This window comes from Mytilus trossulus, chromosome 10, assembly GCF_036588685.1.
Source record: "Mytilus trossulus isolate FHL-02 chromosome 10, PNRI_Mtr1.1.1.hap1, whole genome shotgun sequence".
NCBI classification, from domain to species: Eukaryota; Metazoa; Mollusca; class Bivalvia; order Mytilida; family Mytilidae; genus Mytilus; species Mytilus trossulus.
In genome coordinates, this window is record NC_086382.1 from 35,569,957 (window position 1) to 35,622,631 (window position 52,675).

The 52,675-nt window shown below is 32.6% G+C and overlaps 4 protein-coding genes and 1 long non-coding RNA gene across 7 annotated transcripts; 4 read left to right on the forward strand and 1 right to left on the reverse strand.

Annotated features, from left to right (window-relative positions):
- Positions 1–1,275: 1,275 nt before the first annotated feature.
- Positions 1,276–7,787, forward strand: LOC134686199 (uncharacterized). 3 transcript variants are annotated; one of them, XM_063545874.1, is made up of 3 exons: positions 1,276–1,336; positions 3,437–3,645; positions 7,252–7,787. In XM_063545874.1, exons 1-3 carry the CDS (start codon positions 1,289–1,291, stop codon positions 7,532–7,534), a joined length of 540 nt encoding a protein of 179 aa, XP_063401944.1. In that variant the 5' UTR covers positions 1,276–1,288; the 3' UTR covers positions 7,535–7,787. The 3 variants fall into 3 exon arrangements, with proteins under 3 accessions (XP_063401944.1, XP_063401945.1, XP_063401946.1); XM_063545875.1 differs by having other exon boundaries at positions 3,446–3,645; XM_063545876.1 differs by lacking the exons at positions 1,276–1,336; positions 3,437–3,645 and adding an exon at positions 4,888–5,059.
- A 9,567-nt stretch (positions 7,788–17,354) lies between these two features.
- LOC134686200 (uncharacterized) lies at positions 17,355–21,002 on the forward strand. Its single transcript, XR_010101560.1, has 3 exons — positions 17,355–17,451; positions 19,804–19,899; positions 20,386–21,002. It is a non-coding gene; the product is annotated as an uncharacterized LOC134686200 (long non-coding RNA).
- A 4,466-nt stretch (positions 21,003–25,468) lies between these two features.
- Positions 25,469–27,576, forward strand: LOC134686201 (interferon alpha-inducible protein 27-like protein 2B). Its single transcript, XM_063545877.1, has 3 exons — positions 25,469–25,605; positions 26,487–26,617; positions 27,295–27,576. The coding sequence occupies exons 1-3, from the start codon at positions 25,599–25,601 to the stop codon at positions 27,430–27,432; spliced, it is 276 nt and encodes a 91-aa protein (XP_063401947.1). The 5' UTR covers positions 25,469–25,598; the 3' UTR covers positions 27,433–27,576.
- A 9,429-nt stretch (positions 27,577–37,005) lies between these two features.
- LOC134686202 (uncharacterized) lies at positions 37,006–39,094 on the reverse strand. The gene is made up of 2 exons (XM_063545878.1): positions 38,451–39,094; positions 37,006–37,227 (listed from the first exon to the last, which is right to left on the reverse strand). The coding sequence occupies exons 1-2, from the start codon at positions 39,058–39,060 to the stop codon at positions 37,208–37,210; spliced, it is 630 nt and encodes a 209-aa protein (XP_063401948.1). The 5' UTR covers positions 39,061–39,094; the 3' UTR covers positions 37,006–37,207.
- Positions 39,095–40,723: 1,629 nt separating this feature from the next.
- LOC134686203 (uncharacterized) lies at positions 40,724–45,285 on the forward strand. The gene is made up of 2 exons (XM_063545879.1): positions 40,724–42,036; positions 45,043–45,285. The coding sequence occupies exons 1-2, from the start codon at positions 40,803–40,805 to the stop codon at positions 45,129–45,131; spliced, it is 1,323 nt and encodes a 440-aa protein (XP_063401949.1). The 5' UTR covers positions 40,724–40,802; the 3' UTR covers positions 45,132–45,285.
- The last annotated feature ends 7,390 nt before the right edge of the window (positions 45,286–52,675 follow it).

Consider the following 52,675-nt stretch of genomic DNA (forward strand, 5'->3'; position numbering starts at 1 on the left):
GATCCCGAAAAAAGACAAGAGACACATAACATGATATAAACATAAACATAAATATGAATAGATGGATCCGGACCTCGTGCAAATGAATCGTTCTTTGTTTGATTTCAATTTTAATGTTAAAATAAGTTAATTTTCGATTTTACCTGTATAAGAACGATTTTTATGGATCGAATCAGTCAATCAAATAATTAATCGTTGTTTCACTTTCAATGTTGGCATTCATTCTTTTCATAGCATAGCACGCTTCAATCATGAATAATCAATTTCCAGCTAAGGGGTTAAATTAAGGTTCACAATACGGATTGAATGAGGTGGAAGTATTCACTTGCAAGTGAATAATTAAAAATCGATTTTTCTTAGCTTATTTTGAACCAATGAACCATACTTGCTGCTAAAAGCGAATTATTATTTCACTTTCAATATAAATGGTTGCACAAAAACACAAATCATATTTTTGTATGTATCTCTTAGCTAGTGCCCCCTCAAATCAATACTTCATTGGAAGGTGTAAAACCACCACTAATTATCCCCTTTTAGTCTTTGTTGAATAAGCAAAGACCTACAATACAATGGTTTGTCTCAACAAGACTATAGTGGATGACGAAGAACCCTTGAATGTTCAAATGTACGAGCGGAAAATTTCAGGGTTACCAAGGTCCCTTTAAACATACTTATACAAGCTAAATAGGGGAATGAGACCACTATTTTGAAGTTTCGTTATCTGTCAAAACAGTGGGATAAGATTGAAGTTCTGGTTTAACGTAATTGTGTGATACAATTCGACTTAAACATGTTATGTCAAAAATTTAAAAAAAAATGAAAGTTAAGGGATCCACATTTGTTAATACCATGTAAATAATTTCAAAACATAATAATTCGATCGGCGTAGTGATTTTTTTAAAATATAAAGGTATTATGATATTTTTACACAACTGTTATGACAACATTGACTTGTTAGATTGATCAAACTTTAATCGAAATGTATAAGATAGCAACTCAGGAAATATCGATGTATACATGGTATATGCCAGTCCATATTTATGATTTTGAAATACATATATATATATATTGACTGAGTTTATGAATTCTTATTTGTTTTGAAAATAAAGTATAGCATATATATGGACACCACATTAATCTTTAATCTCGTTTCCGAATTTCAAACAATGTCCAACACTTATCGACGAAATAAAAATCATACTTATGAGCGGTGCTTTCTCTTGTCCCTGGATGTTCCTCAAACCTATTATGTTGTATCTCATCTGTTGTAGATATGTACCGGTGTACTATGTTGTTTTCGTTGTGCACATTGTTTATTGTGCCTCTATGTCAAGCGGTAAGTACATGTGTTGGTATATCTATGAACATGTCACTACTATTGAATCTGTTAGAGAAATAACTCTGTCAATTACTTATACTTGTGTACACTAAGTATATGAAGTTGTCATCAGCCAAGTCAAGTTTTCAGTGCTCTGGTATTGGCATGACTTGATTAAGATCATTACTACAAATTGTCGGCGGAATTTTTTTTTTCATAAAACAAACTAAGGTGTAGACTTATAATGATATTAATTGAATGATCGTTTACGTCCCGTTTAATCGTAAAGCTTCCGGAGATTTTTGGTGGAAGCGATTCCTGACGCATGTGAGCCAAGAAAAAGTTTCAGATGTAGGGAAGTTTATGAAGTTAATATAACACATAATAATTTTGTATGAAAATATTTTCATTTGAAGTGGGATCCAAACTTCGGCCGACATAGCATAGCGTAAAATACAGAATGTCAGTTATGAAAAGAAACAAAAATAACAAGAACATCAGTCTTCATATGCTTCTTATTTCATTAATGAGCACCTTGATTTTTAAAGTAGAAACCCATGTACAGTGGGGGTCAGTTTTTACCTCTTATAAGAACTGTAATTGGTTATTGAACTGTTCTAGAGTAGAACTGTCAGAAATAGTTTTAATGTAGGACTATCAGAATTAGTTCTACGGTAGAACTGTCAGAAATAGTTTTAATGTAGGACTATCAGAATTAGTACTACGGTAGACCTGTCAGAAATAGTTTTAATGTAGGACTATCAGAATTAGTTCTACGGTAGAACTGTCAGCATTAGTTCGAATATTTAACAGTTCAAAACTGTTTTAAGGTACATTAAGTTTGAATGTCCCTTTCGTAATTTTAGCCTCTGTATTACGAAAGCTTGTTAATCATAATCTTGCCATCCATCTGGGAAAACTAGCATTCAACCTTTTCGTAATAGTAGACTAACCAGTTCACGTAATTGTCATACATCAATGTACATCATTTCCTCGGTTTTATCTTGTATATCTGATTCCTGATCTTTTCTGTGATCTTCTTCTGTTTGTAGCAGTCTTAGTTTTTTTCTTTTTCCTGTCTTTTGCCTTTCTAAAAGAATTTCCTGCTTTCGCCTTTCCGAATTCTTTTGTTCTTTGACCACCTAAAGTTCAGACTATTTTCGACTTTGCATGAGTTTGTTTGTTCCTGTGGTATTGTTCGCCTTTTTTGCACAAATATCAGGATCAGGTATAGACTGGGTAAGCCATACGCGCAGTTTGTCTTCATTTGTACACCAAGTGACGCCCAAAACGTGTCAAGGTAAAATAAAACAATGAGGTTGAAGAGTATTTATAACCAGTTGCAAATAATCCGAAGAAAGTACCAAATACAATCAAGTAATTCATGCGTGGTGTAAAAAAGAAATTACTAATGTTTGGAAAATTCAACATTGTTTTAACAAAAAAAAAATCTACGTCAACTCAAAATAATTGACCGGTAATACCCGCTGGAACTAAACATCCAGGAACAGTTAATTAACTCATCGAACATTCAGGGCTTTTATTCTGGAACACTGGACGCATGGTTTGTCTACCTGAAACTCATAAGTGGCACTCAAACCAAAAAACAGTTTAAATATGAGAAAGGCCAAATATAAATTTGAAGAAATTGATGTATATGTGTCTGGATATGTGTTCTTAAAAAACTTTTCACGAACATGTCTCCTGACAGTTACTGGTCGATTTTAAGAGATGTTGACACTGTTACCCACTGTATAAACCATTGCATAACGAAAAAAACATTAATTTTGACACTTCTCCACTTGCAAAATATGCATTAAATACGTTATCCCAGTATAATTTGTAATGTTATTGATTATGATTATACTAGATACATGCTATTTTAACGGGATTGTTTCATTTAGTTGACTTTTGTACACACATTTAAAATAAAATATACCATATTGTGAGTGTTTCAGATGAGTTAAACACTACAAAGAACCTTCAAACAAACATCTTTTTGTTTTCAATTGATATTATTCTCGGTTCATTTAGAGGTTCGATGAAAAACTTCGTATGTAATGCAGCTTTGCTTTTGTCTAACTGTATGTTACTGTATATTTTTGTTATCTTATTAAGCATTTTAAGGGATGGTTTTGGGGAGGTGGAGGTGGTGGATCTAGTGGAGTAACGGCGAAGAAGATAGCAGACAAGGCATACAGTCATAAGGACAGTACTGAATGGGCATTTGGAGGTTGTAAAGGAGGCAAAAAATTCTGCAATGCAAATAAATGCAATCTGTTTGTAAACGATGTGCTGAAAAGTGTTGGTGCAACTGTTCCTAAGAGGTACGCAATTTTATTTTTATGTCTTGAGAACAACGGTATATAAAGGTCAACGGACGAATCATATAATTACGAAGTTTTCTTAAATAATTTTTCGACAGATGTTTGTTCGAACTGAGGTATCTGAAAGTGCCTTTACACTGAAATGCAGTCAACTTTCGCGTTTGATAGTTCATTGGTAACATTCTGGCGTATCACAAACAAACAACTTGTTACGTCTCATTTCATTGGCCGAAAGATTTAAATACAACAACAATGTAGTCAGTGTGCACGTGAATTGACACAGGTGACCGACGATGGAATTTACTATGTTACTACGAACGTAAAAACAATGATTTGTATAGTTTACAAACCTTTGGTCAAAAGAATTAAATAAATGTTTTGTTAACTTCAAATAGTGGGGTCGAAATATTATACTGATATTTTGTTTTAAGTAATATTCTAGGTTCTTTATGCATGCAGCAACTCAATTAACTTGTACCCGGCATGATGAGAAATATAAGGATAAAATAAACCATCATAGGTCAATGTACGGCCTTCCACACGGAGCCTTGGTTCACACTGAACAACAAGCTATAAAGGTTCCCATAATTACTGGTGTTAAACCATCTAAACGGGAAAACCAACGGTTTATAAATATTTACAATATATAATGACGTCTATAATTAACGTTCGTTTTTCAACCGAGGATAGCAAAACCTAATGAAGTATATCGTTGGAGTTTATAAACTACATTTAATCATCCGCTGTGCCATGATTGACCATCTCCGTTTTTTCTTAACAAAGCATGTTAGTTACATGTTATGAATCTACTTACAATTTGGGGGAGTAAATGAAAAAAATATGTGAATTGAGTTTTTTTTTTTTATCCTACATTGAACTTTTGATGTCGTCCCTTGATCTAGAGGAGACATTTACATTGAATATTTAGATGAGAAACCTGTTAAGTTTAAACTTTACTACCAATTGCAGAAAACTATAAAACCAATGAATTTTACATGCACATTTATAAAAGCTAGAATTGTGATTGGAATCATGTATGAAAATACGTCGATGGAAGCTTTTAACGACCTTGACCAGATACGTGAATATTTATCAGTCCATTCAACGTTATAGTTGTGTCTTCTATTTTCGAAGGTGTGAGGTCGAAGGTTTGAATTGACCAATGAAAATGATCGTTCCTTAGAGAGTTAATCTAATAAAGTTTGTTTGACTGATTACGTCGCACTACCTTTCGCAAAGCTTTGCCGCATATGAGTATAGTCAGGATGAGCCCTAAACCACCTTTCACCGAATATGACCGACCTAGTCAGACTTATCCCCAGGTTTGTACTGATATAGGCAACACGACGGTGCCACTGGATCTGATCTCCTTACCCTTCTTGATCATCGCAGATCACACCCGGTTTTCGGTGAGGTTAGTGCTGTTCGTTCGATAGTTTTCTGTGTTGTGTTTTTGTGTACTGCTGTTTCTCTTTTTATCGTTTTCGTGTTTGCCATACATGGCGTACTGAGTTCGAGAATGTCCCCTTGAAATCTTTTGCCTTTCTCTTTTCTAAAAATTTATCAGAATATAATGCAGAAAGTTTAAAACATCAAAACTTGAAGTAAAAAGTAAAATAAGAAACATACCAAGCTCCAAGGAAAATTCAATACGGAAAGTTTTTATCAAAAAGGTAAAATCAAAAGCTAAACATCAAATGAATGGTAAACAAGTGTCATAATCTTTACTTGTTACAGGCATTCATATTAAATAATATGTAGAAAATGTTCTAATCATATGATCATAAAAAGATTTCCTTGGTAATTTTGTCATCAAATTTCTATTCTGCTATATGTTAAATCAATGTCTGCCTTCTTTCTTTGATGTTTTCTATGGCTAGATACATATAGTATTGTTACAGAACAAAACAGTCATATAATTTATGAACTGTGTTTTATCCATTTTTTTTAAGGTTCCACTAAAGTCAAAATATAGGACACTTCATAAACATCTAAACTTTGCCTGTATTTTTCAACCTATAATGAATAAAGTCATAAACTATGAGAACATATGTTCATTTAAACATACTTTACATATACACACTGTGTAAATTGTAAATAAACTTGAAATTGTTATGTTGTGGCCAAACCGGTTCTTGGGGTGAACACTAAATTTTCAAAAAAATCTGCAGGCCTGCAAGACGACTTAATTTGCTTAAAATTGGTATGGACGAATACTGCTACATGTAATGCAGGGCAAGCTCAATACATATGTTTTAATGACATATTTGTCCAATTTCTGTATTGTACCTTCGATATTCGTTCACTTAGATACATGAAATTAACTGTAACTCGAAAATCAATACATTTTATAAAAAATCAACATGAGCTTGCCCTGCATTACATGTTATAGTATTCGTCCATAACAATTTTAAGCAAATTAAGTCATCTTGCAGGCCTGCAGATTTTTTTGAAAATTTAGCGTTCACCCCAAGAACCGGTTTAGCCACAACATAACAATTTCAAGTTTATTTACAATTTATATAGTGTGTATATGTAAAGTATGTTTAAATGAACATATTTTCTCATAGTTTATGACTTTATTCATTATAGGTTGAAAAATACAGGCAAAGTTTAGATGTTTATGAAGTGTCTTATATTTTGACTTTAGTGGAACCTTAAACAGAGTATTCTCAAGTGGACGATATCCAAGATTACTAGAAGGTCTTCTTTTACGGAATGACGGAAAAATAATACATTATGAATTTCTACTTTTAAAATGTTCTGAAACAGATATTTGAAGGAACGAAACGTTTAAAAGAGTGACGTTATGTTTATATTGTTAGATATGTGTTTTATACTCCTATGGTTCTCGGGAAAAAAATCTATCATTTAAACGGAAATATTCACATCAATCACATACAAATATGTATGTCTGATTTCAAAACACAATTTGCATACTGTATTAGAGAAATTGAAATAATAAGTCATACGAAACTGCATTTTCGCTCCGCTCGTTATGCAGATGTAGTTTGCACATTAATCACAAATTGAAACAAGGAGTTCAAGAACATTTTTATATCTCAAATTATTCGCGTGAAATGGAAAACGAGTGAAAAAACAATTGTTAATTTCTACAAATGCTGAGCTTAAAACTCTGATACGTGAAAAGATAAAGAGTCAACCTTTATCGTTAAACCATTATAAAGGAATCATAATAGTGTTATCCTTAAATTGGGAAAACTGTGACTGACATGTTCCTAAGAAAAGACACTTACGAGTATGCACGTCATAATACTTTGCAGACAACATATAGTCATAAAACACCTGTAAAACACAGATCACAGGTCCTTGCTTTAGTTTCATATATAATGACACGTTAAATGTAGCGTTATAAAACGGTTTTATAAGATATATATAATTATATATTTTAAACTCATTCACTAACTTAATGAATTTGAAACTGTGAAAAAGACGTTTGATTATTATGTGTTTATTTATCTTTTATGTATACACTCTGCAAATGTGCGCCAATTTTCTAGCTCTTTATGTCAATATACGGAAATAAGTGTGCTATAGTTTTAAATATTAATGGAAACTACACATGATATTTATTTTCAATTACAGATATACTTGGTGGTATTCTCCAATTAGTGCAAACGACTGGGGAAATCCGAATTCAAGCAGTGTTAAGAGCACAGGATGCTACACTTTAATCAGCAGTTTCCGGTCTAAACAACGTGGTGATGTAATTGCTTTTCCAGCATCGAGCGGTAGCGGTCACGTTGGAATTGTGTATAATGGCTTTACATACATCAGCGCTGGTAATAATAAAGTAAACAAGAAAGGATATCCTAGCGGAAAAGAAACAACCATCTGGAGATACAAGTATAACAGCAGCAAATGTTAAATTGCAATTATAGTACTGCCTAAAAATTTCATTTTATTCACTTCTTTCTGATTTTCGTTTTAAATTTATTTTACAAGAGTTGATAATGTTGACCTTCTTTTGTTAAATGTTTAAAACACATGTAATTAAGAAAGATCTTCTTGATTTGTTTTTTTTTTTTTATTTATCAAATAGTAAAACAAATCCTGTTTCATATAATAACTGCAGTTTCAAATGCAAATGTTTATCAATAAAATATCAGTATTCAGCTATACAGTTTGTTTTTGTTTTGTTTGTTAGGAACAAAGAATAGTTGAATGTGTATGTCAAAATCATTGAAATGCCACCAATATATCTTTATTCACGCTATTAGTTTCAAACCCAGTGTTTCCGAGTTTGCATTTGTAATCAGCCACCCGTGTGTTTTTATCACTTGTAGCACTTACATGCATAGTTTATGACTCTACTGAAATGCTTAAATTCAATCAAGATGAAAATATCAAAATGCGGGATGGGTTGTTAATGAGACAATCGCCCTTGGAGGCAAATGATGTGAATGTTATCAACGTTAGGCCAACGTTGGTTTCCAATAATGAGCAAAATAAAGTATACTTATTATGTCTAGTAAACTTTCAAAGATCCCGACATGATGAAATGAAAAAAAACTAAACACAAAAACAACTGTCAGATTTATGCTAATAAATGTACAATAATCAAAAAGCAGATATACTATTTATTAACAGACAGTAAGCACAAAACAACTTCAGGATAATAGGCTTCTGACCTACGACAGACACGTAGGAACGTTTTCAAGATTCAAAATTCAAGATTCAAAGTTTTATTTAGAGTCGATATTCAATAAACTACATAAACACAAGCTCTTGTGAACTTTTCATATCGACTTATTAATAACAAAATACAATACACACACACAATACAATACACACATACAAAAGTCATGAAAACAACACAATTTTAAACATAAAATGCATAGTAAGATACCATAAATGACATATATAAGTTAAAAGCATAAAGTACACTTTAAACATAGCACAAGTTAATAATAAGATTGCACAAATCATATAGTCACACAAAACGTTAAATTGAAAGGCGGCACAAAACAAAAAAACTGTCTGTGATTTGGTCCAAAACTGAAATATAAAAAGCTAAAATATAGCGTCAAAGAATAAGCAAATAAAAAACATAGGTCACCGATAAGGACCAAAAAAAAATATTGAGCCATCAAATCCAAATGTTGACGGGTAAATGGTGAAATTGAGTGAAATGTTATTTAGAGCCTTTTTCAGATACACATAGTGAGAAATTATATGATACCAATAATCATATCCCATTACATAGCAAAACATAACTTTTTCTTTTAAGAATGGCAGCTAGCTATTACATATTGGTTACCATGGAAACCAGTAGTTGAAGCATAAAATTGTTAATTTTAAGTTATAAATGAATAATATGATAAGAGGCCTCAAGTTATATGATACCTAATAAACATAGCATAATAAAAAAAAATAGTGACAAAAATTGATAATTTAACATTTTTAATCAATCAAAATATAAAAAAAAAATAGGGAATTTACGAAACAAACTTGTAATTTTCGTGTGCATGGTAATTCATGCGTGAAATTATGCGCAGTCGACCCCCTCGAAAGGAATTTTGTTGGTTTCTATCAAACAAAGATCATAAACTGCGAAAAATTAAGATGAGACACTGACACATCGTATCGGTCAACCAATGTGCAAAGATGACGGTTAAACGTTGGAGTGTCGATTTCAGTTCGAGCAATGTGTGTTTAAGAAGCATGCAACACTGTTAATAGGGTCAATTCTATCTTCACATGATCGAGGGTGACATATTTTAAAACTGATAATTTAATTTATCTGAAAGTAAAATGGGAAATGTTGAAATCATCACGTTCGTCATGATAGATTAAAAAATTGTGATATAAAGCAGAACGTCTTACCTCAGTAGATTCTTAATCACATGTTCACTGGAATTTTATATGAGAGCAGACATTAAAATGTGGATGAGTTATTAAGTGACAGGAAATGTTTACTAAATAAGACAGTGAAATTGTAGAACTTAAAAAGATGGGTTTTTTTCGTGTGCTTGAAAGCCATGTATAAAGCCCCGATCACAACAGATCGTACGATTTTTTTGTTGTGGAAGATCTATAAAATAGTTGTCGATGCACGGTCGTTCAAAATGTCAAAAAATATGTTTGAGTGGTCACATCAGCTACGACATGTCCACAATGGTTCCACGATGGGTACAGTATAGACAAAAAGAATTCTAATTGTATTGTCGTGAGTTTATCGCATGTGAGTCATGCGAAAGTCGTGCGACAGTCGTACGACAATCGTAAGTTGTTTGGTGCTATGTTTCATGTTTTCAGGTCATGGGATGCGCGTGTTACTGTCGTGTTACTGTCGAACGACTTTCGCACAACAGACGTGGGTCATTTGCGCGTTTGACTCCGAACTACTAGTCTATGAAGAATGTCCGATTTATTGCGTGCAATTTACCATTTTGCTTTCAATATTGTTCAGTGTCATCATAAGTTCGGTCCAAATAAACGATGGTTTTCGTATTAGTTTAATTTATTTTATGATTGTTCTGCGAATTTAAACAAGAATGCACCCGAAGAGAAAAATTAACAAAAAGAATGTAGTATCCGTAAATGTGGGCGATTTTGATCAAACGAAGGACCTCCTACCAAAAGCTTAAACGATTCGGAAACTACTGGTCCAGAGACGACCCAGCTGATAATGTCGTCTCTGTGATATCCGAAGTCTCGTGTAAAGAAAGCACCGTGCTCTTTGTACGTTAAGAACCCTTGCAACAACACTTTGAGGGGTTCGTAGGTGGAATGTTGCAAGGCATAATTTCTGTCCCTATCCAATATACACTCATTTTGCAGCGACAGTCAACATATTCCGCGACCATCATCCCGGATGGCCTGTATCATTAGAAGACCTACCTATTGTATTTATAAATTATTGTTAACTTGTTCTCGTCCTGAACATGCCTGAAATATATTGCCACTGGACGTTAAGCAACCATCAATCAATCAATCAATCGTCACTGTGGCGGGGACGGGGAGGAGTCTACGGACATTCCCGCCGAATTGTATTTTTCTAAAAGAAAAAAACGAAAACATGTTACGTAGAATGTCGTACCACATACAATCAATGTTGTGCGAGCATCGTACGAAATTTGGTAATCTTTGAGACAATCGTGCGACTGTATCACGAGTGTCTTGCGATAGTCGTGAGATTGTCGTATGACAGTCGTGCGACGTTTTTATTAAAAAAAAGTATATTTTGGTACCCACGACAATGTATTTATCGCACGACAGTCGCACGACTGTGGTAAGACACTCTCAGGACAGCCACAAGACAGTGACACGACAAAAAAATCGTAGAGCCAAAAAGGTGCATGTTCAATTTTCGTCCCACGATTCATAACAGCGCCACGATGCTGAAAATATCGTGCGACTGTCGTGCAACTGGCGTAGGACGATCACAGATGACCCGCGATTTTACAACATTTCATGTCGTGGCGCTGCAGAGATGTGTCGTGGGTTCGTTGTGACAAGGGCTTTACTAAAAACGTTAGAAACTATTATGCATGAACAAGAGACATGAATAGAATAACTAAATTATTCTTGTGTCATGTTTAGCAGCTGGATACTTGTAAGGCCTAGTTTTGGCCCAAGAAAATAAAATGTTTGATAACCATTTCAAATTGGCAGATAATGTTTAGAAATGCATAGAGTCAAGAAATATAAATGAAAAACATAAAGATTTTTATCTGATGACGTCATAATTATGTCATAATATGTACTGTTTTCAAAAAAATGATATAAAAATCTAGATTTTATGTAGTTTTCTATCTTTATTTCCGATGTTGAAACATCCTGCGCAGCCGAAAACAACAAAATAATTTAACAGAAGCTTTATTTTAACTATTGGCATAATTTCACCAAATATAAAGTTGTTTCTTGGGTGCGCACATACTTTTTCAATCTAAAATATACTTAAAATGTGATGAAAAAACAAGGAAAATCACGAAATTTAAGAAAATATGCAAATTAGGTTGTTGCCATGGTAACTTGTTCGATGTCAAATTTGTTTTGTTTTTCTTAGTACTATATACCTTAGTCAATTTTCTGTAATCTAAGAATATGTATGATCACTTTTGAATTTGCAGTAACTTTTGGGCCAAATAAGTGCCTTATTGCCCCTACTCCTTTGTTTTAGTTATTTCTGAATTTAGCAAGGAAGATTATTACATAAAAGAGGAACATTGTATATAAACCTTTTTGTGTAAACCATGTTATAACGGAAACATTACATTTTGGTAAGTCCCTTAGGTTCTACAGTCCAGCAGGAGTAGTATCGACCCTTTGCTAGTATACGAAAATAAAATTCATTAAATTTAAGTGTGTCTGTACAATTTTACAATTTGAGACTTCCAGTCAGGAATGGTAATATCCACAAGTGGAAAACGTGTAAAACCATCTCAGATAGGACCTACCGAAAAGCAAAACAAAATGGAAGTATTAAAGGTAACAAGATCTTAGAATATTAAAAACAACTTCTTTTTAATAATGAACTAGGCATACGTGATATAGCAACTATCAAAGCTCATATATATTAATTATTAGGGATCATCATTCGGTCTTTAACAAAGCGAGCCAAACTTGTATAAGTCCAAAATGACAGATGTAACACAACGTAAATGACAAACAAATAGCATAACTAATAATGAAAAAAATGAAAATCAAGAAAATGACAATTATACATGTAGGAGACTGCGAAATGCAAAATATGTTTTCAAAATAATGCTGTTTTAAATAAACTTTTTCTTCTTCAAATTTTTGTATCCAAATCTAATTCAAGCCATTTTAAGATAATATCAGCGTATGGCATCTAAAATGTAGAATCAGCATAGGAATCGATATGCATAAAACGTTAACGTCTGGACTATGCTTCTGTTGGTTATATAGTTTTTTACACGTTTCTGTTTCGCCCTGACAATTACTTCGTGGTTCGACTTTTGATATTATTTCATTAATTGATGTTAGATGATACATGCACATGGGGGATGCTTTCTATGTTGACGTCATTTATTATCATTAGGGGGGTGGGAGGAAACAGTTAATTTTGTCTTATTTTTTCATGTCCGCCACCTTGAAAAAAGGAATAATTTCACAACCCCCTTTCCAAAGAAATTATAATTTTAAGGGGGAGGTAGTAAGGGCAGTGGGTTTGTGATTTCGAGAGAAAAAAACTGATATGAGAAATGTAAGCACCGAGATAAAATAGCAATCTGTGGACGAAATTTTAGGAACTATCAATGTAGCCTGGTAAAAAGCATAGCATTTTGAGGAAAGTAAACTTAATATATTTTAATGGTAAACCAGCCTGAGGATGGTCAAATTAAATATGTGTATTTAAATCAAAGATAACGACAGTAGATATCTGTGTCAGGTGACCTTAGGTAACCTGTGTTCGATGACCATCCATAACCCATTCAATCTCAGTTACATGACAAGATATGTACCTAAAGTAAACATCTATCCTCAAACTCGAAATCTTCATGTGTATGGTTATCCGATGTAACTGAAGTTAGTATTTGTGTATGGTCATCAGAAGTAACATAAGCCAATATATCCATGTGTATGATGGACAGAGGTCACAAAAGTCAGTATATATGCGTAACACAATTTGCGGTGACAAAAAATATTTTTGTGTAAGTTAACAAGGGATTATATATAATATTTAATATATTTAGGATGACCAGGGTTACTATTTTTAAAAGTCCATATGTGCACGTGTATAGGGTGACCAGTAGTGACCAAACTTAACATCAATAGGTGGTAACAGTATTAGGTGACGAAAAGTAACCAAATGATATATTTATTGTAACCAGAGTCAATATCAGTGTAAGATGACCAGATGTAACTAAAGTCAATATATGTGTAAATATAATGATAAGATTTGGTATAATATTACCAATGAGACAACTCTCCACTCTAGACCAAATGCCATAGAAGTTACCAACTATAGGTCATCGTACGGTCTTCAACAATGAGCATATCCCATACCGCATATAGTTGGCTATAAGTCACGGTCCCCGAACTGACAAATGTGAAACAACCCAAACGAGATAACTAGCGGCCTTATTTATTCACAAAATAATGGACGAACAAAAAATATGATATTCAGCCACAAACAACAACCACTGAACGATAGGCTGATGATTTTGGTCAGACACATACATACGAGTTAGCCTAGTTCGAATGTGCTTAACTGTCCAAAACCAGAGACAGTGATGTAACAGTACAACATGAGAGAAAAAAAACCTATTAACATCAGCTTAAATAAGGCATAGACGTGGACTGGCAGTGTATATTTTCCGAACCATATGAGTATTTGGATCGTACGCATACGGTCTAGAGCGTATGCATACTTTTTAAAAATTGGGGTACGGTCTAGAGGGTATGCGAACTTTTTAAAATACGCGTACGGTCTAGAGCGTATGCGTTCTTTTTGAAAATACGCATACGGTCGGACTGTACGCATACGGTCTGACTAATGTTAAGGCGTTGGTCATGTTTATTAGTTTCAAATGTTTATTACAGATAGACTCAACTGAAATCTCGCGTACGGTCCAAATACTCGTATGGTCTAGAACATATATATATATTAGTATGTTTAGTTTTTTTTAAGAATCATAATATATAGTACTATGCAGCATAGACCTATTAACCACGAGTCTTCGCGGCTAGATGCAACGAAACAGTGTATCTATTTTGTACGGGCAAATATCCCCTTTTTGATAAGAATACGAATAAAAATAAGAATTTTATTAGTACAAAATCCAAACAATAGGATTGTTACTAAAATACAAAACAAAAACAAAAACAAACAGACAGACAGGCATATTAATTACAAAACGATAGACATTAAACACTACAAACATGTAGCATTGAAAGATTTTTTTTTATAGATTATTAATTTGAATTATAATACTATTTTTGACAGCATGCCTCCTCTTTAAAATTATTAATTCAAATATTATGCTTATATATAATATTATAAGTTGAGACGTCAATTACACAGTTCATATAATGACAATATAATTGTTTCTCTCATTATACATTTCACTTATATAGTTAACAATAATAAGTAAAATATCACATTCTTCACAGGAAAATATAAAATTAAAATTGTTTTCTTCACTCATTGAATTAAAACTGGGGACAACATTAGAAATTTCATTAAACATATGATCCTAGTTTTATTAATTTCTGAACATTTTATGATCAAATGAAATACATCTTCCACTTCTTTATGGCATAAAGGACATATTCTATTTTCTAAAGCTGTTTTGTTGTATCTAACGCGTTCAACAGCCAGCATACTATTACTTATTCTTATTTTAACATAATTTTTTGTAACATTTTTATCTAAATTCAATAAAAGGTACTTTTCTAGTTCATACTTTACTTTAAATTTTCTGTAGGTTCTTAGTAAAGTTTATTTCCATTTATTGAATTATCATCATTAAAGAGATATTTTTTTCCAAAATATAATGTAATTTTCATTGAGCATCTTCATGAGGGCTAAAAGTAATCGTTTTTTAGAAAAGGTACATTGATTTTCCCAAACATGAGTCAAATTCAATTTTGAAAGTAGCATTTTAACTTTTGAAGCGAATCCATCATTTAACTGCTTGTTAGCTTTATAAACATTATATAATAAAGACTCATTTTCATTTGACTTTAAAATATGTAACCAAAATCCTGCAGAAGACTTAAGGGCCTGTATACCAATAGGGTACATTCCCAATTCAGCTAATACAGCTGTATTTACTGCCTTTGAATTAACATTTAGAAGACCTTTCGCAAATTTGATCTGGATTTTTACTGATTCCATAGATAAGTATTAAGATTCAAGAGTTTGTTGTTCTTCAGAATATTTAGCGAACATATCTCACTACAATACAGTAATATCGGGTCGTCCCACGGTCCAAGCTTGTCTGGCAAAACAGCCGTTGGACGTCAGAGTAATTTTATGTTATCACTAGCCAGACATCACTGAGGTTGTGAGTTGGAAATCCGCTCGTCTCCAATCTTAATTGACTAGATTGTCAGTTTTCTTATCGAGGTTCGGTTGTGTCTAGTTCTCTGGGCACTCCGGCTTCCTCCCCAAATAACGAAATAGCTAACCTAAATGCAGTGCTTAAACGTGGCATTTAAATATGTGTTCCGCCTAACAGAAGTTTTCCTGGGACTACAGGTCAGATATATAGCCCGTTTATTGTCTACGTGCTTTTAAAAAACAACCGTATGACCCAACGTACTATCAAACACCCATAGGGACTTGACTATAGGTCAGATATTATACAAATATATATAGCCTTTGTATGAGGTCGATACAAGGATATATTGACCTGAAAGAAGTATATTGACTGAGGACGAAGTCCGAGGTCGATATACTTCTTTGGGTCGATATATCCTGTATTGACCTCATACAAAGGCCATATTTGTTATATTATTAATTTCCGACCATATTTGTATCAAAATCGTCATTTAGGTTGTTGGAATTTTATAGATAATACATTGTCTCCTTGACAATAACAACATATTAGTTGTTATTTCATTTACAGTTTTTTTTTTTTTTACATCTTATGTATTTGAAGATTTTTTTCTTCAAATAATCGATCACAGATATCATGTGTTTCAAAACGTTAATTAAACAATATTGTGAAATTCATTACATGACGTCACAATGTATATCGGTTTTTAGATATTCTAAAAATAACCGTGCAATATGCTTTTTGCCGGTCAATATGCATTTTGCTATCCGCCGTTTTCTCTCTACCTTCGAAAATATAGTTTAACATGTGACTACCCCTAAACGAATCAAATTTGTTAAAATATACGAATTAATAATATATAGTCATATAATTACATTTGATGTATGTTTCATTTATAATACGTTATTCTGATTGGCTAACTGTACATCATGTGTTATTAAGCAGTTGCATTACACAATAAAACACGAGATCCAACAAAAACTTTAAAGTGCACAGGTGAATTAAATAAAAGGTTTATTAAAGTCGTGTTTTCATGATCCTAGCTAAAAAATGTAATTATAAGTATTGAATTATCCGCGCTTCATACAAAATGTACTTCGGTCAACGCTTTTACACCCCAATGAAGTTACAAAAAGAAGCATTACATTCTTAAATATAGCCCGTTAATCGTTTACGTGCATTAAAAACAAAGTATTATATGTGCCAGACCATGTAGATGGGTATTACATCTATGGCCAGACCTACTATCAAACATGCAGTGGTAGTCAACTTCGACTACATGTACATACATTTGTTGGTATACTTTTCTTATACCTATATTTTTTATATCTGGTTTATTTTAATTAGAGTATCATATATACCATAGTTTGTACTTATATTAGTAGATTCATCTTAAATTTTGGTTATGCCTGTAACATGTGTAATTTTAAATGGCATTTCAGAATATTTAGCTAAATTTCGCCCAAATAAATATGTGTTTCCCTCAAACAATGCCATAAAAAGCAAATATCAGCAATAATAAATGCGATTCCAAAAAGACTAGGTTTCACCTAAATTATCTGTAATTTCACATGGTAAAATAAAACGCATAAAAACCAGTTGCTCGATCATGTCCGTTTCTGTTACGCGATCTCTCCGATGTAAATATGTGTAGTTTAGTTTATATTTAGAATTATTATGTCATTGCACAGCTTTATCCAGTAGGGGGAAACAACTCTTTACCTAAAATGTTAACGCCATCTTGATGCTCGGAAATGTCTTTTTCTGTTTACCAAAAGGTTGATTTAGCGGATCGTACATATCAGAATGACAAGTAAGTCAGCCACAAAATATTTTAATAACATGATCTTGCGATCTATCTTATGACAATAATAATCGCACCGAAAAAACTCTAAATCAGACGATCAAAAAGTTGTGCTATTGAAAGTTCTTGAAAGGAAATCGCAAGGTACTTTTTCAAGAAAATGACACATAATGTTTAACTATTCATTTTTTTTTTACATAATATCATGTACACATGGTGTTTAAAGTTCTACTACTCGATATTGGAAGACAAAAATTAAATCAAACACCAAAATAACGAGTTTGCAGTTGCATGTTGACTTTGTTGTTGTTCTATTGAAATGCTAATCAAACACCACGTCAGAAAATATTTACCACACAGTCATGACGAATCCAAGATATAGTTCCTACTTCAAGTGTTGGCAGAATGTAAGTGAATAACATCCTAAATTTTATATAATTTACATTGCTTGATATACCATAATATAAACATGTATTTTTTTTCACAAAAATGTACCATGTTTGTACTCTCAGTCATTGTTCAATTGTTAGGTCAGTTTTTAAATTGTTGTATTGCACATGGTAAGCATTTTTGTTCATTTTATAAAGGCAACCAAAGATGTGGTAGGATTACCATGGCAATGAGACATCTCTCCACAATGACACAGAAACATTTCTATATATGTCAATGTAGTATTGTACAGCCATAGACGGGTCCAGGGGGGGGGGGGGGGGGGTATGGGCTGGCCCCCCCTTTTGTGGGAAAAATTTGATTGATTATATAGAGAATCATTGAAGCATGAGGCCCCCCTTAGGAAAAGTTCTGAATCCGCCATTGACAGCCTACAACAATGACCAAAGCCCATATGGCAGTCAGCTATAAAAGGCAGAAAAATGTCAAATGCATAACAATTCAAGTGAGAAAACTAAATAATTTATGTAACCTAAAAAGCAAAAAAACAAATATGTAACACATCAACAAACAACAACCAATGAATTGCAGACTCCTGACTTGGGAAAGGCACATATATACATGTACATTCAGAATGTGGCGGGGTTAAACATGTTAGCTGGATCCCAACCCTCCCCTAACATGGGACAGTTGTGTAAAAATACAGCATAAGAACGAACTATAAAAAACTGGTTATAAAATGGCCTAAATAAGTTAATAAGTATTCTTTATTTGAAGTGAGGTTGCATTATGCATATATATACATGTATATAAATATTTAATAATAACAAGGACCATAAGCTCTTAATCAAAGCACTTTAAAGGATTATGTACCCTTTTGTTAAACATTGAAATTTCCAAGCCTTTGTCATAGGAGGATCAAGGTCCCCCCTTTCGTTGGAAAAATTTGGTTGATTATATAGCGAATCACTGACGCATGACTGGAGTGGGCCCCCCTTAGGCCAGTCAGAGCCCCCCCCCCCCAACCCCCCCTCCTTAGGAAAAGTTCTGGATACGCCACTGCTTGTACTCTAATATTTGACCAGCATGCAATGATTTTTTTTATAGTACAAGTTTATAAATCAAAATACTGGTTACAACAAATGTAAATATGAACCAATTCAAGTACATCTTCTAATATGCACTCTACTTGAGTGAATCACCAGGTTTTTTGGAATGTAAAGGTTATTCAGTATATATATATAAAAAAAAAAGAAGATGTGGTATATGTATGATTGCCAATAAGACAATTAACTGTCCACAAGAGACCAAAATGACACAGAAATTAACAACTATATGTCACTGTACAGCCTTCAACAATGAGCAAAGCCCATATGGCATAGTCAGTTATAAAAGGCCCTGAAATGACAATGTAAAAAACTCAATAGAAAAAACTAATGGCCTTATTTATTTTAAAAAATGAACGAAAAACAAATACATGTATGTAACAAATAAACAAACCACTGAATTACAGGCTCGTTACTTGGGACAGGCACATACATACACAGTGGCGGATCCAGAGGGGGGGGGAGGGTTCCGGTGGTTCGCACCCCCCTTTATTTTGGCCGATCAATGCATTTGTATCGGGACATATGTTTTGCACCCCCTCCTTTGCCCTGGGATAGCACCCCCCCTTTGGAAAATTCCTGCATCCGCCCCTGCATACATATAGTGGCTGGGTCAAACATGTTAGCAGGATCCCAACCTTCTTGTAAACAACAAACCATTGCGTCCCATTATCCCCATTTTGTATTTCATGCAATAAAACATTAAATAATATAGCTGCTTTGAAAGGAGTTTCCCCTTGGGTTACATGATCTTACATGTATGTGTGCAAAATGAAACATCTCTTATATTAATTATCTTTGCTGTTTTGACATGTTTGATATTATTGCACTAGAAAAATTACCCCTTTTTTCTTCTAACCTTTAGATTTTGATTGTTGAAGATGCTGTTCAGTTTGCTAAGGTATTTGAAATGGAAAGAAAGAGATATATGAACATACATTGACTGCTTTGAATTTAAGGTGTAAGTACATTGTATATATATAATATAATTATTAGAAATGATCAGCTTATAAGTGAATGTAAAAACATTTATTAGAGTTCAATATTTCAGTTAAAGTAACTGTTACATTTTTTTATTAATTTGGGTATAAAGCAAGGCATAGTTTGTTAATAGTCATGATAGTACATTACTCATCCTACAATATCATACTTCTAAAATATGCAATTGATATTAAAATGAATCATCAGTAACAAGAAAATTGTATCTTCAGAGGCAGATTTAGGTGGGCAGTGGGCTGACCCCCCCCCCCCCCCCCCCCTTTGTGTGCGAAAAATTTGGTTGATTATGTAGGGAATCACTGAAGCATGACTAGAGTGGCCCCCCCTCTGCTGACTATTTCTGTATATGCTAATGATCTTTATATACCATACTGTTACCGTGAGTGACATTTTGTTTTATTCTTGATTTATATTATCCGATTATCTATATGATTCTTCTCTTTTGTAGGTAAAATTGAGTTACATGTGCCAAAAAATATGTTGAAAATTTGAAAACTGTTAACAAGAGCATCAACAAATAGAAATAAGAACAATACCAGGTCTGGACTTTTGTGGCTGCATGCAATTATTTCTAAAATACCAGGAAAAAAATGTAGCTGCACAGCAGACACCGCAGATCATAAAATTGCATGTAAAAAAGGAAAGCATTCCTTTTCATAGAATCAAAGACCTCTTTTAACCAAGTCAAGATGTTATTAGACATGTTATCATATATATACTATATATTAGTATTTACAAATATAAGAAGTATGTGTGACTATGTCATGTTACATGTATGCTGAGAATATTTTAATGTCACAAGGATATGAAATGGATAAATGAAATATTGTCAACCATTTAAATAAAAAAGACAGGCTCACATAAAAATCAATTGCCTATGTGAAAGTTCAAGTTGAATAAAATTGTCTAGAATTAACATACCATATATCCAAAAGTACAGAATTGCCTTTCTCAGAAAATTTGTATGTTTAATAGAATGATAGTTGTAGCTTTTATTTTCCTGGAACTGTTTCAATATAAAATAGGGAGATGTGGTATGATTGCCAATGAGACACATTTCCACCAGAGACCAAAGTAAATGTTAGAAAATACAGGTCACAGTTATGTTTGACATTGTGTAACAATACATATGAAAGACACAAAGATTACAGAGTGTAAAATAATTCAAACAAGATAATGAACTATCAATCATGATTCATCTTAAACCAGCCAACTCACTGAAACTAAACATAAAAGCCAATTACAGTCAACTCATATTCACATTAGGTACTATTTTGGGTCAACAGGGAATTCAAAATACCATCAAAGGCAATGAAAGTCAACATGAGAACTCAATAGCTATAGTATATTGACTTAATGTTAATTTTCATCTACACTGCTACTTTTGCATAGGAACAAATCAAGTACTGTAAAATACAGATACATGTACCTAAATATTACAATAATTTTAAAGTAACACAATAGTACTGAAAATTAACAGTAGTACTACAGATTCTTTGTACAAAAATAGTACCTATGCAAAAGTAGCTGTGTAGGTTTAATACACATGGTTTCAGTCTTCAAGAACATATGAAATGGAATCAAATGTTACAGGAATATTCAGACTGTCCAACACTTGAAAATTTGTTTTGTGCTTTGCAACATTGCAAAGATTTAACCTGCTCATAGGCGGATCCAGGGGAGGGGGCCTGGGGAAAAAAGGGTTGATTATATAGGGAATCATTGAAGCATGACTGGAGCGGCCCCCCCCCCCTTAGGTCAGTCAGCAGGCCCCCCTTAGGAAAAGTTCTGGATCCGCCACTGCTGCTGATAAAAATTTGGAAATTGAGCTACAAAATGCATACCGTACATAAAGTATTATTTGTGACTTCATATTTGAAATAGTTCATCAAAATGATAGCAATAATGGAACTAAATTACTGCTACCTTATTGAATTTGTTATCCTTGATTTTGTGTATTTGTATATAAGGTGCACAGTTTTCTCTGCTTTTAAAAGTTCCTATATGAAGCCGTCCAGGTTTCTTACTATTGGAATTTTATCATTATTATCTGGAAGACATAGCTTATTACCCTGGAGAACCTCATGTTTATCATTGAAGATGTGCTTCACAACCTTGGTAGTGTACTTGCTCACAATATGCTATGCCCCAGCAGAGACATATATTCCATTAAAAAGTAGTTAGCTGGTTTGTATTCTGTAATTATTGGAACACAAAAATATAAAAGAATGACAGTAAAATAAAGCAAAGTGTGGAATACTGTTTAACAAACTATGTTGATAGTGCTCCTAACATGCATCTGCCTGCTGAGATAACACAATTGAAATCCATGCTAAAAAAAACCTACAAATAATTCGACTGCCTATTTCCTCAAATAAAAAAAAATAGACACAATGAACCCAGTGAAATCATTGGCAGATCCAGGGAGTTTTGCTGCATGGGGTCGGAATTCCTTTTCAAAATGACTGGATACTCGCCTGGAATATATCACAGGTTGTGGTCACAGGGTTATGCTATCTTGTTTATTAAATATTAAAATGCAAGGAGAATAGATGGTACAGTCTGTGTATTGTTGGATGTATTTCTATTTGTATCCATCTGATGATTTGAGTCTTTTCAAACTGATTTTAATGGTTTGTTCTTATATTGGAATATTCTACATAGCCCATGTTAGTGGAAGGTAGGCGCCTGATACAATGTTTAAACCCCCTTATTCTGTATGTGTCTTTCCCAAGTCAGGAGCTTGTAATTCTGTGGTTTTCGTTAATATCTATGTTTCATACTTGTTTTTCGTTCATTATTTTGTACATATTTACAACTTTAGTTTTCTCGTTTTAATAGTTAGATTTGTCCTTTTGGGGCCTTTTATTGTTGAAAATATTGGTATTGCTCTGCTCATTGTTGAAGTCCATCAGACGTCGTTGCATGACCTATACATAGTTATAAATTTCTTTTTCATATTGGTCTCTTGTGGAGAGTTGTCTCATCGACAAACCATTCAACATGTGTTTGTCAAGCCTACCTTTTGTATCAAAAGCGAGAAAGCGATCCTACATTTAGTCGTCGGCGGTGCTATGTCCTCAAATGTTCAATCTTTGGTTAAAGTTTTGGAATTTTAATAACTTTCTGAAACTGTTTTCGAGTTCTACCAAACTTTGAAGGAAGCTTGTTTATGATGTAAAGAAAGTAACTATTCAGAATTAAATTTTGAAGAAAAAAATTCGGTTTATCCGTATTTTACTTATAATTAAATGGACTTAGTTTTTTCTGCCAATTATCATTTCATTCACTCTGTATTTTTATGCCTCACCTACGATAGTATAGAGGGCATCATGTTTTCTGATCTGTGCGTTTTTATGCCTCACCTTCGATAGTAAAGAGGGCATTATGTTTTCTGATCTGTGCGTCCGTCCGCCCGTGCGTCCATCCGTCCGTGCTTCCGTCCGTCTGTCCCGCTTCAGGTTAAAGTTTTTGGTCAAGGTAGTTTTTTTATGAAGTTGAAGTCCTATCAATTTGAAACTTAGTATACATGTCCCTTATGATATGATCTTTCTTATTTTAATTCCAAATTAAAAAAGTTTTTATCCCAAATTTCACAGTCCATTGCACATAGAAAATGCTAGTGCGAGTGGGACATCCGTTTGTACTGGGGACACATTATTGTTTTTTTTTAATTTTTTAATAACACGTAACTTATATCCTGGATTTATACATAACTTTGATAGAATCTATAGTTTATGATCAAATGCTAGCCTAGTATCTAGAAGGATATTTTATGATAATTTATTTCCTGTTTTTCCGCATGTTAATTACTTTTAAATGGAGTTTTTTTCACATGACATACAGTCTGCATTTAAATTTTTTTTATTAGATCAAGGATTTGTTTAGTAACTATACAAATCATTGGATTCATAATCCAATATGGATTTTGACCACACATGGACAGAATCAAAAGATATATATGTATATATCTATAAAAGACTGCGAAACAAAAATATCCTTATTTTTTGTTGAGCCTACTACATTTGAAAATGCCTGTACCAAGTCAGGAATATGACAGTTCTTGTCCATTCTTTTTTTTATGTGTTTTGTTATATGATTTTGCCATATGGACTTTCCGAATTGATTTTCCTCTAAGTTCAGTATTTTTGTGATTTTACTTTCTAATACATTTTGTGCTTACACTCTTTTACAACAAAAGTAGACGAGACACTGGGTTCCGCGTAACCCTTACGATTTTTCTATAAACTCTTTAATAAAAAGATCATAATATATTTTAATGCTAAGATGAAAAGAAAAGAAAAAATCACAATAATGTTTATTTATGATTTCACATTGACAAATACAGAGTTGTCCCAAAAATTATAGAAAAATCAGAAAACTGGAATAAAATATACTAGTTGTGATCAGGTGTCTATGGTACTGTCATAAGCACATACTAACAAGCCGCTTTTGTTATATTAAGGAGGCTCGCGGGTATAAGATTTTCAGAAAAAAAATAAACTTTAATTTTTCATTATAAATTTTATTTATTACCTTTAGTAGTTGTTACTTTATCATAAGGAACATAATTCATTCCAAAAAATCAATTCGTGTTGGCCCCAAGTGACATTTAAAATGTAGATATCATTGAAAAAGCTCCAAATTATCTCCCTTTGTTGCAAAAATGCCATTTTTTTGCCTTAAAATTGAAATATCTTTTTTAACTCATCGGTGACCTATATTTCTTATTGTTGTTTTTGAATAAGCTGTACATAAACTGAATAATTGTAAAATTTAAGCGATTTCTGTAATTTTTTTTTAAATTTATTTCGATATTACCGCTATTTCTCCTATTAGTTCAACAGAAAAAAAGGACATTAACAAAAATGTATGCTTCTTTCGAAAGCAGATTGTGAGCGTAAATGAACGGTGACCCCATTTTTTTATTTCATTTTTCTATTAAGTAGTTCATTTATAGAAAAATATAGAGAAATCCTATATTAAATAAAAAATTTGATTTAGACCCGCGAGCCCCCTTAAATAGCTAAATTATGCATTCATATTTTAGAACAAGAAAAGTCTATAAAAGATGAAAATGACACAAATTAAATAATCATCACCGACTCAAGAGTAACAAAGTTAAGAACCATCGAACACTTCAAATCATACAACGGCCTGGTGACATGTGCACGCGTAAAGGAGCATTGCAGTTAGAATGCAAATTACATGTCACTAGATTCGAATCGTTATTGAGAATCGTCCATAATGTTCAAAAATATGTGAACAACAGAAACAAATAAATTGAAGGTTGTTATTTTATAATCATATATATATCATGAGTCGAACAATTAAGCGCATGGATGTAATTAATACGCCTCAGTTAGTTATCAAACTGTGTATTGACCTTTTAATTTTAGAATAATAGAGTTCAAATATATCAATATTCATGTTGTAAGTTATTGTCATTTTGACGTAAATGTTTTTAAACCAATGGCAAGATACGATTTATTTTTCGATTATCTCTGATATTTACTCATTTGATATGGTAAAGTCCCAACAGGTTCGAATAAGATCTTCCCAGGATATTAGCATTGGTTTCCCTCCCCCTTACTTATATTCCCCTGCTTTATCCTTGTGTATTTGGATTATAACATAAACTAACATAGATATCACGGAAGAATGCCTAGTAAGTTTACTTGTTTTTACAAGGTGTCAAATTAGTTTGTATATATTAATGCATGTAACACTATTTTGTCATGAATGTGATATTATGTTTAAACAGATAATCATCCTTTAATACTCATGTTTACCACAGTCGCTTGAATATGTTGAATTTGTTTACCTTTATACACTGTGCATTATAGGTAAGTCTGTGTTTACACATATACACACTACACATTTAACAAAGTTAATTTTATTTGTTCGATCTGTATATGTTATGGCAAAGTTTATAAACGTTTACTCGCATAACTAAATAAAAAGAAATCTGTTGTTGTTGTTTGCTATAAATGATATATGGCAGAACGTTTCCTCTTCATTTAATCTGCAAAAATGTAAATGAATTGATAATTTGCATGATGAAATACTTGCCACTGGTCATTGAGTTGAAATACACAGCCCATCTGAACTTAAAAAGAAAGGATATGTTTTCATTTAAATACCTATACATGTACACTGTCTCCCTCTTCCTTATGATAATTCTTAATAGCCAGATTTGGTCCTCACTCAGTTTTATTAAAATTTGTACATTAGGAAGGCAAGGGTTATTAATAGTTCAAATCTCGAATAAAGAGATGTGTCATTTTAGGCAATGCTACAACTATAAACCAGAGTCCTTTTTGGTGTGAGTTAAAGAACTACAGTCTTCAACAATGAGCAAAATGAAAACTGTATAGTAAGTGTTAAAAGATTTGAAACCCTATAATATTATCATGATTTCTTTATCTTTAAAGAATAAAGGAATCATAAATCATAATAACATGAAAAAGTAAAACGTATTGAACGATCTTTCTTTTATTTACCAATTTGTATAAAAATGTTTACATAAGTTTATTATATATATTTTAGATCCATTAACATCTGGAGTTGTGGCCGTGGCAGCTGGAGTTACTGCAACTGTAGCCGCACCCTTTGTACTTAGTGCTGCAGGTTTTGGAGCAGCAGGAGTAGCGGCTGGTACTGTGGCTGCCTGGGTACAGGTAACTTTTCTATAACAGTAAACAAATAGATTGCAATTTGTTTGGATAAAAAACATCAAAGATACCTACCTTACATTTTTTTTAGATAGACTCTTGTTTCCTCTATACAAATATATCATTCCAGCGTTAAAAATGAAAGTAAATGAAGTATTGGGTATGCATTGTATGTTTATTGATTATACACGTAAACATAATACAATATACAACAACAAAGAAAATCTTCTTATAAAAAAAGAAGATGTGCTATGATTGCCACTAAGACAACTCTCCACAAGGACCAAAATGACACAGATATTGACTTTACGACCCGGCTTCGACAATGCCCATACTGCATAGTCAGCTTTAATAAAAGGCCAATGTTAAAAAATTCAAACGAGAAACTAAGGGCCTTATTTATGTTAAAAAATGACCAAAAAAAACATATATGTAACACATGAAAATAAAATAATGTTTTAATAGAATTGAGAATGTACATGGGGGAATGTGTAAAAAAGACATAAACCTGACCAAAGAGCAGATAACAGCCTAAGGCACACAAGGGGTCTTCAATATAGCGAGAACATTTTAGGTATTCTATAGACATGCATATGCACTATCGATAAAGAAAAAAAATGTACTATTTAAGGACACCCTTTTTCACAACTTTAATTTGTACTTGTTTTTGCCTCTTCTTTCAGACCCCGATAACTGCAGCTGGTGGATGGTTTGCTGTTTGCCAAAGTGCTGGTGTTTTAGGGATGGCAGCCTCGACAAAAGTAGCGATAGGAGCAACAGTAGGGACCGTAGCTGGTGCAGTCACAAAATATATAAAATAAAAGTCAGCGTTCAATAGCGAATTTCGAAAAATGTGCTTATTTTTTTTGAAACATTATAATTACAACTTTGTGAATATGTTATGAGATTATCAGTCAACTTAATTTATTTTCGGCCTACGCATTTTCAATAAAATGTTATTTAGATGTCGGTGTTTTAATATTAAGTTAGAGATTACTGGTCTGTATGTGACTAAACAATATTTTGCTTTCAAGTTCTCCGCCTCGGATGTTTATTGGTACAAAAAAATGTAGCATGTTCGCATAGAGTGAGGAAATTGTAAGTTTGAATTATGAACGGGTCAAAACAATGATTTAGATTAGTTCTTGCTGGTCCTCAGCAAAGCGTGCCGCAATAAGGAGTATATAATTATTGGCACTGATCGAGTCATAATAATGTGTCCATGTAGGCTGTAATGTTTATATCTTCCCTTGTAAATTAACATGCTGTACAATGTAAGTCATAATCAACTTGTCGATCCAGTTCAGGCTAATTAAAATTAGATTGCCTGAATATACAGTTATTTACTACTAGCTATAATTTCTCACTTTTCTGATAAATGGGAGCTAATCCAATTTGAATAATGTTATATAGTCCTTGTAGGAATTTGCTTTATTTTTATTATATCATATGTATAGCTTTGTTAATTTCGCTTCAAAAAACAATTGAAATCACACTGTTTTTTCTCGGATTTGATTATTCAGAATTGTACAAACAAACTAATTTAGAAGAAGACTTCTGATTGGAAATGAAGAAATCAAGTCATTTATCATAATGGTTACACTTTTAGAATGTCAGAAATTAAGACGTACAAAAGCCCAATCTCAAGATTTTTTTTATTGCATGTACCTCTTTCTTAATGTTTTCAGTCACGGGAACTTTGGTTTGCAACTACTTTTATTTTCTTTAGCGCATATTCCTTAAGCCTCGGTCACACCTTACTGGATAGCTCGCTCGAATGGACGCCTAACGGATAACTTTTTTTCAATCCGTTCATGCATGTCCGTAAGACGTCCGTTCTTATCCGTAAGGCGTCCGTCCATATCCGTTGCATGTCCGTTAAGTGTTTATTCGTCGACGTCCGTTCTGTCCGGTGGAAAATTTTGAGCATGTTCAAAACTTTGAACGGACGTCCCATGGATGAAATGTCCGTTTGACGTCCGTTTTGTACGGTGCTCGTCCGTTTCGTTTCCGTTTTGTATCCGTTACGTGTCCGTTATACATCCGTTGGAGGTCTGGCAGATAAATTCACCAACGGACTTCTTACGGACGTCTAACAGATAAAACGGATGTTGAACGAATGTGAAACGGACTTCTACTGCACGTATAACGAATTAAACGGATGATGAACGGATCTGAAACGGATAAAATGCCGATTGAAAATTTCTCATCAGGAATGCCAATTAGATTTCTTAAGGTTTGTGAATTCTTATTATTCTTAATCGATCTTAGAGTACGGACACATCTTCACAATCAAGCAGCTGTTATTCAGGTCAGACACTGCCCTTTAGCGGCATTTTGAAGAACAAACGAAAACTAGTTACGCACAATATTTTCAGTATTAATGCGATTTACATGCATTATTATTGTCGCCTTTAATTTTTTCGTATATCTTGTTTATCCGTTTTATCCGGTACGCTTCCGTTAGGTGTCCGTTTTATGCGGTTCTCGTCCGTTGGATGTACATTCGACATCCGTTCTGTCCGGTACGTCTCCATTTCTCGTCCGTTGCATATCCGTTGCATGTCCGTTATGTATAAACGTATTCACACTTTTGGTTTTTAGCTGAATCTTGCCTCCGAATGACCTTAGATCTACTCCGAATCACCTTTTGACGTCAAGCAACAATTACTTTTAAATTGTGACGTCAAATATTTCAATTTATGATGTCAAAGTTTACGGGAACCTGTGTGATTTTTCGTAATGGCGGACAAATTTGCATACAAGTGTAAATACGTCTATTCGTTAGGCGTCCGTTTTAGTTGGTCATTACATCAACGGACTCCCAACGGATAACAAATTTGTCAACGGACAACTTTTATTTTCATCCGTTAGGCGTCCATTCGTCTTATCCGGTAAGGTGTGACCAATGCTTTATAAACTACTTGTGTACAAAAACAGTTATACATATTATGCATGTCACCAGGTTGTTTAGGTCGTATAATTAGATAAACACCTCGGGATCAATGGATTCGTTTTATAATATAAGGTGTAATACCACCAAATGATGGTACATCACATCCGGTTGTATACGAAAGTAGGTCGAAAAAAATATTCCCTTGAATTTGACAGTTGTAGGTAATTAATCCTACATTTTATTGCAGTTAAAACATTTCTGTGTCATAAACATGTGTCTTGGGTATTTCAAAACACCATTATTTTTTATTTGGGATTTCTATAGAAAATTTTATAATCTTGAGGTTACATGGTGACTAAACCTTGTACACAGATAAAATAAGGGGAATAACTTGATTGGTTAACTTCCAATGATGGTTATTTTCTTATATGCAATGAAATGTTATGTGAATTTTTTCCTATAATACTGGACAGGATGAAACTTTACTCATGCCAATTATTTCTTGAAAAGTGCAAATTTAACAAAAACTAATAGGGGAAAATCAATGGTGGTATTACACCTATAAGAAATGACCCTGCAATATACATACAAATGATCAGTACAAAGAAAGATAACTCTATTCATTCTTGGTGACAATACCTAGAATACAATACGCAAATAATTCCTACTGGACAGCTATTGATTTTTTTGGAGCTGATAATAATCATTTTTACGATTACAATTATTTTTTTTGATATCGTATGTACGTGCCTTTGTAGTACCTTGTTTATCTGTAATGCAAGACAAATAATTCAGTGTTTTCTCCATGGATGCAAATACTACTATTTCTTAAGCGTGCGACTTGGTGACAGATATCTGCACTATAATCAATAAATACTTTGCTTCCTCTTTTGCCTCATGAAACAACAACATATTCCTTTTTGAAATGTAACAACAGCCTCGGATTTTCTGCGATTATTAATTCACTAAAAATCAAATTGTGAGATCAGAAAATTTGGTTTCAAAAAAATGAACTGAGTTACAGATTTCTCCAAAAGTGGTGATCCAAATTTTTGACCACTAAAATTTTGCAAATGACCGACACAATTTAAATATGAAGTAATTGAAATGGAAGTGAGGAAAAGAAGATTTTATGAAGGACAATAAACTTGCTCAGGTGATTGTAGCAGCTGTAGACAATGCATTGTCATAACTTAACGCAAATCACGGATATCTTAGCGATAATAAATGGACATGATACTAGGAAGACATAGTCAGGAAGACCTACATATTTTTCTCATAAAATTGTTGTTCTTTACTAACCTATCATACATAAAAGATCATAAAAGGTGTGATACCAAAAATTATTTATGTCGGTAAGAATAACCATACGGGGTTACATTTGTTCGCACCAGTCAGGAACTTGTTTAGTGGTTGTTGTTTGTTGATGTGGTTCACGGGTGCTTTTTGTCGAGCCTGAAACTTGTGTCGCAGAAAGCTCGACATAGGGATAATGATCCGGAGACGGTGGCGGTGGTGGCGGTTGCAACTAACTTCTTCAAAGCTTTATAGAAGCTAGAAGACATGTATGCATCATACTTTGTATACATAGATTGCTTATTTTGCGAAGTTTCCGTCTGTTACAAGCCAATTGTTCTTAACCTCATTTTTATGGTTGAGTGACTACGTCAAAAAAAAGTTCAGATGTTTTGTATCGGTAATTTCTTTCTTTATATGAGTAACATGGTAACTACATGTATTTTTGGAATGTGCAAGGTCTTCATTTCCGTCATACAGTTTTCATTTGATCTTGACCTTATTTTCGTGGATCCGTGAACAAGGTTCAGATTGGTGGTTAAGTCCATATCTCAGATACAATAAGCAATAGGTCTAGTGTATGTGATACAAGCATTTAAATTAGCACGAAGCATCATTTTATATACTTTTTAAGAAAAAACTGCTGGCCATGAAAAAAAATCATTTTTTTCAAAAAGGCCGCGCCCTTTTTCAAAAATGGCTGTATTTTCAGTTCGAAAATACTAATGTTTCTGGAAAACTTTTTCTTTGACCTTCTTTTAGTGAAAAATATTATCAGATTTGGTGGCTACACTCCTTATATGTGACGTATTTAATAGAAATAAATAGTTGACTCTTCAGGTTTGGCGCATGCGCAAAAATGTACCAAAATTCACATATAAACATTTAAACAATTACTATTAATTTGGTGCTTTTGATTTTTAATAGTATAAATAATTTGTTTGAAAACATGTTTCAAGGTTATTAAACAAATAGCTTTATCAATTTTGCGCATGCGCGAAGTGTTAATAGACATACAGAGCAATTGACATTCACTGCCAGGGGACACTGCTGCCAATGGTATTTCGTCTAACAGAGGAGGATTTGAATTTCGTAAACATATCTTGGTTGTCATTCAATTCCTCAAAAAATCTTCTATTCAAGTATGTGTAACTTCAATGATGCCACTGTTTGAAAACACGCCCATTCAGTTGAATTGATCAAGTAGCCGATGAACACCATGAAAAGTGGTTAACTTTCAAAAACCCGGACAAACATCAATTATAGCTGCAGATCAACTACTTTTGGTATTGGCTAATCAAATTCAGTGGGAATGGCCAGAAGATAATCTGATGGTCATATTTAGTTGATTGTACATTGAAAAATCTTATTCTAAAATTCTAGTTGAGATATTGCCTGAAAGTGGATGGACTTGTGTCCTCATTGAAGTCGATAATGCAACACTTAGAACTTCATAATTATTTTATTGTATATACAAAGTGTACCTAGGACTAGACATGCGCATGCGTGTGTTTTTCTTGATTCGTTAATGTCCAAACGCAGAAAATATAGCTGTTTTATTATTTGACAGACTGTTGAAAGGAAAGAGAGTCATCTAGACCAGTTTAATTGCTGGCGCTCAATTATGAATTAAGATCTTCTTGTACTTTCGGTTGTTTGCTCATTTTATGAGTCAAATATCATACCTAAGAAATGTTGCAAATCAAGCATGATATCGGGTTTTTTTTGGGGTCCAGATCGTGTAAATTATGCTCGATGGTTACTGATACATCTCTGAAATGTGACTTCCCTTCACGAACATCAACCGCAAGTTGTCAATGTAATTTGCAAATGATAATTTCACTGCACGTAAGACCAGCAAGTTGTTTTCTTATACCACAATTGAGCAGGCACAAAAACAGAATAATGCAATTGTGAAAGGCAATGTTGATACACGGAAGATACATTTGAGACTATTAATGGATGGACGTCAATAGACTAGTAGAAGAATTTGAAATATCTAGTGGTTTGAGTCATTCTAAAACAGATGAACGACCTCATGAAGACTCTACGCAAACACAAAAGGATTTCTTTAAAAAGCGTCAAACATTTTCTAAAGTGATAAACGAGTTTGAAATCTGATTTGTACAAAATTGATTTTTTAAAGAAAATAGTTGTATTTGATTTTTACTAAAACAATAATTTAAAGGCATGACCGAGAAAAAGTGTTGGTGCTAGACTAAAAGTTGTTGGTTCTGGTAGAACGCCAAGGGTTTGAAGTTGTTTTCTCTTTGACGATGACAACAAAACGGAATGGTTCAAGATTCTTGCTGACAGAACTGCATCTTAAAAGACTCTATCAAAAATGGTTATGTTACTCGACATGTTCAAGGTGAAATATTCTTTGTAGTTTCAATAGGGATACTTCCCAGCTATCCCTTTTTAACAATGCATCAGCAAACAGATACACGTATGTTTGTCAATGACAAGCTTGCTGCTGAAAATGGTTGATAAAAGTAATTTGTAGTAATACTGACACAGATGTAGTTTTATTAGGGATTACAGCTCCCTTCGTATTAGGTGAAGACAGGTTTTTGAAGGAATAAAGACTTTCTTTGCTTCATGAATATTCCATATCAAATGCGTTTTGTCCTCGTGCAGTCGCTATTCTTTCCTTCAATGAAGTCTGTGAATGTGATACTGTGTCAGCATTTGGCGGGAAAGTAAAGAGATAAGCTTTGCAGACGTATTTCCAGATGTTAAAAGTTAAATCACAAAAACACGTAAAATCCCTAATTACATGGTAAAATCAAATGACAAAACACATAAAAAACGAATGAACAAGGCATAACGGATGTTTTTGCTCGCTTTAATATTGTACGAAGACACAGACATTTACATCATAGAAGCATTTGCTTGCATCATTAGCGGCAACATGAACACTTGCTGTCAACAGGGCATGATTTGAATCATATGTCAGCAAGAATCGCCCTTATGGTGCTACTCCGCCTACCAGAGGTTATCTTCCGGAACATATAAAAAGAGAAGCATATCAAGGTGGGCTCAACCGGATTTATGCATTCGACAGCTACACTTACCAAGTCATGAACACTGGGTTTGGATGAAAGAAAAAAAAAACAATTTCTGTTGGAAACCAAAATTGACTTCGTTTGCTGCCGTTGCACCCTCGTATCAGGAACTTTTGAAATGCCGATGTGAAAAATCCAGTCGTGTTGGTAACTGTAAACGTTACCGTTCTGGACTCCCTTGCACGGGTTTGGGTTTTGGCAACTGTAAGATTATTTTAAAAAATCAACCTGTCTTTTCTAACGAAACTATTTATTTGAGCTGAACATATTAAAGTAAGTGATATTTCTTGTATAGAAGAAGAAAGTGAAAAAAAAATTGAACTTTTAAACGTTTTTATCCCGATTTTGGAACCAGAAGTAACTTTTTCTTCACGCATGTATTGTTTTGTCGTACTTAAGAAACAGTTACATGTATCTACGTTTTGTCAAAACTTGCATTGGATTATACCAACAACACAGCCTCAAATGAATTTACGAATTGTAGCTATTTTCAACGTTTTTGCCGCCTTTGTGAAACCGGAAGTCGCTCTCTCGTCATAAATGTATTGTTTCATCTTATTTTATATGAACATTTATCTTCGTTTTATCAAGACTTAGTTTGGATTATACCTAAACAAGAATGTGTCCATAGTACACGGATGCCCCACTCGCACTATAATTTCCCATGTTCAGTGGACCGTGAAATTGGAGTAAAAACTTTAATATGGAATTAAAATTAGAAAGATCATATCATCACATGTGAACTGAGTTTCAAGTTGTTGTGACTTTAACTTCATCAAGAACTACCTTGACCAAAAACTTTAACCTGCACTTCGCACTATCATTGTCTATGTTCAGTGGACCATAAAAATGGGGTCAAAACAATAATTTGGCATTTAAATTAGAAAGATCATATCATGGAAACATGTGTACTAAGTTTTAAGGTGATTGGACTTCAACTTAAAAAAAACTACCTTGACCAAAAACTTTAATCTTAAGCAGGACAAACGGACGCACAGATGAACGAACGGACGAACAGAAGCACAGACCAGAAAACATAATGCCCCTCTACATCGGGCATAAAAACAGCTTTTAAAGGATTTACAAAATGTAGCCATTTTCAACGTTTTTGCCGCCTTTTTGGAACCGGAAGTTGTTTTTTCGTCATTTATGTAATGTTTATTCGTACTTTAGGAACTTTTAAAGTTTTATCAAAATTTTCTTTATATTCTACAAATAACACATCTTTCAAAGGATTAAGAAATGTAGCCAATTGGATATAACGCTATTTTTAAAGTAAGCGGTGGCCATCTTGAAAAAAAATGGATTTTTTTTATAACCAGCAGCTGGATTTATTTTTAGTATCGTTTAGTCAACCTTCATAACAAATTTCATGCTTGTATCCCGATTTGCACAATTATGTTCATTATATCTCCCACTATTACAAAAAGAAGTATAATTAAAAAAAATCTGCCTTTTTATAAATACATAATGTATGTCCAAACCGAAAAGCGACCAATGATAACTAAATGCACAAAGATTTTGTTTTTTATTTATTTTAGAATATAACTTGTGTTCATTATGCAAATACATACATCGAAAACGATTATATAATGATGCAATCGAAAGTTCCCATTCCCTTAGTGCCATACATATTGATCACAACACAGCAGATAGTTTTGTTCATTTCTTTTTTTTCCGGAGAATCCCAATGATGGGTTCCCGTCCAGCTCTTCTTACTTTGGTAACCTTACTCCAGTGAGGTAACGGACTAAACATCTGTAAATTAATATTTCCTACGATTAAGAAATCACGAAAGAAGAGTTTCCTTCCGTTGTTTGATTTTGAGGTTGACTTAACTTCCCTTTTTGTCGGATTGTATTGGAAAAATGGATTGTGAAAATATCTAGAGCTTTTAAATGTGATTTGCACCAATCCAGAGCACAATCGTTTGATCTGACTAGTACAAAACGAGCATACTGTCCACTGTGGTAGATGTAGGCACTTTCAAAGAAAAGAATTGGAAGTTCTGTGTTTTCTTCAATTGTTGACCTAGCTGCAGGCAGATTCCACTCACAAGAAGCTTTTCTGAACTCTAAATCGTCCCTTAAAAAATCTTCACGCTTATATCTTTAATTGAGAGGAATCTTTTTGTTCAATTTGAAGCTTTCTTTAATATTATACTGTCCTTTTTTCACTTTTTTTATTGAGTTCGGTTTGACATTAAGTATGTCAATTTGTTCTGGATTAAGGTTCAAATTTTGCAATATTTTTTTCGATTCTTTTATTGAAGATGCTGCTGTGTTGGCTACAATAGTTGCTTTCTCTGAGACACAAATATCACCGCCATGATTATCTGAAATTACAGAATAAAAAGATGTCGAGTTAAATAAGTCAAGATAATGTTTTCAAGAGTGTATCTTTAATTTGAGAAACAAAACTAACTTCATGTCTGATAAATATCAACTTAATATCCATTTGTTAATTCTTATTGTGGGTTCAGAGGAATGGATTTTTTTTTCATTCTCTTTTTTCTCAATTTGTATTCTCTAAAAGAAGCATTGGTTGTCAAATCAATGTTCACTAATTTGATTCAAATTATACTATTTAATTTATAATATCCAACATGTACAGTGTATTAAAACGTATATCCAAATCAAAATTATTAAAAAAAAATCTAAATAAGCAATGCACAAGGCATGGGTTATAATATGTATCATCATTGTGTTTGTATTGAAGTCCAGACGTCATCATATCAGCAATGAAATTAAAACCTTTTTACAATTAGATATCAAAGGTACCAGGTTAATAATTCAATACACCAGACGCGGGTTTTGTCTACATAATCATTATCATTGATGCTCAGATAAAAAAATTGTGCCAAATTCGACTAAGGCAATCTTTTCCTTGGATAAGAAAATCCTTGGTTTTTTCGAAAATTCAAAGTTTTGCTACACAAAATTTATAAAAATGACCATATACTAGTAAATGATAAGTGCTGACTACTGTATTTTATAACCTGCAAGTGTTTCGCTTTTTGAATATTCATTTTGTGCAATCTTAACTTATTTATCGGATATCCATTGCTTTCCTGTATGATGTCATTTCTGTAAAAAACACATTTGCATGATCACATATTACCGTCTTTTGTTTACCTTCCTAGCTATTTTCCGCATTATGATACCCATTTTGTGCAAACTTCAACATCAGTATTTCGTCATGGTTTGGGCGCAATTCGTATTCATTTTTCGTCTCCATAGCAATGTCGTCATTTGTCGTATGTTTTATCTGTCCCTTTGACCCTTCGATAGTATCTTCTGTATACAGTAGAATGCTTCTGATATGACTGTTATCATTTCACAGACTGGCGACAGTTTCTGCAAAAGTACGAGTATGAAACGAAGAGAAATCAAATAGAACTGTTAAACAGAAAAACGGTTAACTGTAATAAAATATTTTGAATTAAATTACTGATTATGAGAATAAATCTTTGAAATTATTTTTTCTTATAGTTAAGTCATATTTTCGTTAGGATTCTAAAGTAGAATTATCATATGTGCCTTTTTCATCAGGACAAACCGAAATTATAAGTCAAAGAACGACAAATATATACCACAATAGTAAAAAAACAGGGCCTTTATAAACAAAAAAAAAACCAATCCAAAATGCAACACCGAGTAGTCATAAACCTACATATTCATAAACACGAACCTTACTTCTACTCTACAATTAAAGATAATTGGTTTGATTGCAAATATGACAACTATCTATTAAAGTTAAAGAAGTCAATGTACGCGATTATCTGCCTTTAACAATGAGAAAATCCCATACCGTAAAGTAAGCTATTACAAAACATCAACATGCAAAGTATGAACTAATTCAATTAAGAAAATTAATGACCTAATCTTTAACAAATCGATTTACGTAAACTCACTGTAACATATGTTACGTGTCTGTATTCAAATTTCACATTTATGAAATGTGTATCATTTACAATATAAATTTGAATGTATATGGTTAACGTAAAAGGTTAGCGGTTCATATTTCAACTAAAAATTTAAAGTAATATTGTCATATTAGGTATAATCAATCTAAATACCTAAAAACGTGTGTTTGGATTTAAAATCGATGTCGATTTTCTCGTATTTTTAAGTGTGAATTCACATTACTATAAGACGTGTAACGGTACTTTTCTATCCCAAATTCATGTATTTGGTTTTGATGTTATATTTGTTATTCTCATCGAAATTTTGTCTAATGTCTTAGTACGTTTCTGTGTGTGTTACATTTTAATGTTGCGTCGTTGTTCTCCTCTTATATTCAATACGTTTCCCTCGGTTTTAGTTTGTTTCCCCAATTTAGTTTTTTGTTCATATATTTACGAGTTTTGAACAGCGGTATACTACTGTTGCCTTTCTTTATCGATATCTTTTGTAACAACTTTGAGAATTTATTTCAATGACTAATGGAGATTGATTGTCCCTTTTTCATGTTTTTAGTTTGCCTTTATTGCATAATAGACGTTCACTATTCAAAGCTTAATATATTTATAAATTGATCATGATTATTATTATCTTACATTACAATTGACTATTAATACCTGTAAGCTCTGCTGCACTATACGAGTCTTTCTTATTTTCTAATGTTTCATTTAATCCATGAAGTTCGTTCATTTGTTTAGCTTTAACGTGCAAACCATGTGCGAAACTCAAATGGTGTTCACTGCGGATAAAGGGCGTGTCATTGTTATCATTCATATCTTTCTCCAAAGGTTCATCATCATATTCATTAATATTATCATCATCATCTTCGTCGTTGCTGTCGTCAGAATATTGAAGTGCATCTTTCACGCATCCATCTGATTTCTTTGTGCACATATGTAACATGAATTTATCAGCTGGAATGATTAATCTTTTAGTTCCATAAGGTGAATATTTTGGTAACTGTTTTGGTTGCATTTCAAACCATACTCCTTTTATTCGTTTGTTGCCTGCAAGTGGTGCTCTAAGTGGCATCTCTGTGCTATTTCCAAGTAATTTGCCACTGTCACAGATTTTTCTCTTTAATGATAAATGAGTACAATGCGAAAAATAGTGCATATTTTCTTTATTCATGTACTCAGTCTTCTCGAGTAGTTTTAAGTAATATTCATCCAACTTTTCTTTCGATATATTCGCCATTTTGTTTGTATTTATATCAATTATAGTCATTACGTCATGTCTTATTTAAAATGATAATAGATGACAAATAACATATCATATGATACATTTTACAAACTGTATAACGGTATTTTGTCCGTCTAATACCGAAACCAAAAGTTGTTTTATGTCACGGAACATAATCAATTGTCAATTATGTAACTACATAGATACATAGATACTTGTTATCCTGTAGACCAATATTTATTTTGAACTAATTGTGTATTTGTAATAAGTGTCTTTGAAAGATATGAGTAAACGAATATATATATAAACACACTGTTTATCAACGCTTAATTATTTAACATAAAAAAACACAACAATACACACAGTAAAGCTTAGAGTAAAGGAAGTCCGAGTCCGATGTCAGAGAAGTTAGCAAAAGAAAAAAACTGTTAGAAGAATTTTTGAAGGAGTTTTTGTCAAGGAATGTGACTAAAAAACTTGTTTTTGAAAAATTAATTAGAAACTTTATAATGACAAATGGTCAGACAGATCTACAAACAAATCACACATGGCAGAAATCATCATAAGACACCGTATTTGAGTTATTGCCCTTAAATGACGAATTTTACCATGTCTTCCTTTTATATTAATATCTTACAAAAACGTTCTGAAACTACTGGCCAAAAAACCCAAACTTTTCCCAAATCATCATCGTGGTATATAGTTTTTGAAATGTGTATGACGACCACGCCTAGCTAACCGGAATATCAAAATATTGTTTTTCTAGTTGTTATTCATGTTATGTTGATTATCTTGAAAACTGTAGAAGTTTTAAAGTGGAATTTTCAAAAAGGAAAAATTGTCAGCAAGATGATATCTACATGCCTTAACTTGTCATGATATAGTTGTTCATTTTTAAGGATGATTTGTACTAAAATAGATTGACACTGCTGAAGATGAGGGAGGGTACCGACACAGGCTCTTTAGAGACTCTAGTTACAATTTTGAACTGATTGGTTGTTAAACAAACAGTGTAAAATATACCGTTGTTAATATGCATTTCATGATATCGGATAAAACGAAAGAAAAGTATGGTTTGGCTTCGAGAGTTGAGAAAATTACCTTCGATGAAAAATAGTCCCAAACGTTCAACCACATCATATGAAACTTTCTGAGAAGGAATTAAACAAATATTAATCAAAATCAATAATTCTATATAATCTATCAGAAAAAGAGTTTGTTCAAAATAATTCTGATTGCATAGTAGGACCCAATTTAATCATTAGTAAAATTCTATTAAAATAAGAAGATGGTGTACCTATATGAAGATCAATAAAAAACAACAACCATAACATGCAAACGTTTACATTATTTTCCTTCAAACAAAACCATAACGTCATAGCATTATAGATTTATTCCACATGAGTTGCACTTTAAGCAAGAACGTTACAAGTCATTCAAAATGTTTTTTTTTAATATTAAATTGTAAATTCAGGTTTCCCAAAATCTCAAACATTTAATGATAAACGTTAAGCTAGAAATATACCAAAACAATCGTACATGCAATAACGATGCTACGTCATCATTGAGTTAATGTGTGAACGTAAAACGCGTTAATTTGTAAATCAAAAACAATTTTGTTGTTTACTTTAATATTTTCCTTTGATAAAGCGTTATCATATTCATGACATGTCATGGGTTATCTTTTCGGATTTTGCAACAAGATAAATATAAGTTTGAATTCTGATTGTTCATGTTATGTGTAAACTGGCTAGAATGTCAATGATCACCAAGTAACTCTGTTGAACATGTTTACGCAAGCATATTTCTATTATATACTTTTCCTGTCATGTGTACGTGTTGTAGAAGGAGAATGTGATCGCGATACTGGACCGAGTGGGGTTACTGAATGCTTCCAGTCTACTACCTATTATAATGCATATCAATGGGGCACATGTCTTACTGATGTATATATAAAAGAAAAGACGAAGGGTAAATATCAGTGCAGTGACAGAAGCAGAACATATTGTTACTACCAATGCATGATAGAACTTCATGACGTGGAGTCGGGATCAGTTTATGATGATTGCAAATGTGAAAATGGCCAGGAATATACAGAGTCCAATTTGACTTTACCCTCGAGGTGTTACAGTCCTTCAGGAGCAGACTGTTCCTGGTATCGGGATTGTTTAGAGAGAAAGTTTAAATGCAACGGAACAGAAGACGACTATGCAATTGCGTTTGCTACAAAATTTTGTAATTTGTATTCACAAAATTATCAAGATTTTTCACAGGACGGACAACAGTGGATAGATGCCGTCAGAAAATGTCTGCAAGTTTCTTTAGTACAAACTCTCCGTCCTTATCTATCTTACACATGCAAGGATGTGAAGCGAATAGCGTTTGATTCTCACACGCCATGTTATGTTAAACCAATTCCAGAGTCTCCTTCAATTTCCGTTTGCAATCTAGGTGCATCAGATTACTTCTCTGTATTTTGGACAATCCAATCCAGCTTAAGAGTGTCGACCGATTCGTCACTTCGTACAATCAGAAGCATGTTCGAAACTTTAAAACAATGCACTATGTCTTTCCTTCCCAGTTTTAGTTTTGATGGACCCCTTCGCTTAGTTAAACTGAAGTTGAAATATTTATTTATTTCTGGTAGGCGCCGACGATCAAATTCGGATACTAAAATGAAAATTTTAAATGATTTCGTAGATTCCATGGCGTACAAACTTCACTGGCAGGAAAACGGGGTTCTTTGGTTTTCTGACCCTGAAATTAGCTTAAACATTTCTGCTTCCAGCAAAACGTTTATCAATATCTTTCTAACTGACCGAAATGTTTATGATCTAGACGTAAAAAACACAACTGTACCAACCAATATTAACACTACTATAAACGACTTAAAGAAAATGACACAAACGGGCGATCTCAATGGCAACATAGGCGGTTTTTCTATCAAGATTCTATCATCACAAGGATGCTTAGATGCAAGCTGTGACACATTGTTATTCAATGTAACTGCAAATGATAACGGTATGTTATTGTAGCAACATATAATGTTATAGTATATTCCCCATTCAGTATTACAATAAGCACATATAGCATGATAGACAAAACAACAAATAACATCTATTGCACAAAGGTAAAGATTTTTACAGATTATCACATAGCCTTCAACAATGAACAAACCCATGTTGTATGTATGCTATAAAAGACCTACGACACAATATGACAAAATTTATTCATACTACAACAAGAATAAAAGACACCAACCAAAGAAAACTGCTGTATAGCAGGTCGCATGAAAAAATAACTACATCATGGCAATAAACAAAACACAACGACAATGAAATCCACAAAACGTGAAATCTATATCTTTTTGCAATTACAATGTGACACCCTGGTTTCATTTGTTGTATTTGAATGAGTTGCATGTAAAAAGACAAGGAGTTGTTGAAATGGTTATTTTATCTTATCTCTCAATAGTCCACAACAGGTTCAGTGATCATAAATGATTTGTTACATATATTAAGAATGCGATGTATTATCTTTTACCCTTGACTTCATTAAAGGAGACACAGTGAAACTCGAGTAGACGACAACGTATACTTAACAAAAGAGATAACCGAGTTGTTTGATAACGAGAACAGAAGAATAAACAAATTGTTATAAAGGTTGACTTTTGTCGTAAACATGTTGATAACTGAGAGAGAAATTAAGGTTAAACTCGTGGATTTTTAAGATATCCATGGTTTTTTTTACTACTGAATGAATTTACGAGAATAAACAGTAAAGAAATGTGTGTGTATAGATTTATAAAATACTTACCATGAAAAACTCGCCAATTTAAATCTTTTTTGCTGATTTTTTCACCCATTTCTTGATTTTTGAAATCCAAAATAAAATTGCTGCAGTTTTGTTTTGAAGATATTCGAAAAAATATTAGCATGTAATAAATTAAATAATACTAATCTCAAACCGAAATTTCAATATATTTCAAACAGCTCTGTTCAAGCGATCAGATTGGTTGACAATGTGTGTGATATGGGACAAATAAACAATCATGTGCATTAACCTAGATACATATTTTTTTTCGCGTTCAATGAAAGAATTCAGCTTGTGGATTGATAAAAACATTGAAACCGTGATTCATATCGATATCAATACTGTTAACTTATACAGTCATTACCAATGTTTGCATTACCCATGAACATTAACTGCATTTACTACTAATTGCTAAATCAAAATGGTTTATAATACGGGCAATACTTAGAAACAAACTAATTATCCCGAGTCAGAAGCTTGTAGTACGGTGGTTTGTTTATTTTCTGTGGGTTTTTTTTTTATGATTGTTTGGTTTTTTATCGTGTTTGATTTTTTGTACACTTTAACCTGAACTATCATTGATATTTTCCTTTTCTTCAGATGTGCTAATTATAAAATTTGGAAATACACAAAACTACGAAACACTAAACGTTTTTTCACCCCAAGTAATAAAGTGCCGTAGCCCTTTTTAAATCAAATGTATTTTGTTTCTAATGCTCTTTATCTTCGTATTTGAGTTTCACTGGTAATTCATGTTAAGACGACACGTGCATATGGCAAACTAAATTATGAGCATTCTATATGCTTTGTATACGGAATTCAATGGTTCATCGTTGAAGGTCAAAAGATCGCCATCTATAACTGCTGAAATCCATGTCATGGTGACTATGTCGAATAGTTTTTTCATTGCAATCATACACATATTTTATATGAAAATACATATCGAAGGACATTGGACTCAAAGCATCCAGCGCTGATGTATTAGTATGAAAAAGACTCTAAACAAAATTACAAACGAATAGAATTATTGATCCTTCTATATTTAAGGATATACATACGATATTTTCAAACAGTAGACAGTCATCATGATCATTTTACAAAGCAAACTTTGTTTAAGTGTTTTTCCCACGAAGAAATACTTGATTATTAGAAGTAAATGTGCATATGTCATCGCAACGAAATGTTATATTCGTGTACAATATTTGTTGTTTTGTAGTCATAAATCGAATTTAACTTAAACAAATTCTACAAAGTTAACGTGGTTTCCTTAAATGTAAGTGCTTTTATATGGCGGCTAAATTTTCGTGGGGGCTTTAATTTCGTGGATATATTCTTTCCACGAAATAAATGAAATTCAATCCTCCACGAAATTTTCAATTTTACAGTATGGGTTTCCCTCTGTTTTGGTTTTGTGACTCGCATTTGTTTTAGTTTAATTCGATATATGACTATTGAACAGCGTTATACTTCTATTACTTTATATATCACCACACTACTTGGCCTTTTTATTATGCAGAGTATCATTCACTTATATAGCGTTTATATATTTAAAGTTATTAGGAACGCACATGTATATTTATAGAATGCACGCTTCATTATAAGGGAAATGCTCTGTACATGAAACTGTCCCGAAAAACAAATGAAAAACAATGACGGAAGTCGACGCTTTATTATGGTCATGGTCACCAACATGAATTAGTTGACCAACACGATGTATCTTATCAATTCGGCAAGGAATCTAGAATTAATAATATGTATGCCAGACGCGCGTTTCGTCCACAACAGACCAACTAGTGGCTCTTGAATCGAAAGGGCAAACAAGGCAACAAAACAAAAGATGTCGAAGAAGATGGAAGACCCAATTCTGAATATATTTGTCTTAATTTACCACCACCATATTGGAATAAGATACCAGACTTTAAATTTACCGATGGGGTTCTTTTTCCGATTTGACATATAAATAAGTGATTCGCATATGCAAGTACAGCATGAAACGCATTTTCTGTAGACGTAAAAAGTTTCCTTTCAAAGTTTATTTGTTTTACCTGAATTTTTATAATTTTTATATAGATTTATGAGATTTAAACTTTGGTGAAATAAAGTAACCTTCACAAAGAATATAATTGATGCTTGAAATTACAAATACATTGATTTTCTCCTTTTATTTCTATATCATTATATTAATTATCTGTAGTTTATACTGTTATTTTTCAGGAGTTAAAGGAGATGGATCCATGTGTTTAACCAATTTGATGATCATGGTTGTTGGTATTGGGATCTTCTTTTCATTACGAGGAAGTTAATCACAGTGGTCTCTACCGTGAATAATAACAGCATACAAAAAACCCACGAATTTGCAAAAAGCGCACATATATTTTTGGGAACAATTACTCTCAAGATATTGATTTAATATATGGAAAAGTGATATAAAATGTTTATAATACTTTATAAATTTCGTGCATACATGTATAACGGTGTATTTTTTACTAGAATACATTCTAAGGACAATTTGATACAACAAACTATATATGTAGCTGCCACGAGTATATATAAATATTATGTAACTTGCATCAATTTTTAAAATATGACTTACATTTTTTGCATTAGACTTTATATCATTTTTAAATTTTAATAATTTCAAATCCTTAAAAAAATATAACCTAAAGAATACAGTTAGGTTACGATATTCTTTATCTTGTCACATTTATACTTGCAAATATCTTCGCAGCAAGGCATTTCTTAAGTAGGATCACCCCCTGATTTTTTTAACTGCTTCATTAAAATAAAATTTTCCAACCATAAATCTATTTTTATTTTCTATTTCAATGTCTACGCTATTTATCATGATCGGCAGTTTGGTCTTGACTTTTGAGACTTTCGTTACTTTTATTGATAAAATTTGAAACACTGAGGATCGAGTTCGTCGAACGTAGTTTGCTGGTGTGCAGTCTGGTCAATCACATATGTAGAGGCATATCAATGTATACAAAGAAAATATTCTGAACTAAAAAAGAGAGCGAGGAATGGTGTGTTTATAATGGTAGAGTTTCCTGTTGTGCAAGTATTAACCATCATGTGAAGCCACACTGTTAATAATGAATTATCAATAAAACGCAGTATTTTTTCAAAAAAGAAAGGCGGAAAGTACCAAAGAAATATTAAAATTATTGATGACACACTTACGACATTATGTCAACTAATGACCAATAGCCAAAAAACAGTATTAAAAAAACATCAATTACATGAAAAAGAAATTTTATGACAGAGAGACACGAACCCGAGCAACAACATTTCAACTCTAGAAGGGTAGGCATATCCTGATCAAAATGTCATGTTATTCATGTAAAAACACACTCGGTGATAAGTCTAATTCTATATTCAAGGATATACATGTTTAAATAGTAGGAAGTCATCATGATCTTATAATGACTACATATCAGCTAAAAGCCTCATATGATCAATCGACCATCCCCGCTATGTATTTGATACCTTTAATATACACCAAAATTAACACGGTCGAATATCGTTTCATCTTGGCATCTTGTAAGTTTTAAGCAATATTTCATCTTTTCTTTTTACTTAATTTTAATTTCTGGGATTGCAAATAGACCATCAATCTACCAGAGTCTATATAAAACGGTGTAAATTACTATAGATATATATATATAAGAAGATGTGATATGAGTGCCAATGAGACAACTCTCCATCCAAGTAACAATGTATAAAAATAACCCATTATAGGTCAAGGTACGGCCTTCAACACAGAGCATTGGCTTACGTCAATAAGCAAGCAATAAAGGGCACAAAAATGACTAGTGTCAGACTATTAAAACGGAAAAACCAACGGTCTAATCCATATAAAAACGAGAAAAACGAAACACTTATGGACTCCAAACAACAGACGACAACCTCCGAAAATCAGACTCCTGACTTAGGACAGATGCAAACAATTGCAGCGTGATTAAACGTTTTGATGGTACCAAACCTTCTCCTTTTTCTGAAACAATAGTATAACATTACAACATAGATAGACACATTATGATTATCAATTGGAAGGCTTAACACAATGAAAAAACATAGTAACGCATATAGGTTCATTTTGAACAGTACAAATTAACCTTCCACAAAAAAAGTAAGCTATTTAAGTCCTGCATTTACAACATGAGAAATGAAACGAAAAAGTAAACAACAATTGATGCATAAAACAATCAACGAAACACAAATCTGACAGAGAGCAACTCACTACTATAAGAAAAAAATATACAGATATATCGCGTGCTGTATCCAGCAATTTGGGCACACTTAAATGCGTCCTACCGTCCTACCGTCCGATTGTACGTCTTGTCTGCAACTGCAACCTGTGAAGACCAAATGACCAAACTAAATAATAAACAAAAACTCTTTTTCAAAAACGTTATTTTACCCTCATCACTTCTAAATATACGACATCTAGTTGCACTATATATGTTAGAATAATCATGCGTCCTATTCATATTGATAATTTAATAAAATTATTTGTACTTGTAGTTGTATTGCCATAAGGTGTCAATTAATCACTGATTGAACGTTTGTAAAATTCAAAAATGCGAAGACGTAACCAGTCTCCATTCAGAGGTCATTCATTTCTCCTGAATTTATAACTACTTGATAGATTTAGGAAAAGAGTAGGTCCGGTAAGGACCGGTTTTGGCCTCAAATTTCAATTTCATCCGACGAAATATTTTGGACACTTTTTTAACACTAAAATGTTTATTTCAATTGATTCAATTATCTTTTGTAAAAGATTTAAAATGATTCAATTCTTAAAAATGCTCCGATTCCAGCTTAGATATGACAAATCTATCAAATATGCCAAAAACTATCACTTTTCAGATGGTTTTTCTCAAAAATAAAAGTGGCTGCATTTGTGTTCATCATCAACATTTATATATTTTATGTATTATCATTAGACACAACTTACATTTGAATATAAAGAATGAATACGAATGCGGCCACTTTCAATTATGACGGAAACCGTCTTAAATTCAACAAAAATGCTAATATTTTGAAGATTTCAGTAATTTAGCATGATTTACTGATGCAAGTATCCGATATATGTGTACGGTTATGCCAAAAAAAGCCCATATTTATGTAGCAGTGGCATTATACTTTAAAAAAAACACTTATAGTTTACATTTTAACATTTTTCTAAAACTGCTATATTTTGGGGCCAAAAGGGGTCTTACTGAACCTACTCCTTTAAACTTTAGTAAATTAAAGTACCAGTGATATGGAACATAATTAAACTATCTGTAGTTAACACCTTCATTTTCAGGCGTTAAAGGAGATGGAACCATGTGTTTTACCAATTTAACTGAAATTAGGTTTGTTATAGTTTTCTATTAAAAATTTGATGTATTTATCACGAGATTCACGGTTACAACTAGAATTATTTCATAAATAAACCTATATGTGATGGTCTTTTTTTCCTATCTAATATGTAATTAACACTAAATTTTACATTCAGCATCATTTGTAGTTCATAGAAGTTGATATAACGGAACGCAATTGTATTAAAGAGATCAACCGCCACAGGATACGTTCGCTACTAGCGATTTCAAAGCCAAAAACAAAACAAAAAAAGTATATTGGCATATAAAAACCAAAATTGATAGCAAAATTCTTTCAAGGTCAAGTTTTGTAAACCGAATTAGCATACACTTTCATACAAGTTACATGTACATTGTACATTGTACATTGTGAAAAAAATCCAATCTCAATCATTTCATTTTAATAATTAACAGTTTAATAATGCTATACGGCGGATATTATAACAGGGTCTGTCATCTAACATAACTTAATAAATATTAAAAACAGAAAATGTGCACTGTTTTTTCCTCGTAACAAGTTTCAATATAACTTTCATGTTTAAAGATCATAATTTATGTTTACCATTTAATTCAAATAAACAAAGTTATGAATTATAAAACAGTGGGTAATGCATCTTTTGATGAGAATAAAATTAAAGACCAGAAAGTGAGAACGCGGACCAGGACGAACTTGAATTTTTTTTCTAAAATAAAAAATTAAATATTTTTCTCAAATGAACTATTTTCCCAAATTTTGAAATGTTTGTCTCTAATAAATTTGAAAACATTTTCCTGAATTAAATACGATTTTCAAGTTTTCTTTAACATGTTTAAAGACATGATAACTAATCATCATACTCTATACTTATTGGTGCCCCGAAGGAAAATTTAAGTTGTATATAATATGAAACTGTGTTAGCACTAAAATGTTTTTTTTCTCTAATTAAAGTTTTTTACTATAAAATAAGAGAATCACACTGAATAGAATAAAAACCAACCTGACATGAATGTTCCTTATGGAGTTTTGACCATCCCTCTTGTGATGAGACATAAGTACGTAAAATTACGTAAGGGAAAATAATGATAATTCTTAATGACATACAGCTTAATAGAAAAGAGTAGAAATAGTTTAAAACTAGTTATAATTATACATTATTCATTATCCTTGTTACATCATATAAGTCTGCACTATGGTATATGTGCAGAGTAAAATGAGTTGAAAGACATAAATGCGTAATATTATTGTCTTTAATGCAATTTGATATTCCATTAGTTCTTAATCCAAGATTTTTCATACATATTCAAATACTTTGTTGTTAGATTAATGTACCATGACCATACAATTGATGATCATTAAAATAAAAGGTGTATTACATGACTTGCATCTTAGATAGCTTGACAATTATTCAGCTCTTCATAGAATAAAACGGATTTTGAAATGTCTAGAATCAATAAAAAAATATACATAAAAAAATGTAAGTGAAAATGTACACGGTAAACAACTTAATCGAATGTTTAAAATAAACCAAGTAAAATCTTCACTCGTTTACGGAGTCCACTACAGTAAATTATCACAAGTTGTCGCCTTGCCATTTTATCAAACGCTTTCAACGAATACATGTAAGTAATGGCAATACCAGCTAATTTTGTTTATTCATTTGCATTGCTTAAATTACTTTTGACCGCATTATTTATTAGTTAAAATAGCGAGAAAAACATGAAAAATGATATTTTCAATAAAAAATAATTTTAAATGAATAAGCTCTAAATGCACTTCGTTATAAAGTTTATTGCATTATCATATGAATCAATAGACATGTTTGTCAAATCATGGATGTGACTGCACCTGCCAGCAATTCATAAGACACTGAACTTAAATTGCGGAGACATAAAGCCAGTGTAACGGAGTTTAAAACAATAAAGCATTGATGTAACACATTTGTGGTGCACAACATCTTACAAATTAATTTCCTGTTTTCTACTTAAATCAAAACGTCTTGCATTTATATAGTATAATAGAAATGCAATTTATGTCGGTTATCAGGTTCGTAAACGGAAAAACATTCGAATATTATAAAAGTTTTATTGAAAACCAGTTGATCAAGCGGAGCTTACGTTTTAATTAGCATACGTAAGGCTATTTGAAGATGTATGTGATAAGGAGTATGGCCGTTATAATGATAACTGATTCGACATGAATATCAGTAATGTGGGCATTTTTATATATTTCCTGTTTACAAAACTTTGAATTTTTCGAAAAACTAAGGATTTTCTTATCCCAGGCATGTGGTTGTCGTTTGTTTAAGTGTTACGTATTCGTTTTTCATTCATTGTGGTGGTTTTTTTTACACAAATGAGGCCGTTAATTTTCTCGTTTGAATAGTTTTGCATTGTCTTATCGGGGCCTTTTATAGCTGACTATGCGGTATGGGCTTTGTTCATTGTTGATGGCCGTACGGTGACCTATAGTTGGTAATGTTTGTGTCATTTTGGTATTTTGTAGATAGTTGTCTCATTGGCAATCATACCACAGCTTCTTTTTTATATAGATTACCTTAGCCGTATTTGTCACAACTTTTTGGAATTTTGAATCCTCAATGCTCTTCAACTTTGTACTTGTTTGGCTTTACAAATATTTTGATATGAGCATCACTGGTGAGTCTTATGTAGACGAAACGCTCGTCTTGCGTACTAAATTATAATCCTGGTACATTAAATAGCTATATATTCTTTTCGCCTATCAGTATCATCACACGGATATACTAATGAATAGAGTGTATGAAATGAGGCGAATAACTGGAAACTTCATTGTTGGGTTTATCCCGAAAAACCTGTCAATAGATGGACTGGTATTAAATAAGAGAACCGGTTAAACCTCACCCAGTCAAGTGAAATAAATCAAGTAATACATGTTCTTTAAATTAGCGTCTGTATTGACCCAAGGATTAAAAAAATGTAGATTTACATGATTCTCGTACGATTTGCACATACGGCCACGCATGAAACATTTGTACAGTATAAATGTTTTCCTCTGATGGTAGACCATCCGATGATATGTATTTGGTGTTATATCAGTCATTTCAGATGTATCTCACAGTTAAACGTTGTGTCTTAAATGATAACCAACATTTCCAGAAAGGTAACATACATGTACCATGTTTAGTTTATACATGTTATAAAATTCTGGCTACATAAAGACAAATAAATCACATAAACGTTTTTTATAGTATCAAACGTGTTCACAGATTATTACAAATCAATAAACAAAATCATACAAATGGTAGAATAACAAAAAATTCAAAACTCAGAGGAAAATTCAACACGGAAAGTTCGTATTCAAACGGCTAAATCAAAAGCTCAAACACATCAATCGAATGGATAACAGCTATCATTTTCCTAACTCGATACAGTCATTTTCTAATGTAGAAAATGGTGGATTGAACCTACTATGATAACTACCTGAACACCTCACTTGTATGACTGTCGCATTACATTTCATTATATTTACGAAGATTTGTGAGCAAAATAAAACAGACCTAAAGTAACATTGTCCAAAATTGAGGTACAGCAGTCAACATTGTATTATCATCTTAATCACTATGTAAAACAAATAAATATGTAAAATTAAACAAAAAGGCGTTTCTTTTACAAATAGTGACTTGGGTGGAGATTAGTCTCATTGGAACTCATATAACATCTTCTTATATATATATATAAATTTGTTTAACATGCACACGTATAAAAATTGCGGTTTTTATCCAACGCAATCATAGGTTTGAACGTAGTTTTCAATTTAGACTCGTTTATATTTTTTTGTTTGGGCTTTGTATCATATTTTCCCTCCGGTTTATATGATCCGTTCATCCTATATTAACTCTTTAAATTCAAGAGTTTATCTAAAAATGAGGGTACTTTTTCGAAAAATGAGGGTACTTTTTCTAAAAATGAGGGTACTTTTTTCTAAAAATGAGTTTAGTTTTTCTAAAAATGAGGATACTCTTTATATTGCCTTCCAAATACCGTTTCGATCCCTAACATCACTGAAGAGACATTTATTGTCGAAATCCGGATCTGGTGTACTAAAACAAATTGACACCGTATTTTTGTGACATAACATCGCGGCCACAAGTTTAACAAGTTTTTATGTTTAGTATTAAATTTATTTTAAGATCCATTTTGTTACATCTTGTGATCTATTTTATTTAACAATCGCCAATGGCAGTCAGCAGGGTTAAAGAACATCAGTTGTTCGACCTGTGAGTCAAATGCGTTTTGTTTAAATATACTTTTTCACTTTTTTGGTCTTTTGGAAAATGTTGTTTGTGCTGTTTTTAGACCCTTCTACAACGAAATTTGTTTAACATACACACGTATAAAAATTGCGGTTTTTATCAAACGCAATCATAGGTTTGAACGTAGTTTTCAATTTAGACTCGTTTATATAATATATATATATACAACTCGTCTAAACATCAACCCAACAATGTTAGATCTGTAAA

Excerpts from the sequence above, each read along its gene's own strand:
- LOC134686199 (XM_063545874.1), top strand. The coding sequence starts at position 1,289 with ATGTTGTTTTCGTTGTGCACATTGTTTATTGTGCCTCTATGTCAAGCG. Across the intron at positions 1,337-3,436 it reads TTGTGCCTCTATGTCAAGCG|CATTTTAAGGGATGGTTTTG; the intron begins GTAAGTACATGT and ends TATCTTATTAAG. Across the intron at positions 3,646-7,251 it reads GGTGCAACTGTTCCTAAGAG|ATATACTTGGTGGTATTCTC; the intron begins GTACGCAATTTT and ends TTTCAATTACAG.
- LOC134686201 (XM_063545877.1), top strand. Across the intron at positions 26,618-27,294 it reads CTGTGGCTGCCTGGGTACAG|ACCCCGATAACTGCAGCTGG; the intron begins GTAACTTTTCTA and ends CTCTTCTTTCAG.
- LOC134686202 (XM_063545878.1), bottom strand. The coding sequence starts at position 39,060 with ATGACTATAATTGATATAAATACAAACAAAATGGCGAATATATCGAAA. Across the intron at positions 37,228-38,450 it reads TAGTGCAGCAGAGCTTACAG|AAACTGTCGCCAGTCTGTGA; the intron begins GTATTAATAGTC and ends GTACTTTTGCAG.
- LOC134686203 (XM_063545879.1), top strand. The coding sequence starts at position 40,803 with ATGTTTACGCAAGCATATTTCTATTATATACTTTTCCTGTCATGTGTA. Across the intron at positions 42,037-45,042 it reads TGTAACTGCAAATGATAACG|GAGTTAAAGGAGATGGATCC; the intron begins GTATGTTATTGT and ends GTTATTTTTCAG.